General features: G+C 40.0%; 1 protein-coding gene across 1 annotated transcript; it reads right to left on the reverse strand.

Moving 5' to 3' along the window:
* Positions 1-19,110: 19,110 nt before the first annotated feature.
* On the reverse strand, positions 19,111-38,237 carry LOC310959556 (homeobox protein Dlx4a-like). Its single transcript, XM_083930938.1, has 3 exons — positions 37,504-38,237; positions 32,236-32,432; positions 19,111-20,575 (listed from the first exon to the last, which is right to left on the reverse strand). The coding sequence occupies exons 1-3, from the start codon at positions 37,829-37,831 to the stop codon at positions 20,333-20,335; spliced, it is 768 nt and encodes a 255-aa protein (XP_083787064.1). The 5' UTR covers positions 37,832-38,237; the 3' UTR covers positions 19,111-20,332.
* Positions 38,238-72,089: the final 33,852 nt, after the last annotated feature.

The raw sequence follows: 72,089 nt of genomic DNA on the forward strand, positions 1-72,089 counted from the left end.
TATTACCAATTATTCCATTTTGAAATCAAGTAATTTAATTTAAAAGAATACATTTGCTTTTTTAAAGAGAAATAGTCGGTATATGAAAGAGAAAATAAGACAGGTCTCTTAAATTAAAATAAATAAATAATAGTAATTCATTAATTAATTAATAAATTAAACCCATTTTGTGCATTTAACTGTCATATTCAAGCAATATTCAACAGCCATGTACAATTCAATTTTATTTTAATTATAGTGTCAAATCACAACAAAAGACACATCTCAAGACACTTGTATACAGAGTAGGTCTATCTATCTATCTATCTATCAATCTATCTATCTATCTATCTATCTATCTATCTATCTATCGATCGATCTCTATGACTTATTTATGATTGACAGAGACCCAAAAATTCTCCATGAGCAAATTTCTCAAGCTGTTCTAATTCCCAGTTCACATATACAATAGTAATGCACTGCAATTTGTGTAAAATAAATGGGTCCATATTTGGGAAGATATCATGTACATTTTTGTGCAGAATTTTATGTGCGATATCCTACGGACCGGTTGATGACAATACGCTAAATAGCAAGTGGCATTTCATCATTCTTGTGCACTGTAGCAAGGGAAACCTTCCTATTTAATAGGCAAGAACAGGCGGTGCTATGGTAGGCGGGGGTATAGAAGTGATGTATCAAGCAGGACCATGGCAGCAGGTGCAACCAGGAGTGAGACATGAATTATACAGATAGAGAGAGAGGAGGAGAGAACTCAGAGTATCACAGAAAGCCTATAGCAGCATAACTAATAGCTGGTCCAGGGCAAACCTGAGCCAGCCCGAACTATAAGCTTTATCAAAGAGTTAAGGTTTAAGTCTAGTCTTTGATTTGGAGACGGCTGCCTCCCAAATAAGACTTTGGAGTTTGTTCGACAGGAGAGGAGCTTGGTAGCTGAAGGCTCTGCCTCCCATTCTACTTTTGGAGACTCTAGGAATGACAAGTAGCCCTGCATTCTCAGAGTGCAGCGATCTAGTCGGGTGATACGATACTATGAGCTCTTTAAGATACGACGGAGCCTGACCAATAAGAGCTTTATAGGTGAGGAGAAGGATTTTAAATTCTATTCTAGATTTTAACAGGTAGCGAGTGCAAAGAAGCTAATACAGGAGAAATATGTTCTCTTCAATTTGTTTTAGTTAGTACACGAGCTGCAGCATTTTGGACCAACTGGAGACTCTTAACAGACTTATTGGAGTAGCCTGATAATAAGGAGTTGCAATAGTCCAGCCTAGAAGTAACAAATGCATGGACTAGTTTTTCTGCATATTTTTGAGTCATGTCTGGGTTTGGTGATTGGAGCTCCATTGTGTTGTAACATTTACATGTTCTGTGCGGCTGCAGTAGTCAAGTCATCAAAGTGTCCCTATAATGCTAAATGCTTAAAGTTAATCTTGCATCTGCAGAGATGCTGAAGCATTGACATAATGCTATTGTGCTAAGCTAGTTGTGTTTTACACACTGTACAGTTTTCCTTTAGTTTCAGTTTGAAATGATCCAATCCGTTCAACACTTTCTGTCGGTTTCTCTGACATGTCTCTTCTCTTCAACCCTCGCTGTATTCTCTCTCTTCCTCCACTTTGTAATTAGTATATTTATCCCTATAACATATTTACATTAAATTAATGGATTTATTCATATGCAGATTATCTATTTATAGAGATGCCGCCACCCAACTCCAACTCCATTGTTGTGTCTCAAGTTGCTGATCGGACCTGGCAAGAAGAAGAGGTGTCTATACTACGCTGTAATGTTTATAAGCTTATGTTATGGACGCTGCTCACGCCCATCCCATGTGTTCAACCCTTTTCACTTCGACACATTTTTATTCTAAAAGAGCGTTTCAAAACAAACATAAGTGTTTTAGCTTCATATCAGAAATAATCTCTGTCCATGTTAACATGTCTGAAGGTTCACGGTACAACTGGTGAGGTACTCGTAAGTAACCTGGGGTCTGGGCCAGGTTAAGATTCAAAGACTGGTAATGACTCACATATGACACATAAAGAAAACCCTCTGTTAGGAGACATTGGGTGTAGGGGTGCTGTTTATACTGTACTGGTTTTCATTAAGCAAAGTCATAGTAAAGTTTGGTTTCTTCTAGGAACATTATCTGTAACTCTTATCACCAGCCTCTTTTCCTCGCAGTCTGCTTCACCGTAATTTTGATTGAAATAAAAATTGAATTACCTAGATTCCTTGTTAAATAAATAACTTCATTTAACTTATTTAACCCAAAACACCTAGTTTTATGTTGCTTCTCTTTCCCTTTATGAGTTGGGTTGTAACAGCTTTGATTTTATTTATTTTTCTATCTTTATTGTTATTTTTTCGAAGGCATAGCATGGAGTCAAACCAGTGATAATGAGACGAGGCAGTGAAGACACATAAAATGTTTAACTTTAAGTCCATGTAACTTACTTTTCAAGCTGATTTTCAATTGAGTATCATATATTTGTTATTGGTTAGAAATGTGCATTGTTTCAGGAGCTTTAGGTCTTGTGTTTTGTGTTGTTAATCTGTATAATCATTCATCCTGTAGGGGATAAGGAACTAAAGTAAATCCACATTCCACATTCTAACATGCCGATTCACCCGTTCTGTGTATTTATTTTTTTATTTCAGGCATGTCAGTTAGATCAATCATCATCACACATAATCTTAATTTAAATCATACAATTCACATGTCTGAAAGGGAAAGTAGGAGAAGCAAAAGCGTATCTAGTCCCGTTCCCATTACCCACAGAATACATTATCTTCATCATAATATTTTTCTTATGACACTGACATAACATGTTTCAGCAGCAGGTAGTAATCAGAGCTGCAGTCCAGCTTTAGACAGTCAAACAGACTACTAAGTGTCCATATTAGTCCATCATGAGTGAAAAACTGTCTCGTCTTGTTGCCTGGCATGGTGTGTGTGTGTGTGTGTGTCTGTGTGTTTTCTCTTTATCTTTGCTGTCTTCCTCTTTTGCCCTATTTCCAGCAGACAGTGCTGCCATGTGTCCTCAGCCCCCCCAGCCTTCAATCAGTTCATTAGGGTAATACGACGTGTCTGAAGTCTGTGAAGAAAAGTATTCCATAAAAGTCTCCGGTGTGAACTTTGCCAGGGGCAACAGGATGCTGCTCCAAGTTGCAGATTAAATAAGTGCGAGCCTTCTGAAAAGCCAAGTGTCTGGCTTTTTGAGGAGTCAAATATAATGATGAGGGACAGGAGAACAATCTCCAAAAAGAAAAATAGAATTTATTCAAGCCCTGTTTTACCAAACAGCTTTTCCGCTATGTAAATAAATACACCCAAGTGATGTAATTTATACTTCCATGGTCCAATGATATTTTGGCAAAATGTTCATGTTCCCCAACACGTGTTTCCCTTTAAAAAGACGACAGTCAACGGTGTCCACAAGATTTAAGCGGAAGAGGAAGGTTTCCAATGCAAGGCCAACGGCCAAGTGTTTCACTGTTACACCCAGATCTCTTCCTGACATGACGCTGCCTCATGTTCAGGTACACATGACTTTGTTTTATGGCAGGAGCGGGGTAGCGATATCATTACCGGTGACACTTTAGCCCCATTTATGAGCATGGACGGGCATTTCAATTAATGTCTTCTACTATAACTGCTTCTATGAGTCATACGTAACTGAAACAAGAAATTATTCAAGTCTGCTTTATATGGCAGCTACACTGCCATTATTATGTTCAATATAAAGTGTTCACTGATCCATAATTAGGAATATCAGGACCCCGTGGTGGCCTTTTAGTGCCCTTTTTCGATGTGCAGGGCATTTCTTCAACATGTGGTTAACGTGAAAAAAACATAGCTGGTTAGGTTCAGTAAAAGACTGTGGTTTGGGTTCAAATACCTATATCTGTTATACAACTAAAGTTAAAAAAAGTCAACATTGACTTTTTTAGCTGTGAAGCTTATGACAGTGTGCGATTTAAGTGTATTACAATCACCATGTGGGTAGTGAAACCTCATCATACTAAATAGGCCTACTTGTGGTATTTTATTTAGTTAGTACTTGGTAGACGTACTATTTCTTATGCAATCAACTGTGAACTGTATTTTAAATATTTATATTTACTTGTGTATACCCTATGTTCTTGGTGTTATATTTTATTATTCGGAGCAAGCTTGATTAAGGATTTTTTCCTAAATTAATTAATTAAAGTTTGTTTTCATTTGAATTTCCTGTCTCCTGTTTCTGTTTCCTGTGCCTTTCCCGGCTGCCCTACTGGTAAGACACAGACTTGTAAATAGAATAGAATAGAAATACTTTAATTATCCCAAGCTGGGAAATTGCAAAACTCTGGGTTCACTAACTACGTTGTTGATGCTTTGTTTTCTGTGTAGGAAATGTTATCATGCTACTGCAGAGGTTTGGTGTTATTTTGAGCAGTATTAGTGGTTCTAAAATGCCCTTTTGGATAGGTTCAGCACACCACCCCGAGCTAATCAGGGTTATCCCTTTGGAGCTGTTAGCGTCTCCCCGGGATTTCTCCAACTGACTGACGAAAAAAACTGTCTCCATGGCTTATTTGATGTATTTTCATGCTGAAAAAGGGAGGTCCGTTTTCTCCACTGACCTACACTTTAACAGATGAAGAGCTATACAGAAAAACTGGATAAAAATGAACACCAAATCTGCGATAATGCAACCAAATTGTAAAATAAAATGTGGACCCTTAAACATCAGATCTCTGTATTAGTAAATGATCTGTTGAACTATTTTATGCCTTTTAATCAACCCTAAACCTAAACAAAATTATAATTCATTTAAAAGTCTTGATCTTTGTTTTTCACATTCAACCTGGAAAACTGTGCAGTCAATTATACTTATAGTGTTATAGTGTACCGTGCTCTTGGTCTGTAGTCTGAGTTTCTATCTGAATTCTCAGAGTTTCTGTCAAATTTAGTCCTTGAATCTGATAAAGTAATCATTGTAGGAGATTTTAATAGTCACGTGGACGTTGATAAAAATAGCCTTAGTATTGCGTTTATCTCTCTATTAGATTTGAATGGTTTTAGTCAGAGTGTACATAAACCTACTTACTGTTTTACGACCTTGTTTTGGCTTATGGTGTGGAAACCAAAGACTTAATAGTCTTTTCACAGAATCCTATTTTATCAGACCATTATTTAATAACTTTTGAATTCATATTACAGGACTACTCACCTCTGGGCAAAAGTTTCTACACTAGATGTTTATCTGATAGTGCTGTAATTAAATTTAAGGAAGCGATTCCATCTGGGTTTTCTCCGGGTTCTCCGGTTTTAGGTTCATTGGTGACTCTAAAAATTGCCCGTAGGTGTGAATGGTTGTCTGTCTTTGTTCGTCTCTATGTGCCCCGCGATAGCAACTGTGTTGGCGATAGACTGGCGTCCTGTCCAGGGTATACCCCGCCTCACGCCCGGAGTTGGGTGGCGGCATCTCTATAAATAGATAATCTGCATATGAATAAATCCATTAATTTAATGTAAATATGTAGCACACTGTGTTTCGTCACAGATGATTTTTAGAGGGATAAATATAGACCTGATAGCACTGATTACAAAGTGGAGGGAGAGAGAGAATACAGGGAGGGTTGAAGAGAAGAGACATGTCAGAGAAACCGACAGAAAGTGTTGAACAGATTGGATCATTTCAAACTGAAACTAAAGGAAAACTGTACACTGTGTAAAACACAACTAGCTTAGCACAATAGCATTATGTCAATGCTTCAGCATCTCTGCAGAAAGCATCCAGTGTACACAACGCAAGATTAACTTTAAGCATTTAGCATTATAGGGACACTTTGATGACTTTCACTTTTTACTGCAGCCGCACAGAACATGTAAATGTTACAACACAATGGAGCTCCACTCACCAAACCCAGACATGACTCAAAAATATGCAGAAAAACTAGTCCATGCATTTGTTACTTCTAGGCTGGACTATTGCAACTCCTTATTATCAGGCTGCTCCAATAAGTCTGTTAAGAGTCTCCAGTTGGTCCAAAATGCTGCAGCTCGTGTACTAACTAAAACAAATTGAAGAGAACATATTTCTCCTTAGCTTCTTTGCACTGGCTACCTGTAAAATCTAGAATAGAATTTAAAATCCTTCTCCTTACCTCAAAAGCTCTTATTGGTCAGACTCCGTTGTATCTTTAAGATAATAACTTTTGAATTCCTATTACAGGACTACTCACCTCTGGGCAAAAGTTTCTACACTAGATGTTTATCTGATAATGCTGTAATTAAATTTAAGGAAGCGATTCCATTGGGGTTTTCTCCGGGTTCTCCGGTTTCCTCCCACACTCCAAAGACGTGCACGTGTTAGGTTAATTTGTGCCTAAAAAAAAATGCCCGTAGGTGTGAATGGTTGTCTGTCTCTGTTCGTCTCTATGTGCCCTGCGATAGACTGGCGTCCTGTCCAGGGTGTACCCCGCCTCAAGCCCGATGTCAGCTGGGATCGGCTCCAGCCCCCTGCGACCCCGACAGGGATAAGCGGTTGAAGATGAATGAATCCTAATATTCAAGATTCCTGCACTAACGTTAGTTCCTCTGAAATCTTTATATGTGCATTAAAGAAATAAAAAGCTGGATAACAACTTTTGGATGTTAAACTCAGATAAACGTTTTTTTACGTGGCCGCGAAGGCCTGTGAAATAGCTAAAGATATAGTTACTCTGGATGATGTAGTGTTGTCCTCCAGCACCACAGTAAGGAATCTGTGTGTTATTTTTTATCAGGATTGTCGATTGTCACATAAAACTAACGACAAGGACTGCATATTTTCACCTGCATAATATTGAGAAAATTAGGAACATTGTGTCTCAGAAAGATGCAGAAAAACTAGTCCATGCATTTGTTACTTCTAGGCTGGACTATTGCAACTCCTTATTATCAGGCTGCTCCAATAAGTCTGTTAAGAGTCTCCAGTTGGTCCAAAATGCTGCAGCTCGTGTACTAACTAAAACAATTAGAAGAGAACATATTTCTCCTGTATAAACTTCTTTGCACTGGTTACCTGTAAAATATAGAATGGAATTTAAAATCCTTCTCCTTACCTACAAAGCTCTTATTGGTCAGGCTCCATTGTATCTTAAAGAGCTCATAGTACCATATTACCTGAGAATGCAGGGCTACTTGTCCCCCGGTCCAGTAGGGGGCAGTAATGGTACAGCAGAGACAAATAAACAACAGCGGCATGTTGATAGAGAGACAGAAAGGAGGAGAAGAGAGCAAGAGCCGAATGGCAGGAAGCTAAAGAAGGGAAACTAATCACGCAGAAAAAAAAACAAAATACAGATAGAAGGAGCATTAGTTTAATGAATCCTCTGAGTATAGAAATAGTATAAAAGCTACAAGAAATACCTTGTTGAAGTTCTGCAAAAGATAAATGTGGTTGCATTCAATTATCCAGTTTTTTTTTTTTTGCACCCTGTGATTTGTGAGAGCGAAAGATTGTTTCCTCCCACGGAAAATGAGAGCAGGGGATGTGCGAAAGAGCAGAAGACACGTGACGACTGTGCAAGCTTCCATTTGCCAAGAGGGCCGATGTACTCCATACTACTCTTCATCACATCGTATAGATAAGCACTGAGATCTACCCACACTTCTTTAAAGGAAAAAAACACACTACCCGGGTAGATGAACACTGTTTTATTTGATTTGGTTTGTTATTTTCTCAGAGCTCTGAACGTTTTGTTTCTTTTTTGTCTTCTCCTCAACATGAGTTGGTTGATGGTTAAAGAAAAGACATTTATTTTCTCAACTTAAAGGATAATTATTGGAAAAACATGAGGTTGAACTGACTAACAAACTAAACTTACCTGACTTAAATGTAAATGTTGTATTACATAGGAATTAGGACTGTGATGTGTATTGTTGAGGTTAAATGCCAGCAATGTTCTAAATAATCTTAAACAGGTGTCATAGTAATTTTATTCCCCTACTTCTTCCTTGAAAAGCACCTTGATTAAGCACTTGTACATATATATATATATTCCATAGTGTGCTAAAGTTAGTGCTTACATAATTTTTGGCGAGCTAGCCAGGAGGAATAGGTGTAACAACCTTTTAATGTTAATCCACAGTATAGTTTTTCTTTTTGTAGACTTTCTTAGTCTTTATGTTTGTATGTAAATTGTGTAACAACAGTGTTTGACTCTATCAAACTATGGAAACTGTGTACAGTACAGATACTAAGAAGTCTCTGTATATTGAGGGCATTACAGCAAGAGATACCGCTGAGCAGATAACTAAATTCTGTTTGCCTTTTGGAGCTGTGAACAAAGTGCTTAGGGTGAGGCAGGCAGGGCAAGGCAATGGTGTTAAAGCTTTAGTAGAGTTTGAATGTGAAGAATCTGTCACAAAGCTAGCACCTAGCCTCCCACAGTGTTTTCCTAGTGTTGGAACCCCTAATGTTGTGTCGAATGTAGATGAGGCTTAAAATATAGCCCAGGCCCCTAAGATCAACTCACCCACAGTGCTAGCAGACCCCTTTGACCAGAATTAAAGCCCAAGCTCTGACAGTGAAGAGGACACTTTTAATATCCAGACATCCCACAAAGCTTAATGCTCATACTCAACAGCTTCTCCCGAACTTACCTCCAGAGCTAAAGATTAGACAAAGGTAAGAAAGCCAGCTCCACCATTCATCCAAGGAGCCTTAGACAATGAAGTTTTCAATCCCGCTGAGGTCCAGAGTCATTAAAAGTGATAGTTCCAATGCCCCTAGCCATGGATCCAAGTGGCGTCGTTCTTTTTCAGGAGGAATTCCTAAGCCTCCAAATGAAGTGGATTTTGAGACGTGGTCTCTCCATGTGGAGCTTATGATTCAAGAAAACCCCCCTGTTGATGTACAGCGGCATAAGGTTTTAGAAAGCCTGCTCCCACCAGCTTCTGATTTAGTGAGGCAGCTAGGCCCATATGCAGCTCCTTGTGACTATGTTAAACTTCTCGACTCAGCTTTTGAGTTAGTTGAGTATTTGGAGGGAAATCTTTGCAAGGTTTCTAGGGACAAAACACAGGCGGGAAACCTCTGCGTTTCTACAGCAGTTACAGGTGCTGCTTACCACAGCTATACAAAGGGGTGTTATTCCAAACACAGACACTAACAAGCACTTACTGAGACAGTTTCGTTGTGGATGCTGGGATCAGTCTCTTATTCTGGCATTGCAGTTAGAACTTAAATCAGAGACACCCCCTTGTTTTTCAGACTACCTACTACAGCTGCAGACAGAGGAAGACAGGAGAACTGCTAAGCTTGATCGCATACATCGTCATTTTGGGAGCACAAAGAGCAAATCCTCTGTATATATGCAGCCTGTGCCTGAAATGCCTTCTTCTTGTGATGTAAATGCCAATGTACTCCAGACGTACATTACCAAAACTGAGGATTTAAGGAAGCAGGTTTCTGAACTAAAAAGTGAACTAAGCAAAAAGAAGGGAAAAAAGAGACAGAACCACATTAACAAAGCAAATGCAGTTCAGGAAACCCTCCCTGCTAGGGCTGCAGCAGAAATTCAAGCTGATGTTGAGAGTAATGGACCAGCTTATCTTGACCAATGAGGTTCTGTATAGAAAACGTGTCCGCCAAGGTGCCCTCCTATCAAGTTGTACTTCCAAAGAGCTACAGGAAACCAGCGCTTGAAAGCCTTCATGTTGCTGTTGGGCACATGGGTGTCGATAGAACCCTGGATTTGGTTCGTGCCCGGTTCTATTAGCCAGGTATGGCCATGGATGTGAGGGAAAAGATCAGAACTTGTTAGAGGTGTATCAGGAGAAAGGCTCAAGTTAAAAGAAGTGCTCTCCTGGTGAATATTAAGACCAGTCGTCCCTTGGAGCTAGTCTGCATGGACTACCTTTCATTGGAGCCAGATGGCAAGGGAACGAAGGATATCTTGGTCATAACAGACCATTTCACTAAATATGCTGTAGCAGTTCCTACAGCAGATCAAAAGTCAAAGACAGTGGCAAAAGCTTTATGGAGCAACTTCTTTATTCACTATGGATTTCCTGAGCGGTTGCACAGTGACCAAGGTCGCAATTTTGAGTCAGCCCTAATCAAAGACCTGTGCTCATTGCTTGGCATAAATAAGACAAGGACTACGCCATATCACCCACGTGGCAATCGTTGGAGTGGTTCAAACCATACACTTCTTGGAATGCTGGGAACACTCGATCAGGGAGACAAAGTCAGGTGGAGGGATTTTGTGCAGCCACTTGTCCATGCATACAACCGCACCAAAAATGACACCACTGGCTTTTCCCACTTTCAGCTGATGTTTGGCCGTCAGCCCAGGCTTCCAATTGACATAGACTTCGGGTTGAGCCTGGAGGGATGCTGTAAACTGTCTCACTCTGAGTATGTAAAGAATTTAGCTAGCTACTGAACACAGTCTAAGAAATGCATTACAAATGCATGTTACTAATTCAACTTTCAAATTGTTTGTACTTTGTCTTCTCACAGGTCTCTGCTGATCGTGCCTGCTGCAGTGGTCCTGTGTGACGCTTCCTGCTGTTACTATTACTATTACTCATATATACTACCATTAGTTTTATATATTATAAAATTTGTAGCCATAAAAACAACATCAGTCATATTTCACATTGTATCGCAGCTGTTATAACTACTACTCCTATCATTGATCATATTTACCATCATAATTATTATTATTCATATTCTCTCTATCACCTGAACTGCCGTTGTTTTTACTATTTGTATTACTCTGGTATATTAACTGCCGGAATATGTCAGTCATATTCACATTACTATAGTATAGTGCTATTATTTTTGTTACTGTTACTTTTGTGGTTGCTTGTATCTCTGGCACTGTCTCTCTGTCTGTCTGTGTTTGTGTCTGTCTCTGTCTCTCTCTTCTCTTCCTCCCTAACTGGTCAAGACAGATGGCCGTCCTCCATAGAGCTGGGTCTGTTTGTTCTGCCCGTTAAAGGTAAGGCCACTTTGTGCACAAGATTACTGGATTAATACTGTCTATAATAACTATTATTATTAAAATATATGCAAATCATGAATAAGTCACAGAGTGTGATCTTGTTGACTCTATATGGAAAGTGTATTGAGATAACTTTTGTTATGATTTGGTACTATAACTAAAATAAAATTGAATTCAACTGGTTTCACATGTTACATGAACACTATTTAAATTGTATTCAGAATGTTAATGGGGATCAAACCAGAGTGTCCCCTGGTCTCTGGCCTTTTTACTCCCTGTTGCTGCTTCTTCTGATTGTTTTGGTGACGAGTGACACACAGTGAACTTTGGCATTGTAGGTATTTGTAAGTTTATATTGTATTGATTGCCATTTTTATTCATTAATGTAATACTGGCTACTGTCTGCAAGCCACATTTCCCCTTATTGAACAAGACATTTCTGCTAGTTGCATCTGAATTGGCATTTTATTTGAGATTTTGACGATGAAATGTATAAAGGGGGCTCACGTCATACATATATCTACTATATATCTGGGTTTAAACATTAATTTTAATAAAATACATTCAGTTTTATGAATTGTTTGTAAATCCTCTCAGTTATACTGGACAATTTAATCCCCATGTGACTAAATGATCATTTGTGACTAAATGATTATGGTAATAGTTAACACTGCATGTCACGCACTTGGCTACTTGCAGAGCGAGGGGCGTGGACGGAAAACAAAGCACATTTTTCCTTGAACAGGCCTAGTTCTTAGTCCAGGTATGAAAGGTGAAGCCTTCATATGTTCCATATGTCTGTTGATGGGCCATTGTAAGTCAGCAATATTAAGTGTTACTGCACTGGTCAGACACATAAGAGCAAGCCGTACACTGCTTCCTGCTTTGCTACAGTGCGGACGCTTTTCTGCTTGCTCTCGCCTTTGCTTGCATTTTTTGCTACTATCTGCTACTATTTGCTTCTCCTCAATAAGAAACAAAGAGCAACAGCTCCTGGATACTTACAAAACCAGTGGGATTATATTTCTTTTAGATAACAGAGGCATTTTTCAATATTTTTACGACTTCCTCAACACTAGGCAGGGAGGCCTACCATTCAAGATAAGCCTGAGCCTGTGCTACAGTGCTAAAGGTAATCACCAGAAGATGCCTCCCTTCTCTATGGAAGATTACCACAAACTACTACAGAAGATTTTGCTGCTGGAAACAAAAATCAATCGGTTAGAAGTATTTATAGAAGTGAATGGATATTGTGACAACAATACCACCCTAGCACTGACTGAAAACAGTGGACAGGGGCAGGCCAGAGCCCAGCTAACTAGCAACGATGAAGCTACGAGGAAACGGGAGGTCCCTGTACAGGGTAATAAATCTACCAGCGATAATCCTCCCTGGAACACACTTGGGGCAAAGCCAAAGAGAAGACCACCTCCCTGCGACAAGGGAGAACGGATAACCGGGAGGACCCAGCGCCCCGATATCTCTGATCTGACCGGTTGGCCCGCGCTACCATCTCTATCCAGGCATAGCGCTTCATCAACTCCCCTGCCACGGAGGACACAGCAGCGGACAGCTGAGAAGAGGAAAAGTACCAAGAAACTTCCCCAGCAAGCAAGTGTTCAACTAAAGAACAGGTTTGCTCCACTGTTGTCGGACAATGGATCCCCCTCTGATTGCCTGAATAACCCACCATCACCACGCAGAAGGGTAAGACCTGCTAACTTAAAACCACCGAGAAAGCTAACAAGTGGGCCTGAAAATCTGATTGTGGGTGACTTTTCTGTAAAAGATATGAAAAGCAATAATAACACCAAAGTACTCTGCTTTCCGAAGGATACGGTGTCTGACTTGGAAAAAAGAATCCTGGATATTGTGGCTGCACACCCAAATGTGAAAAATATCATTCTGCACATTGGTTTTAATGACATTGAAAAACAACAATCAAGTGAGCTGAGAGAGCACTTCAATAAACTCTTTGAAACAGTCAGCGCTGTGAATGCTGAGGTGTTTATCAGTGGTCCTCTACCTCCGATCAGGAGAGGAGCTGAGAGATTCAGTCGACTTTACTCGCTGAATGAGTGGCTCTCCAGCGTTTTTCTTGCTAGTTCGATGCATTTTATTGACAATTTTAGCTTTTTCTGGGACCGCAGGCATCTTTTTAAGGCAGACGGACTTTGTCTAAATAAGCTGGGAGTAAAGCTTTTTATGACCAACATGTCTTACTTCCTGCGTCATCCATCTATCATCACTTCCAAGGACAAGAGACAAGAGGAACCAACGGAAAAGACAGACACAACACAGCTTATCATGAACGTCGAAGGAGGACCGCCATTGCAAAAGGAGAGCGCTGACCATGAGAGACACCGGAGCAAAGAGGAGACGTGTCCATCCCCCTCTACCTCCCCTCTCATTTCAAATGGGCGTGAAGATCCCTCCCCCACACCCCCCAAGCCTAAATCCAGGTCTCCATCCTTCTCCCTTCCTCAAGTAAGCCTTTCTCCCCCCTTATCCCCTTTGGAGTTCCGGGAGCTACCCCCACCCACTCCCCGCCCTACTCCTATTTTTACTCCCCTTGACCGACCTCAGCGATCCCCCCCTCAGCGTTATCTCAGTGGCACCTCCCTCCCACCTCCTCCCCCCCCTCCACGAAAGTGTGCTTCACAAACCCTCAGCCCTACTCCGCCCCTCTTACGTAAACCCCCTCTACTCCCTCAACGTCCACTTCCAGTAGTTCATTCCAGCTCTGACGCTGCCCACTCCTCCTCCCCCCCCTCATGGCCACCCCCGCCCCGCCCTGACAGCAGTCCTGAATATTATTGATACAAAACAGGGTTCAGCAGTAGACCACATTATCAGCTGGGCCCAAGGCTGCCTACGTCAAAGCTTGGCACCTTCTGCATTCCTGTTGTGACGACAGAGAGAGTGAACATTGGGAAACGTAGACACACTGCTAACCTGAACAATCTCATTCCTATCCTCTCCAAATCAAAGTCAACATCGAAGCCTGTCAATAACACCATCAGGATGGGTCTGCTCAATGTTAGGTCTCTGAATAACAAATCATTTTTAGTCAACGATTTTATTACTACTTCCAAACTTGATTTTATGTTTTTAACTGAAACATGGCTGGAGCAATATAACAGTGCAAGCATTCTGATCGAGACATCACCCCCCAACTATAACTTTATTGATGTATGTAGATCTGGGAAAAGGGGGGGAGGGGTTGCTGCTATATTTAAAAACATATTTCAGGGGAAACAGATGTCACTTGGTGATTTTACATCATTCGAATACCTGTGTGCTGTGTTGAAATGCTCTCCCAAAATTCTTCTGTTAATTATTTACAGGCCACCTAAATACTCAGCAAATTTTTTCGATGATTTTACCGAATTATTGTCTAGTATCTCCACTGACTTTGACTGCCTAGTTATAACTGGTGACTTTAATTTTCATATTGACGATTCGAATGGCAAGGGTGCAAAGGAACTTTTGACTATTTTAGATACATTTGACCTGTCTCAACATGTGAAAGAGGCTACTCATTGTAAAGGACACACCCTGGACCTGATTATCACAAAAGGTCTCAATGTTTCTGATGTTCTTGTGACTGATCTTTCATTGTCTGATCACTTCTGTGTTTTCTTTAATATTTCTTTAATTCCGGAGACACAAACAGAATCAAAGAATGTCAAAAAGCGCTACATCAATGAACATGCTAATGTACTCTTTAAAAATGCCATCTCCTCGCTACCACCTCTAAACCCATGCCATGCTGATGATCTTGTAAACAACTTTAATTCCAAAATTGTGAATATCATAGATGTCATTGCACCGGTTACAGTCAAAACGATTTCTGGTAAGCAAAAGGCACCCTGGAGAAAAGCTGCTGTTGTAACAGCCCAGAGAAGAGAGTGCAGGAAGGCTGAACGAATCTGGCGAAATACAAAACTTCATATTCACCATGACATCTATAAAGAGAGGCTCCAGGCCTACAATTTAGTCTTAAAAAGTGCTAGAGAAACATTCTTCTCCAATATCATAAACAGAAACACTAATAAGGCCAAAACCCTATTTGCAACTGTCGACAGACTGACCAACCCCCCAACACAAATACCAGCCGAACTCCATTCCACACAGAAATGCAATGAGTTTGCATTCTTTTATACTAATAAAATTGAAGGCATCAGACGTGCCATCAATATCTCAAACAAAAAAGTTGGATCACCACCCCGTTTAGGCCAAAATAACACAGCAATGATGGCAAGCTTTAATGCCATAGACTCTAAAACTCTAGTGGAAACAGTGACGGATCTAAAGCCAACCACCTGCTGTCTCGATGCTTTACCTACCAACTTCTTTAAGAATGTTTTTGACTGCCTATCAACAGACGTATTGCAAATAGTTAATAACTCTATTCAATCGGGCAATTTCCCAAAGGCCTTCAAAACTGCAGTCATTAAACCTCTTCTAAAAAAGCGGAGCCTAGATGCCTCTATTATCAACAACTACAGACCAATTTCAAATCTACCATTCATAAGTAAAATAATTGAGAAAGTTGTACTCCAACAACTAACTCACTTCTTGGCTTCTACTGGCTGCCACAACAACCTCCAGTCAGGATTTAGACCTTTTCATAGCACAGAGACGGCCCTTATTAAAGTTATAAATGACATCCGTCTTAACACAGACTCTGGCAAAACTTCAGTACTAATGCTATTGGACCTCAGTGCTGCATTTGACACTGTCGACCACTCAATACTTTTGGACAGGTTGGAAAACTGGGTGGGGCTCTCAGGCACAGTCCTAAACTGGTTCAAGTCATATCTACAAGATAGGAACTATTTTGTTTCCATTGGCGACTTTGTATCAGAACAAACCAACGTAACGTGTGGAGTCCCCCAAGGTTCAATCTTGGGGCCGACTTTATTTAATATCTATATGCTCCCACTAGGACAAATCATGCAAAATAATAACATTGACCACCATTGCTATGCCGATGACACCCAAATCTATGTAGCGCTATCACCAAATGACTATCGCCCCATAGATCTTCTGTGCCAGTGCATTGAGCAGGTCAAACACTGGATGTGCCAAAATTTCCTTCAACTAAATGAGGATAAAACTGAGATAATTGTTTTTGGTGCTAAGAAAGAAAGGTCTAAAGTCATCCAACACCTTCAATCACTGTCCCTGAAAACCTCAAATAAAGCCAGAAATCTTGGGGTTATTATGGATTCTGATTTACATTTCAACAGTCACATCAAATCAGTAACAAAATCGGCCTACTATCACCTTAAAAATGTAACAAGACTTAGAGGGCTCATGTCAGCTCAAGACTTAGAAACACTTGTCCATGCCTTTATAACCAGTAGGCTAGACTACTGTAACGGTCTCCTTGCAGGTCTTCCCAAAAAAACTGTCAGGCAGCTACAGCTCGTTCAGAACGCTGCTGCTAGAGTTCTAACAAAGACCAAAAAATGTGAGCACATTACACCAATTCTTAAATCATTACACTGGCTTCCTGTACGTCAGAGAATTGATTTCAAAATCCTCCTGCTCACATATAAATCACTTCATGGTCTAGGGCCGAGGTATATCACTGATATGCTCCCACTACATAAGCCTTCTAGATCACTAAGATCCTCTGAGACCAATCTGTTAGTGGTTCGCAGAGTAAACTCAAATCAAGGGAAAGCATCTTTCAGTCATTATGCAACAAACAGCTGGAATAAACTTCCTGAAGATTTGAGACTTTCACCCACTCTGACCACTTTTAAAACTAGATTGAAAACTTTTATGTTCACCTTAGCTTTCTGCTAAATCTTCGCACTTTTAACGTCCGCACTGTTTTGATTATTGTCTATGTTTTTATTCTCTTTGTCTTCCTGTAATGCATTTGAATTCATGACATGTTGTGCTGTGAAGCACTTTGAGTCTGCCTTGTGTATGAAAAGTGCTATACAAATAAAGCTGCCTTGCCTTGCCTTGAATTCAGACTTGAATGTTTCGTTTCATTTCACTTTTACTTCAGAGGATGGAAGACAGAAGATGGAAGTTCCCTATTAACGAGTGCAAGTGAACGCAGCATAATCAGCAGTGACAAGCTCCACCTGGGCAGACATACCGCTGCTGACTAACGTAAATTCGAGAGATTGGCGGTTCGATCCCCAGCTCCCCTGGTTTGCATGTCGTAGTGTCCTTGACTAGAAAGGCACAATATAAGTACAAGTCCATTTACCATTACCATTTACTGGAAACTGGTGATTTTTAACTTGTCAACCTGTCCCAGCTCACCCGCTAGCAATAGTCCACCAGATGAGTCTGCCAGAAGTTTACCCCTTTAGCATTTGGCTTAGCACAGAGTCATTTAAACAGCCTGCTGGACACTGCTTAGTGCTCCTCCCCAGTCCCGCCATCATGTCTAAATATGGTCACGTCAAGTTTAAAAAAAAAAGATGGCGACGGGTTGAAAGCGTTGCCCACAAATCCATCAATCAAACCATCTTCAACCACTTGTCCCTATTGGGGTCGCGGGAGCCAATCCCAGCTGACATTGGGCGTGAGGCGGGGTACACCCTGGACAGGCCGCCAGTCTATCACAGGGCACATAGAGACAAACAGAGACAGACAACCATTCACACTCACATTCACACCTACGGGCAATGTAGAGTCATCAATGAACCTAACACCTGCATGTCTCTGGACTGTGGGAGGAAGAACCCGGAGAAAACCCATGCAGACACGGGGAGAACATGCAAACTCCACACAGAAGGGCCCCAGCCGGGATTCAAACCAGGAACCCTCCGCTGTTGAGCGACAGTGCTAACCACCAGTCCACCATGCCGCCAGTCCCCAAATCAATAAGTGCATTTTTATTATACAGTCAATGTTAAAACTACTTAAAGTGAGGTATCTCGCATATTTCTTTGTTTAACATGACGATGAGGCCACTTTAAAATATATTAAAAAAGAGATGTTTCTTATGTATTTAGATGATCACATGTACTATAAATGCAAAGGGGATGGATTTAAGGGTTTCATGGTGTTGACTGAATAAGATGGAGGCTTAATGCTGCGGATGAAGTGGGTTTCGGGACTGATATAATGGACTACTGAAATAGGAAAAAAAACACTGAAGCTAGCATTTGGTCTGCATCCCAAGAAGGCTGAATTAGATTTAACCGAGTTTAAATAGCATTTTGTTTAGCCATGATATAGGTTAATATACAGACCACCTACACAGTTCAGTATTTTTTATTAGCCCCATATTTTAATCTAGTTAACTTTTGCCAGTTGTACTGATTCCATACATGTTTGTTAAATAAACCTTTGGTCCCTTTATCACCCTAAGATCATATGAAGATAGTCATGTATTGGCTGGCATGTATAAATACATGCTATATGACTTCACACTTCTGGATTTGTTAATAAGCGCAACAGACTTCACATTCCTACTCCGCCTGTCACATAGTCTCCAAAAGGAGTATTGAGATAAAAGCACAGAAAGAAAAAAATCTAACCACATCAGTATCATACAGTAATGTATGAATGCATTTTTTTGTGATATTCATCCAACAGATCAATTTGTTGTGAAAGGATTAGCCCTCAATAATCCAGTTGGATGTAATCCAATACTCCTTAGTTTTTTCCTCCAGGGCCTGAGGCAGAAGGATATTCCCTTGACTGACAATTACACATAATTACAGCGTCGGAGTGAAAGCTTTATTTAACAAGCTGTGTCCTAAATTGCCTGTAATTGACGTGGTCATTTTATAAAATCATTGACAATGTTTGACGACTCTTTCTGCTTTTCCAGATGTTTGTGGGGTGAACGACGTGACCCGTTTCTTCTGATTTATGACTTTAGAGAAAATGGCTCCAGGCCACTGGGGCACACAGAGACTATACATTGAGACTTAATATGTTATTTTAGCAATACATTACTGAAGTCTAAATTTAAAATTATCTGTGAAAGGTGCAAAAACAAATTTAAAATAAATAAACAAACCAAATACTATGGCAATGATCATTGGGTTTGATTTATTTCAAATAACATAGCATGTCCTGACCCATAGCCAATATATTATCAGCAGAATATTAATTCAGTATTTTGAGAGGTTGTTGAATAAATTCCGGTCAACAGATCAAGGCTTATATATATGTGACCGTAAACTCCAGGAGTTTCACACTTCAGCAGATGAGCAGAAAAAACAACAGGTGTTGGGCTGAAACATTTAAAACAACCATAACTAAAATCCATCAGAAAATAAAAGAAAATAAAGGTAAGATGACATTATCATAAGAATCACAATTAATTAATTAAACCCTGTTAGCATGGCAACATCCCTGCATCCAACTGTCCATTATTTACCACCAACGCGTCCAAAAATTCACTTTCTGGGCACAAACTTGTGGAGTGACAGGCCCCATTGCTGAAATTTAGTCAATGAGATTAATTATGAAAATCACATTACCTTTGAATGACATTGGTGTAATTTTTTTTCACATCTACTTTGCTTTCAAATACATTTTTGGCATTTTCTTCTGAGCTTGAACTTTTAACTTTTTTAGATCTTTTCTCATAATGAAAAATATATATAAAAATTTGACTCATACAAAGTAACCGTGTCCATTCAGTGCCTATTTTCCATATAGTCTTTAAAAAGGGGAGTATAAGTACCATAACATGGCTGCTTGTTCATACACCTTATCAGAGCCTCTGTTGGTGCTGTAATCAGCTGTTCCATAATGGCTCTTTTAAGGTCTACATGCTACACAGACCCTTTATAGTGTTACACCCTGTCAGAATTACAAAAATACACACAATGGTCCCAAATGAGGGTCTTCTGAATCAGATCCATCCAGACCAACATTTACCAGCCCCACAGTAAGCCACTGAAAAGAGATAGAAACCTGAAATGTCCGGAGTCAGATGCAAGGATGCATTACTTTTGAGTTGTAGCTTAATCAAAAAATGTCTTGCAGGCTCCTCTGGAGGCAGAAATAACTCGACTGGCTTATTAAGGTATGACTGTTAACTTTTGAAAGAAGAAATACACTCTTAAATTAAAAGATGAATACATGACTTGCTCCATTCAGTACACCCAGGGGTCACTGCATGGCTATGATTTTATATTTTTTTAGATGATTTATTTCCCCTTGCATTTCCAGCTTAAAGAAAAGCCACACTATCTGTTCACTGCAATTAATCTCTGCCACGATATTATTTTTGCCTAAAGAGTGGCTCAGATCTTAACAATGTCCGTGTTCCTAGCAGCTCCAGTCAGCTTGCTAGTATAAATCCATCATTTGTCCTGGAAGTGTTTTGTCCTCTTGACTGTCACATCATCTGAGTCCTCGGCATGGAGTCCTGCTGGTGTCCGGGGTACCAGTGAGAAAAATTGTTCATGTATCCTCCAGAGTGCACTGGCGCGCCTTTGGCTGCCATGTTGATGTCCCACAGGGAGCAGGGAGAAGAGGAGGACGGTGGTGGGGGGGCGAGGTGGTCTCCCTCCGGTCCGCAGGGCCCATTCTTCATGATCTTTTTGTATTTGGATCGTTTGTTTTGGAACCATATTTTCACCTTAAGGACAAGGGAAAAGGGGAAAGAGTTAATACTCAGACTGTGTCAACTGTGGTTAGGTGGTCAGTGTTACAAACTTATTTCACAGCTTATGTGGTCATCTTATGCTTGTATGTATTGTGTTCCATTTTATCCTAATTCCACAGATCTCCACAGCACTGTGTCTGTATGGTCTGTCCACACGGCTCTGGCTTGTTTGTATTTCTTTAAACCGATCCCATTCGTCTTTGGCAGCGCTAAGCCAATGATGCAGCGAAGAAAACCTGTGGAGATATCGATGTTCATCAATTTTGCATATTTTGAAAAATATGTAGTAATGGACTTCTGAACCGACCATGTTCTGAAAAAAGTTCAGCTCTGTCGAATGTACAGGTTAACTATCTATATCTGTAGTAACTGTCTTTAAACAGTTAATCATTACCAAGCTTTATGCATGGACTGAGACATGACTAGATTATCTGAACCAAATTTTGTACAAATCCATGAGGCCAATTACAAGATCCGTAACTGAGAATGATTTGAAATACTTGAGGAAATGTCACAGAATTTGACATTTTTAGAGCAGAAGACCTTTGGAGCAAAGATGCAGCTGAATTGAGACTAAAATGATGAAATCATTTTGAGTCTAAGAGATGATGAGATAATTGCAAAAATGTTAGCTTGATTGTTCCAAGTGACGGGAAATAAGAAGAAAGACTAACGGGAACAAAAACAATAGGTTTTGATTTGAGAGACGAACGAACAAGTGAATTGTTCTTCAGTTTTAGACAACAAGCTGCATGTATCTGTAGTTAATGATTAATGAAACCTATTTGTTGATAAGCAGAACCTTTCATTAACTTGTGTTTGAGTGTGAGAGAACTATCCTAATCATATTAAATCCATCAGGTTAACAGTGTTTTAATGAACAGGTGTGTCAATCCAGATTTTATGAAAAATGATTAAAAAAAATAAATAATAAAATTAGCACTATTAGAAAGAAGTTACAGCAAAACAATGAGACAGCAACAGAAGTGAATATTATAAATATTAAATCAACAGAAGACAAACATACAATATACAGGATTTCAAGCTTTTCCAGCACCTTACAGCTGTGGTTAATTACATATTTCTATGAATACATATAGATATTGAAAATTATTATTTCACTTTTTTAATCACGTTAAAATAGAGGTTATGCTATAAACAACTAAAATTGCGTTTTTCAGTAACAGAATGATAAGAAATTCAATTAAATTCTTATTCTAAAGCTATTTGTTGTGAAAGAAATGAAAATACTAGTGTCGTCACGATACCAAAATTAGGACTTTGGTAAGATACCTGCCTAAAATATCTCAATACCGATACTGAAACGATACCACAGCAAAAAGCTAAAACATCATCAAGTATAGTAATGGAATAAAAAATTAGATGACGGAACGTGGAACTTAAAATGATTTATTTTTATTAATTAAAACACTTAAAAATTCTAAATGAAAATGTTCGTAAAAGCTGTTGAGCTTTATGGCTACTCAACATGTTCAGTTCATGAAACAAAAAAAATCCTTTCTTCGTCCCACAGAGGAGACATTTGCACTTCCTTTCTAATGTCGGTTTAATGTGCAACACACGCAGAAACAATTTCAAGCATTTTTCAAACATTGAAAACACAACATTAAAATTCAAGGATTTCAAGCACCTGTACGAACACTGAATATATTATGATGATACACTCACTATACTGTTAGGGATTTTTGACTGCAGGGACCAGCATCTAACTTTAGTTCCATGGACATTATTTTACCCCCCAAAAAGTCCCTGATGGCAGGGTTGTACTTTCTGAAAGTACAGGAACTTTTGGGGTGGGGTTTGCAGGGATGACCGTCGCTGATTGGTCAAACACACATAGTGCTGCTGCTTCAACTCTGTTCCACTTTATTCATAAATCAAGGAAGTACTCCAATATCGATGCAGTACCATGGACGGGGGGAGAACTCTTCTCTTTGACAACATTAAAGTAAAGTTAGGCTTTGCTGTCGGATTCTAAACTCATTTTTAAAAACACAGACAGAAAAAGAGAGATTTGCAGGAGCCACACGGACTGCAGCTGCAGATGTGTGTGTTCAGCTCAGGCGAGCACGGCAATACTGTGAACGAGACAAAAAAACATACATTTCTGGTTGTTTTACAGAGATTACAGTCTTAAGCAGACGCTCTTACTCCTCTTATTTCTTCTGACTGACACTGGTTTTTATTTCCTTCATTCATTTTTTCAGTGTTTTTTTAGACGAAACAGGCAGGCACACACACTGAACTGCAGGCTGCTGTTTTCCTGTAAGCACCAGCAGCCCTCATCCATCATGTTGCTTTTTCATAGGACTAATTTAGCTAATCTTCAGGGCTCTTTAGACCGTGCTGGAAACGACACAGAAAGATCCATTCACCAATACCTTCCTACGTTTTTTTCTTACATTTGTCCAAAAAGAAGTCTACGTTGGATTCAAGACTTGATTTTAAACCTCTGAATTGTTCCTATCTCTGTTCTGATAATGATCACAATCAATCACATTTCCTCATAAGTTGAAAGTGTATGCTGGATGATCCTAATTAGCAGGTAAAAGTATGCTAAATCTCCATATAAGGGCATGAGACTGCAGGGCCGTGTGCAAACAGCCAAACCCAGAAATTAAAAAGAAGAGTTGAGAGAATCAAGTCGAGCAGTAGATATAAAATAATACACACAATTAACAGTACTGTGAGTGTGTGCGTGTGTGCGTGTGTGTGTGTGTGTGTGTGTGTGTGTGTGTGTGTGAGTGTGTGTGTGTGTGTGTGTGTGTGTGTGTGTGTGTGTGTGTGTGTGTGTGTGTGTGTGTGTGTGTGTGTGTGTGTGTGTGTGTGTCTGTGTTTTTTTTTTTTTAAAAGACTGTATTCTGTGAAATAATGAAAATAATAATTAGGAATTATTAAAAAAATCTTGATATACAGTATGGTTGTAATTTAAATCATATAATATTATTCAACTGTATTATTGAAGAAATTGCAATAAATAATAATTTTGCACAACAGCACTCAAGTGTGTTTAAGGCTGTTCTTACCAGAGAACAAATCCCACATCAGAAAACATTGGTGAATGTCAGAAACTTAGTGAAAAATGCTTAAGTGGGTTTATTTAACATCATGTAAATGTTTAGTAATATGTATTTTCCCTGTTTAAAAAAAGAATTAAAACTGAAATAAAGAAGACTTCTTTTTAACGACTGTTGAATAGGCTCAATGGGCTGAAGTACAAAAATATTTTTCCCACCAACTTAAAATAAGTGAAATAAAAACTCCATATACTCCACACACAGACACACCCGCTAGGAATACCATTAGAGATAACAATACCGTAAGGTTACCTATAATTGTTATAAAGAAATAGCATTACAGTAGGTGTGCCCACTGGACCATTGGCTACCACAGACACTGCCCCTGTGGGAATATCAAGTTAGATAACTACTGTTGTGGGTTGACACAAATAAAAGTTGACTTGACTCACAGATCAGAAGTAAACCCATACAGCATGATAAGAATATTCTAAGACACATGGTTAGTCCCTATAGGTTTATCATAGGGTACAATTACAATATATAGAATCACAAGGACTTCATTCAGTGAGTCCAAGACTAGTGTTCTGTTTAATGATAAAAACTGAATTAATTCCTTTGAACAGCAGCTGCCCTATAAAAAGAATATTTGATATGTGTGTGAATAAGACAGATATTATACTATTAGAACGTATGAAACTATTGAGTTGTATATCACTAATTTTTCTGTGGTTAGAGTTGATTCACTTGTGTTGTTGTTGATATAATTGGCAGGTTCTCTGTTTCCATCGTACTTGCAAATTGAGCGTCAAATTACACGAATATGCCTTTCGGGCAACCTGTCATCCTAGCAGGAACGTATGAATCATAAATAATTACACAGAGTTAGCGAAAGACACTTTTGTCTCAAACAGGTTTTAAGTATGCCGTAAAGGAAAACGCTCACAGGACTGATGCAGCGTGGCCAGCAACACAGCAGAGATAAAAGAGAAGGGAAAAGAAGAGAAAACACACTTGGCGATAAAATTGTTTTCTCCTCCACACGACAGTGCTGGGAATTATTACCCTGGGATTTTATAGGTATTTATGAAGGGGGTTGATGTGGTCTATGGAAGATATTTTATTCTATAAAAATCTAATTTCAGACTTCTCTAATTAACTCTAAATATGTGGAAAAAATGATCCCTTTACCCGATCTTTAAAAAGGCACCCAGCTCTCACACCCAGCTTTCAGCTGAAGAGGCCAAGAAGTCATGCAGAGTGAAACTTGACTTTTAATTTGATCTCTATTGTTCCAGTGTATATGCTGACGTCAATTACAGCCTGTTAGAAGTTAGTTTGGATGCTGACAAATACATAAAATCAAACCACTCCATAAATAAGCAATACAATTTTAGTTACACCACATAATACATTTTTATAAGAAAAACTTGCACTTACAACTCTTTCTCCAAGTTCTCCAATTTCTATTTTGATAATTTTACTAATGTAAAAAAAGAAAAGCATATCAGAACTTAGCTGCCATGTTTTAAACAAACCCCTATTTACAATAATCTATAGACAAATGTAATAAAAAATGGCAGCCAACAAACCACAGTGCCTGCAGCATAATAATTACACAGATGAAACCCTAAAGTGAGTATGTGGAGCGTAGCTTATGAGCCCAGGAGTCAATCAACAGCACGTTAAGTTAATGCAGCCTCAGTGAGAGGATTTCTGCCCTAATTATTGGTTTCACATTCCAGCAGCAACATGGAGCTGACAGCTTCCCTGAGAGCGCGGCCGATGACACCGACATTAGCGGAGGAGGGCGGCTGAGAGGCAGGCCAGGTGTCACTGAGAGTGTGTGTGCAGTATGTGTGTGAACATATATTATATATATCTTATATAACATATATATAAGATATATTAAACCAAACCTTGCAGTGTGTGCCTGCATAATCTTGAAAAATGGGCGAAATGTCTTGTGTCTTTTTTCTGTACGGGCAGTGTGTGTGTGTGTGTGTGTATGTGTGTGTGTGTGTGTGTGTGTGTGTGTGTGTGTGTGTGTGTGTGTGTGTGTGTGTGTGTGTGTGTGAGAGAGAGAGAGAGAGAGAGAGAGAGAGAGAGAAGAAAAAAATGTTAGAAATGCTACGTGCCATTTGTCAGCTGCGTCTGGGAACATTAGAGATTTGGATGGAAAGTGGTCAGTGGTTGGCTGCTGGCCTAATGTGTATGATCACTATCTTTAAGTGTGTGTGTGTGTGTGTGTGTTTATGTTTCCATCTGTATATGTGTATGAAAATGCACACATGAACTACATATGTCTGAGTAGATGCATGTGTGTGTGTGTGTGTGTGTGTGTGTGTGTGTGTGTGTGTGTGTGTGTGCGCGCTCGCGCAGTACACTGTGTATGTGCTTGTTCAGTTATGCACACTAGGTCAATTACATCTGACTGAGAGCAACATGTGTTTCAATACAAGCTGTTCTGTCTCCATCTATTTACTGTCACCACAGAGGAGAAATATTGTGTCATATTTTAAATGCAATGTCATTTACGTGAGTCCATATTTACAACAATAATGTTTAATCTTTAATGATTTAAGCTCAAAAGCATTTAGTCTGGATTCAGCACTAAATACACATACATGTATAATTACTGTTCTTCAGATATAGAACCATAAAATTATAATTTTTCTGACTAATTCACTTTTGCACATGATTGATAGTGTACGATTTCTTTTTTTTACTTTACTCATAATACAGGTTAGACACCAACCCTATCACCAGACACAACATTGTTTGCTCGTTTGAACTTTCTGCAAAACCCTGGGTTATGACCAATCTGACAATCTGTTGTCTTAAAACGACAACAGATTTTTACAATATCTATGCAGAACGTGTGTGATGCTGCGAGGCAATTCTGGCATAGTGACTACACTCAGTACTGCTAAAATATCATATGAGCCTGTTGATGAGAATACGTTGTTAACATGCATGATCTCAACTAGCCTGACCTCAGTGGGCCTACTCGCCAATACGTATTAGTCTGAGACATCACCTCAGTTCATTTTTTATTTCCAGGGGGCGTTACTAATGGTGCAGAACAAAATGCCTCTAGACACAATTAGATAGACCTACAACCAATCACAGAAATGAAATGGCGGTGCCTGCTAAAGGATAAAAATGGCGGCCAGGTCACAAACCTTCTGAAATGGCCCACATGAGATAAACGATTGGGATTGGCCCATCAGATCTCAAGTTGCTGAAAATCTGTCTGAACGTTAGAGGGGTCAGACATATGTAACCTTACTCCTCCAGATGGATTGATTCTCATTGTCTCAGCAGATCCATCTGGGAACTCTGGTCTGGAGATATTTTGGGAAGGGGTGAAAATCCTGGTTTCTGATTGGATAAACCATTCGTCTATCACCAACATACGGGCCAAATCAACCAATCAGATCACTGAAGCGTATGACGTACTTACAGCGTGGAGGCAAAGCTCAGAAAGGAAACAACCTGTGGGTAAATGAAACAGACACATGCGGGTGCTTCCCAGGCTCGCTCTCAACTGTCTCAGCCTGAGGAATACAGCACGCATGTTCTACCTGCCCAGTAACACAGAAGCTTGAGAAACTTCATGATAGTATGCGCCTAGCAAGCAACTTTCATAGGGCTGAATGGGCCTCTACCTTTCTCTTAATACACCAATGCAGCTTGACCTCCTGGTTCAACTTTGAACGTACTGAGCTGTGGAAAATGAATTTCAAAAAAATTGACTGAGTAAGGCTGTGAAATAAGACTGGGGCGATTCATCCACTTAATCGACGCAGTTGATTACGTAAATATATTGCAAGAAATCCATCCATGTCACAACCAAGTTTTCAGTGCTTAAGTAAAAACACTCTCCAGTTCAGGGAAAGGGTTTCTGTAACACACTGTTTTCAAGAGGTGATTGAATAAAGTATTGAAATATTAATGAGACACGTTGTTGTTATTTATTCTGAGTAAATTAATAGTTCTATTTATTGGAAAATCAAAAATATCTTTGTAAATTGTTACACTAATCGAATAAGAAATAATGATCGTTAGATTAAACAATAAAACAACAATGGTTAGGTGCAGCCTTCCCATTGAAAAATATGAAAAACCAGTTCACAACTAAGCCATGATGCTAAACAAAACAATTATTAGTAGCAAACTGAGGGGAACCCCTTTGTTGCATTGCAAAAAAGTCTCACCAACTTGTCTAAGTAAAACAAGCACTCACAGAAAAGCACCCGGTTATAAAAAGCATCCTCATTCTTTATCCCAGGCCCACAAAAATGTGTCTGCATTCCTCAACTACAACCAGATCCGTTAACTGCACAGTATCCGTTGAACTATGACATATTGTAAAGGCTATAATATAATCAGTCACTCTACTTTTTCTGATCCAGAACACCTCAAAGAATACAGGCAAACAATGGGCTTCTTTAGTAAGCATGCATGTGAGTGTAACTTGCAGCAGACCACATTCAAAACCACTGTGACACTACAAAAGACAAAGGCAAATAAATGGATCATCTCTTACTCCCAGTGTAGACAGAGCTGCGGTGGTTGATTCATATGGGATTAGGACAGTTCATCTGATGACAGCAGCAGTTTATACTTAGTACACATATGCAATACACATGCTGTAAGAAATAATCCTACTCTAATGTTTTCCCAAAGCACCTGCTCAATACTCAAACCTTCACTTTTCACCTTTTTCACACGTGGAATGTGTTCCTTTACTTCATATTAGGGGAGACTCTACAGGTAAATAGGGTAACATTTTTAACTAACAGACATCACCATGAAACTTCTCCAGTTAATCACTGACATTAAGACAAATACATTTTGTATTACACATTTTTTTGAAATGTCATGTTTAAATATGTAAATGAGGCATTATCTAAAGCTATCTTTTGGTGAATTTAGGAGAGATCTACAGACAGAAACAGACAAAGTGAAGTCAAATGTTTCCACCAGTCTGAAATAAGAGGGAAATAGCTCAAAATCTCTAAACTGACAAGTGTATGAAAAGTTTTTGCCTGTGTGGAAGAAAAAAAAACATCTGAACACCTACGAAAGGTAGCTATCTTAGCAAATGCCAGTAACTGCTATCAGCTCATAATGTTCATGTCATTTTCTGTGGATAAGGTTCCTTTCAATTACATATTTAAATATATGAATCTTGTTAATTAATGTATTATAGTGATTTGATATAAAGCCAAACAACAGAAAGACCAACAGACACAATTTAGGCCTGGTTCCTATGTAAATGCTCTAAATGAAATAAAAATGAAACCTCTATTAATAGATTTATCATTTCATCTACGGGCTTTAGAACAAGCTGATATTTTTTATCCTCATCCACTGAAGTTGTTATGGCTAAAATGATAGCTAAGACACACACAGAGTGACATTAACTCATCAATGGAACGTGTCTCTGCATTGTGTACTCCACAGCCTCCAACTGTATGATAGTGAGGCCAAATATCCCAGATATGGTCACAGCCATGTTAATAATATAATATGTAATTTAAAAGCCAGAGTGTGCGCAGTGATCAGGTGGTATAGTCTCATCCATACACCCGCCTGACTTATCATGAGTAAATCACAGCTGTCAATCAGGACTGTGAAATGTCATGATTGATTGCTGTTTTCATAGAATCAAATAATTCAAACTACGGCTGTCAACTGATTAAAATAATGTAATCGTAATTTATTGCGTGATTGTCCATAGCTAACTCTCCAATAATCACAAACGAATCACACATTTTTTTTATCTGTTCTAAATTTACCTTAAGGGGACATTTTTCCAGTTGTCATTTCTCTTATCAACTTGGGAGTGGACAAATAAGCTGCCTTATGCAAATGTATGTTTATTATTATTGCAAAAATCCAAAACAATGACCAAAACTGTCCAGAATATTCTCTAGAATAACCGTAAAGGTAATGCATGCTCAAAAAATATGTTGAAAGGGCATATTGACCAGAATGTAACATAACTTATATTCAGATATTCGGATATTTGGATATTCGGATATTCGGATATTCGTTTGTAGGGTAGGTATTCAGTTTTCATTTTTTGGTATTCAGATATTCATTGTTTAATTAAACCTAAAGACACATGTTTCAGCTTAGTGAGAGTCTTTATTGTGTTTTTTGTCAGTTACTGTCTCATTTCTCTTTACCTCTCCTCACGCTTGGTTGCTGTGTGTTCTGCTACCAACATTAGCTGCTCATCTCATCTCATCTCATCTTCAACTGCTTATGCTTATGGTTGGGTCGCAGGGGCAGCAGCTTTAGCAGGGGACCCCAAACTTCCCTTTCCCGGGCCACATTAACCAGCTCTAACTGGGGGATCCCGAGGCGTTTCCAGGCCAGTGTTGAGATATAATCTCTCCACCTAGTCCTGGGTCTTCCCCGAGGCCTCCTCCCAGCTGGACGTGCCTGGAACACCTCCCTAGGGAGGCGCCCAGGGGGCATCCTTACTAGATGCCCAAACCACCTCAACTGGCTCCTTTCAACGCAAAAGAGCAGTGGCTCTACTCCGAGTTCCTCACGGATGGCTGAGCTTCTCACGCTATATCTAAGGGAGACTCCAGCCATCCTCCTGAGAAAACCCATTTTGGCCGCTTATACCTGCGACCTTGTTTTTTCGGTCATGACCCAGCTTTCATAACCATATGTGAGGGTAGGAACGAAGATTGACCGGTAGATCCAGAGCTTTGCCTTCCAGCTTAGCTCTCTTTTCATCACAACGGTGCGGTAGAGCGACTGCAACACCGCCCCTGCTGCTCCGATTCTCCGGCCAAACTCACGCTCCATCGTCCCCTCACTCGTGAACATGATCCCGAGGTATTTGAACTCCTTCACTTGGGGTAAGGACTCATTCCCTACCTGGAGTGTCATCAATGTAGGCTTAAAAGACGTGAATGAGGCTAAAATACAGAGTTTCAGAGAAAGTAATTATCAGTCATTAGCTACTAATTTATAAATTCCTTGAATTCCTTACTTGAACAACCATCAGTGTGATCAGAACTACCCACAGTGACTGAAACCATCTTTCGGAGAAAAAAAAGTTTCAGTTCAGTTTGGCCCATGTCCCATCCACTTACATTGAGGGGGTGGGGTTTATGATCTATACTGCGGCCTGCCATATATATGTACTGTATATCCATGGCAAAACTTTGAACTATTTTATCTCAACTTTGCATTTGTAAAATAGCACAGTACATGAACTGTATTAATCAAATAAAAAATAAAACATAAGATTAGATTGATAGTTTTGGACTTCCAAAGACAATTTTGGAAGATTATGTTGTTTATAATGAGATAATCCATGTGTTTTTCTGCTTGTGGGAAATAAGGGTTCAAGTTATTTCACAATTAATCTTTTTTTTTTAAGAAAATGTAATGAATGAAATGAGGAAACAGTCAAAGTCCATCAGAGGAACCAACCCTGATTGTGTAACGTCATAAAACAATCTCTTCAGAACAAACTCAGATTAGCATACCGATATCTGTTTGTCTTAACTCAGTTTAAACTCTTTTGAAACAACTTTTTCAATTGCAGATGGCAACGAAGAGGGATCACATTATTTGCAGAGATCTGTCCTGTTCATCTGGGGACTGTCCAACATTGTTTCGAAACAGTGAATGTCAGAGCTTTAATCGACTGGATAATATGAGCGTGGCAAATTAGATATTTATTCAAAAGAAAATGTTATGGATTATTATTAAATCCCAGTGTCAAATAAAAAACAAATATGAATTTCAGATGTTCTTACAAGAGGCTAAAAAACCTCTCTTATTCAACATGACAGCATCCAATTTTGGTTGGACTTCATGTGATAAACAAAATGGCCGCCATTAGGCTTTTATTTGCCTGTCACTTCACATGTATGTGTTTTGAGTGAGAGGACACACAATAAAAAGGGACACTGAGAGGGTAACCAAATCTTCCCTTAGCCCTGAGCTGCAGACATATAAATTTGGATTCACAGTTCAACCCAACACATGCATACATTATACACACAGCCCTGTTCTTTGGAATCAGCTTTTACCTTTTTGTTGATCATGTTTTGTTGTCTTTGACTAAATTTCACATGACATGTAACGCTGGTTGCATGCCATTATGTAATTACACATCAAGGAACATGCAGTGGCGGCACAGGTTAACAAGAATGTATCAGTGCCTGTTTGGGCTTTTATGGTGGCTTTATTGTCCTTTCACTGTGAACCGAGAAACAAACTGACAAAAACAAACAAACCGAAAAGCAAACCTTAATCTTCAGTCTTTTTGTGCTTGCATTTATAAAAAGAATATTATTTTTATATCCATGACACAGCTTAAAATTAAAAAAAAAGGCTCAAGTAAGTTATTGTTAGAGATTGTATTGCTTCAAATGCGAAAGAGTAGATTTAGACCGTGTTAGGGTTAGGGTAAGGTAATACTAGTTGTGATTAGGGTGAGGGTAAGGCTCAATGTAATGTCCTCAAAAATGCCCTAAGTAAATGTATGTATGTGTGTGTGTGTGTGTGTGTGTGTGTGTGTGTGTGTGTGTGTGTTATCCCCCAAAGTACCTGGGTCTGTGTCAAGCCCAGTTTGGCTGCCAGGTCAGCCCTCTCGGGCAGGGCGAGGTACTGAGTCTGCTGGAAGCGCTGGTTGAGGGCCTGGAGCTGCAGGCTGGAGTAAATGGTCCGAGGCTTCCTGATCTTCTTTCCCTTCCCGTTCAGCCTCACCTCCCCGTTCTCTATCACCGCTGTTGGCTTCTCGTGCTCTGGAGAAAAAGGAGGGAAAAGAGCAGAATTTAAGTTAAATATCAACTGGGATTTCTGTGGGGACAGAAATTTAGCCTGAGATGTTTCGGCCACCATTCTACAAAAGATCAGTTTTGTGACACATTTAAGTTTTGTTAAAGGAAATCTCAAAGAAAATATTTTTGTCCTGTTTTCCTCATGGTGTTGGGTTTCTCCTGCTTTGGATTTTCATTTCTATCAAACAAAAATGTAAGGAAAGTTAAATTGAAATAGTGTGCAGATATAAAAGTAAAAACAGAAATCAGGGAGCATATCTATTTTTATACTTGTGGCCTCTATAAGCGTGTAAACAGCAACACATTCAGCCTTATTTCACAGGATAATTTGATGTCAGTGTTTCAAAATTAAAAAGTATTTTGTACAATGTCTAGGGGCAGACGGTATGCATGGGCTCAACCATTTTATTACAGTGAAGCAGTTAAACTGTTCACCTACCCTTAGCCATCGGAAATGTAACCATAATACAGAAAAAATGTGGTGGCAGCATGTTGGTACAAGTAGACTAAATGACTAATATGATTTTGTAATGATGTTTCAAAATAAAAAAGCCTTTCAATTTATTGTCTGATAGAAATAATTCTGTGAGACGTAGGTTGGTGGATTTATTATGAATAAATAGTAAATAGTAAGTGAGCCCAGACTGTTTGAACTTAAAAAGATAGATTCAGCATTATGAAATATAGAATCATGTACAATGAGTGGGATGACAACGGATGCAGGTAAAAGATCCCTCCTCTTTGTCTGCTCCAGAGCAGTTTGGGTGATGTGCAGATCAGCCGAGAGGCCTTTTCTTCATTTTAGTTTTTTTTCTAGAAAACTACACAACTGTGTGTTCGCCCACACTGATCTTTGTTATGACATGCGCTTAAAGCCTGCAGTGGCAGGAGAGAACAGCTGTGGACAAGCCGAGGCCCCACAAGATGCTCAGTGTCTGTAACAGAGCTGCAGCTAGCCAGCAGAGACAGCGGAGACAGTAGAGACAACAGAGACAGTAGAAACAGCAGAGACAGTAGAGAGAAAAGAGACAGCAGAGGCAGTAGAGACAGTAGAGAGAACAGAGACAGCAGAGGCAGTAGAGAAATCAGAGACTGCAGAGACAACAAAGACAACAGAGGCAGTAGACACAGTAGAGACAGTAGATACAACAGAGACAGTAGAGACAACAGAGACAGCAGAGGCAGTAGAGAAATCAGAGACAGCAGATTCAACAGAGACAACAGAGGCAGTAGAAACAGCAGAGACAGTAGAGAGAAAAGAGACAGCAGAGGCAGTAGAGACAGTAGAGAGAACAGAGACAGCAGAGGCAGTAGAGAAATCAGAGACTGCAGAGACAACAAAGACAACAGAGGCAGTAGACACAGTAGAGACAGTAGATACAACAGAGACAGTAGAGACAACAGAGACAGCAGAGGCAGTAGAGAAATCAGAGACAGCAGAGACAACAGAGACAACAGAGGCAGTAGACACAGTAGAGACAGTAGATACAACAGAGACAGCAGAGGCAGTAGAGACAGCAGAGACAGCAGAGGCAGTAGAGACAACAGAGTCAGCAGAGGCAATAGATACAGCAGAGACAGTAGAGACAGCAGAGACTGTAGAGACAGTATATACAGCAGAGACAGTAGAGACAGCAGATACAGTAGAGACGGTAAGGACAGCAGAAAGGACAGAGGCGGCAGAGACAGTAGAGACAGTAGAGACAGCAGAGTCAGTAGAGACAGTAGAGACAACAGAGACAGTAGAGGAAGCAGAGACACTAGAGACAGTAGAGACATCAGAGACAGTAGAGACAGTAGAGATCGTAGAGACAGCAGAGAGCAGAGACAGCAGAGACAATAGAGACAAAAGAGACAGCAGAGACAGTAGAGATAGTAGAGACAGCAGAGACAGCCAAGACAGCAGAGAGCAGAGACAGTAGAGACAGCAGAGACCATAGAGACAGTTGAGACAGTAGAGAGCAGAGACAGTAGAGACAGCAGACAGCAGAGACAGCAGAGACCGCAGAGACAGCAGAGACAGTAGAGGCAGTAGAGACAACAGAGACAGCAGAGGCAGTAGAGACAGCAGAGACAGCAGAGGCAGTAGAGACAGTATAGAAAGTAGGGACAGTAGAGACAGTAGAGACAACAGAGACAGCAGAGACAGCAGAGGCGGCAGAGACAGTAGAGACAGTAGAGACAGCCGAAAGGACCACAGACAGCAGAGAGACAACAAAGACAGTAGAGACAACAGAGACAGTAGAGACAGCAGAGTCAGTAGAGACAACAGAGACAGTAGAGAAAGCAGGGACACTAGAGACAGTCGAGACAGCAGAGACAGCAGAGACAGTAGAGACAGCAGAGTCAGTAGAGACAGTTGAGACAACAGAGACAGTAGAGGAAGCAGAGACACTAGAGACAGTAGAGACAGCAGAGACAGCAGAGACAGTAGAGATCGTAGAGGCAGCAGAGAGCAGAGACAGCAGAGACAATAGAGACAAAAGAGACAGTAGAGACAGTAGAGACAGCCGAGACAGTAGAGATAGTAGAGACAGCAGAGACATCCGAGACAGCCGAGACAGTAGAGACAGCAGAGACAGCAGAGACAGTAGAGATCATAGAGGCAGCAGAGAGCAGAGACAGCAGAGACAGTAGAGACAACAAAGACAGCAGAGGCAGTAGAGACAGCAGAGACAGTAGAGACAGCAGAGACAGTAGAGACAGCAGGGACAGTAGATACAGCAGACAGCAGGGCTGACCTCAGTGAAGCAACACTGGAGGACACACAAACAAAGGACACTTTGAGATGGTCACTTTAAAGCTTATTAACTGAAGAAAACTTGAGCTTATGTAAATGTGCCATCATCATTTGGTTTTAACCCTTGTGAAGTGTTACTTGATAGTTTGGAGTGTCGCGACCACCCTGCTGTATATGTAAAAATAACAAGTTTACCCTACTGTAAAATCAACCATTCCCCCCTTTCAATATTTTTCTCCTATTCATCTGACCTTATAAAGACCCAACATGTAGAATCATATAGTATTAAAAAGGTGTCCCTTTATTCTACCTTTTTTTTAAATACAGAAAAAAAGACAAGGTTTTGTTATAGTACACAGGTTTCAGGTTTTATATGAATTTTGTTTCCCAAAAAGTCCTTTACAGACAAACAGATAAACCGTTTGTTGTATTGCAGAGTGACGTTACTCATGTTACTCATGTTACTCATGAGTAGACACCAGAGAGTAGGACTCCCTGTTCACCCTCATATCAACAAACTGTTATAAAACTTTAATGAAACTTATTTGGGAACTGGGAGCAGCAGTGCTGTATATAAACTAGTGATCTATCAACACCAGTCACACATACAGAGAAGGTAACAAGCCATTGTATTCATTCATGAATTTTAAGTATATAAATCAAATAGAACATTTGAATATGTTTAATGATTTACAGGCGTGTATTGAATATCCCTGAAAATGGCACAAAATTAAGTTTGGATGAAATGACTTTACATCTAAAAAGACTATTATTTTTCCGCTCAATTATCGTGAAACAAGCTTTGTATTACTATATTACTTGTATCTTACTTAAGGAGTGATTCTGATGAAAGATTTGTAATTTTTGATTAATGCTTTTGTCATGTTTCTTGTATTTTGGCTTCCTGGCAATGAAATGACAGACAGAACAAAGAAAGAAAGACCAGTTAGGAAAGTAACAAATCTGTTTGCCTGCAGTCAGTTTTCTTCCATTGAATGTGCAGCTTATACTAGGGCATGGATAATAATAGTAAAATTATTGTTATCATTATTATCATCATCATTATTATCATTATTATTATTAGTAGTGTAGTGGTATAGTACTTTGTATACATGATCATCAGACTCTACATCTGTTAACAATAATGAAACATATATGCCGATTGACAAGCAGCAACTTGAGACTGCGTTAAAGTGCAGGTTTCTCTTCTTCGACACCAAATATCAAGGTAATGACGGATCTTATAAAATGAGTGGAAGCCCATGTAATTAAATTTATTATTATTAGTTTTAAGAATTCATTTATCATTTCATGCATTTTCAAACGGCGAATTTGCTTAACGTCGCCGGCCCCTCTCGCACCAGAAATATCTATTTAAAAGTAATGAGTTCAATAATAATAATAATTGAATTAATTATTATTTTATTTTGAAAGAACAAAAAAAAAAAAAAAACAATACATTTTTCGTCCAATTGACTTTTTGTTTCAGTTGAATAATACATTTAATTCTGTTAATGTTGTCATGTGTGAAACTGATAGTGGACATATTAGGCTATTATTATTATTCTTATTATGATTATTGTTATTATTATTATTATGAGGATGATGATTCTCGCAGGCCTGTCAGTGTGTGCGGACGGAACGCAGGCAGCAGAAACAGGGTGGATGTTATGTGGGAGATTATGGGCTGAGGGTTTAGCCGCTGCGGGAAACCACAGGGCCGGTGTCGGCTGCTTTTTGTGGAGAGGCGCTCAGTGTCTGCGGGCCGAGAACTCATCTCCCGTCCAACCCTAAAGCACACTCAACACGACACTGTGGCCGACCTGTGTGTCCATCCAATTATTGAGCTCCACTGGTTAATTTTCATTTTTTTTTTAAATATAATAATATAATATTTTGTCCTTGAATTGTTTTGCGCGTATTGCTAAGTTTAATGTCTGTGATGGAACAAGCAACATCACTTCGACCTGAGCCGTTACACTGTCTTTATCCTATGGGAGACAAAGAATAATTAATGAAATGTAAAGGTAAAAATGAAATAAGCCATGACCCATTAGAACAAAGGGTTCTTACTGGCTAGAGCTCTTTCTTTTATTTGTCTACTAGACTTTCATTTGAATCTCAACAGCACCTGAGAGTCCGACCAACATCTGAGCACAGTGATAGTTCGGTCCGTGTGCTGATTCCTCATGCTGCATATTTAGGAGTGAGGACACATTGCTAAAAACTGTAGAAGCAAGGGAAATGTGCAAACAGGATTTAAAAATTTTTTTGTGATATCATGTGTAAACCTACCCGCATCCTCCAGTCTGTTGTGTCCGATGGCGCCGCCGTGACCCCCGTGCTGATAGGGCAGGTAGGCCCCGGGGTGGTGCGCGCTCACGGGGCTGTGATAGGACGGGTATCCCAGCGGGCGACCGTACGAAGATGCGCCGGAGGAGAATGGCCCGTCATGCTGCGAAGGCCCGACGGCGTGCAGACCGTGGACCGGGTAATGGTTGTGGGACAGGCCGGGGGAGGGCTGCTGGTGTCCGGGGTAGCCGTGGCCGCCGAACTCCAGAAATGCCGATTTGGACGGATCCGACGGGACTAAAGTGTCCGATATAGAGCTCATAGTCATCATTTGGGTAAGGGGCAGTGATGTGGGGGGAAATAATAAGGGTCGGCTATGACCTCCGGTCGGGGGTCATCATAAAGCGACCCACCATCGATGTGAAACAGCTCTTTAGACTTAGCGTTTCAGTTTCCAAACCAGCAGCAGCCTTTATAACTGTAATCCCGCTGAGTGAAAAGGCGAGTATACAGCGGCTACATCCCGGCCGGACTGTCCGTGAAGGTGACGCTCAGTGTTCAAGAAGCGGCACGGGCCGACGCGCAGCCCAGACGGCACTCGGTGAAAAAGACAGGAATTCCCGACAAAAAGTGATTTCATATCCTTCCACTCCGGTCACTCTCCCTCTCCTCTCCCCCAGAACACCCAGCCAGGTGCTTCTTTCCTCCCGTGTTGTGAAGAGCCGTTTGGCAGCAGAGAGGAGCGGAGTGTGTCCCTTCTCCTCGGAGCGCACTGTGCGTCTGCACTAACCCTTCTCTGCCTCCGCCAGCGCACGCAGCGCGCTCATTGGCTGCAGCGTTTCGCCCTGTCACTAATCACAATCAGCGCGAGCGGAGGAGCGGTTCCCCTCGGGTTCGGAGCAGAGTTAGGCCTTAATGCACACTTTAAAAGAGGTCTGGAGTGAAGAGACGTTTTATCCATTAAAATATAATTCCACAAGTGTGAAATTCTGGACAAAAAGATCCTACAGGAACTAACTCCTTTCATGAGGTGAAGAGGGGCTAAATGACAGCGTAAGGCCGGCGGTTTATTAAGCAACGGACTCACTTACTGGGTAGACAGATAAATAAAGAAACAAAGAAATAAAAGAGGAAAATAACATACAGGCTGATAAATGTTTGGTTTGTTACTATTTGTAACAATTATTAAAAAAATATTTCTGATAAATGCCTGCTTGTGGCTTTTATCTTCACGTTTGTATCATTATACAAAAAAAAAATGTATTGCGTTTATATACGCACTTTAAGTTAACATATCTGACTTAAGTTAATTTAGTAATGATCTAATGTCTGTCGTCACGTGTGATAAACAAAGTAGACTACAATATATTTGAAAAATAACTGCAGTCATGATGCCCGATTTCATAAAAGGGACAATGGCAGGTTGGCTCATGAAACGCGGCAGCGCCTTTCCAATATGAAATTCTTCCTGCTTTGCCAAAAGCAAAATAAGGAGGATCAGACCAAATTATATCAGAGCGGCTGTTGAAAGGCCGCAGACCTTATTATCCGAATTATTTTTCATTAAACACACACTGAACCAAGAGACCCAGGATTTTAAAAGAAAACTCTTATTGTTCTATTTTCTCTCTTTTTTTTTTGGCTCATAATGAAGCTGCAGAAATGAGACTGTCTGAAAACATGACCGAGATCAACATGCTGCTACGCCAATAATACGAAGGCTGCAACACACATACACACACACACACACACACTGAGAACACCGTCTGTGGCCCCACACGAGAGACAATTACAACAAACATCGTCACGCCTTGTAAAGACTCAGAACTTGTGATTTTGTCAGAGCAGAGGCTCGGACGCTGTCATTTCTCGCAGCTCGGTCATTATGCCCATCTGCGACTGTGGGCTTGCTTTCAAACGAAACCCCAGCATAAGGCCCCTACATATTAAGTATTGTGGGGGTTATAGTCGTCTTAGTGCAACTTAGACCGTATATATCATAACGTGCTATTTACGTGAACTAAGCTATTAATGGCATATATTATGGGGATTTCCAGGCCAAATATGTCGCTATATTCAGTTCAATTCAATTTTATTTACAATGCCAAATCATAACAAAAGTTATCTCAGGACACATTACAGAGTAGGTAAAGACCGAACTCTACGACTTATTTATGATTTACAGAGAACCAACAATTCCTCCATTGAGTACACACTTTAACAGGCAGGAACGTCCGACAGACCCAGCTCTATGGAGGACGGACATCCGTCTGCACCGGTTGGGGAGGAAGAAAAGAAGAGAGAAAGAAAAAAGAGAGACACAAAGACAGACAGACAGAGACACACTTCCAAAGATGCAAGCAACCACAAAAGTAACAGTAACTATAATAATATCTATAGTTATGTGAATATGACTTATATGTTATCGCAGTTAATACAGTAGAATAGTAGAAACAAGCACAGCTAAGATGACAATGATAATAATTATGGTGGTAAACATGATCAATGGTGAGTAGTGGTAATAACAGCTTTGATACAGTGAGATATATTACTGATACTGTTTTTATGGCTACACATTTTATAATTTATAAAATTAATGATAGTATATATGAGAAATAGTAATAATAACAGCAGGAAGCGTCATGTAGGACCACGGCAGCAGGCACCACCATGATCAGCAGAGACCTGCGAGACGACAAAGAACAAACAACACACAAGTTGAAGTTGAAGTTAGTAACATGCATTGATGGGACATGAATGATACAGACAGAGAGGAGAGAAGCTCAGAGGACCAGGAACAGGATTTTCCCCCGGCAGACTAGGCCTATAGCAGCATTATTAAGCAGAACAAAATCAGCTTAGGCCCTGTTGATGCAGACTCTAATATTGCTGAGCATAAATGAGAATAACATTATACTCTAGACTTTGTAGCCTATAGCCTCGGCTATGTACTGGCCCTTTATTGAACTACATTCCTTTTAGTTTTTGTCAAATTTAGGCTGCTGACATGAATGTGAAGACATCAGAGACATTAGACGCACATCATGCCATTTATAATAACTGCACGCATGATGTAATCTGAACTCTAAACTCATAGTCAAGGTCCCATCACGAAGTGAGACTGTTGTGGGAAGACTGGTGCTCAGCTATAGCTAAAAATATTTAATTACTTTAATGTAAGTTTGAGGCACTTATAGTTTATACTTTTACTCATGAGGGAAATATTAAAAGCTACTTTTTAGCTGTCAGGTGCTTCTCAGTTTAAGATTTAAATTTTAAAACATATTATAAGCTTAAAAATCATTTTTAAAGATTTGACCAGTGCTTCCCAATCTTTTTGGCTGTGACCCTCTAACACAAGCAGTATAGTTGGGGCCCCTGTTTAGCTGTTAGCAGTTCCACCAAAGACGTAAATGTATCCGGTGTTTCACAAAAAAAGCAGCAATTAGAGAAAAATCGAAAATAAAAAAAATAAATATACATTTACAGTCAGAGTTGGGGGTGTTTAGAGAAACTATATAATGTCATACTAAATGCTGGGCGACACTCATGGTATTTTCTTTCATTTAAATGTCCAGAATAAAACGAAATCCAAGCCACAGATATGTATGTACTGCACATAAGGCCTATATATTCCAATACGAAAAGGGAGAACATTATATGTTTCAACAAATTTATCAATTGTTTTTTTTTGTACGGTCTGATTTTAGGGGGTGCAGCCCCCTCAGCATGTCCATGCACAGCCCCACAGATTTATCTTGTGACCTTCAGAGGGAACCGGACACCTAGGTTGGGGAACTCTGGACTAAATAAACTATATATAAAGTAGTTAAAACTGCACCTCGACCAGTAAAATGTTGCTCACTCAATAACAAGAGAATAATGTTGCATAGAATAATTAATCAGCCCATTCTTCTTTTATTTTTAATGCTTCAACTACATTAAGCTGACAATACTTCTGTCCTTCTATTTAAGTGATGTTTTGAATGCAGCACTTTTACTTGTAATGAAGTATTTTGAATGTGTTGGTACTTTTACTAGAGTAAAGGATCTGAAGGCTTCCTCCATCACCGATGGGTGCTCCTGAAGGATTTCATCCTCAGCCGGAGGTAAATGGTTGGTTCTACGTTTCCAGACTGGTCCTGGGCCCGCTGATCCCTCTTCAGTCACTAATCTTGGTTTTGACAGGACTCTTTGAAGGCTCTGCTGTCACTCTGACCTGCAACACAAACAGAAAGAAAAAAAGATAGATTTTATATATCTTTATGGCAGTTTGAATGAATAAATTAATGTCAACTACTCCCAGCTGCATTAAGCTGTGCAGCCTTGACTGCATAATTTTTGTCTTGCCAACTGGGGGAAAAAAATAATAATTTTAACGTACTTTCAGACAAAGAGAGAGAGACAGAGACAGACAGAGAGGTGTTTTGGCATGTTTCTTGGTGTCTCTTCTCCTGCCTCTAGGATCCGGCTTATTATACCAACAGGCTGATGTGTGGAGAGTTATTACACATCCCAGCCTGCGCTCCTGCTTTCATCTGCAGCCAACATTCCTCCCCTCCCTGATTTGGCCTCTGTGAGCACCGGGCACACCCTACTCACTGTGTCAATGCTGTTATTTAGTGGCACAATCTTACTAAGACATCACAATTTATTTATTTCTTTTTCAAACAGACTGAGCGGTCAGTTGGCAGAGTTGGAAAGAGGTGCAACATGGGAGCAAATTATCACTGTCTTAAAACTTAACTGTACAAGTCTGATAAGCTTCTCTTAAGCATTTAGGCCCAGAGGCTCCAAGTATCCAACGGTTTTCAAGTTGTCTTGGCCTGGAATATAAGGTGGTAAACATAAGGACTGAATTCTTCATTTCTAAATGAAAGCAATACTTCATAGTATTTTTTTTATTTAACGTAAACATGGTCATTGGTTGTACGTTTTGATGTAATCTGGCTGCCAAATTTCTGTGAGGAACAAATATATGGATGAAATGATAACTGAGGTACAGTGCTAAAACCTCAGATTCAACAAACAGGCTAATGAATGCGTTCAAACAACCACAGTGATTAGTTGGCCTGCGGGGAGGCAATTTGTCATCCGCTGTCAAGGGGAGATGAGTTACTGTCCGACAGCAAGAGATGGAGCTCAAACACAGTAGCTTGTGGGAACAAATGCAGGTCAGTTTACACCTTTAGGGTGAAAGAAAGAGTAGATGAGAGAGTGATGGAGGAGGAAGAGGATGACAAGACATGTAGGTGAGTCAAATCAGACCATCGCAATAAGTATAAATTATTTATTCAAAATGTATTTTGGATTAAAGTTATTAACTAATCCTTGTATCCAAAGCCTGATCTTAGTCCTGTGTGCCACAGAGCTCAATTGTAGTCCAAAAACTATCAAAAGCACATAAATGACCCATACCGTTTCACAGAGTGAAAAGTTCCTTCATTACCAAGGACATGATCACACTCAACCCCAATACTCTGTATGTAGGATTGAGTCTGCTGCCAGAAATTCTCACTAGAACACCTAATGTGGATTAATCCGCAGCTGAAAATAGTTCCTAACAAATGCACTATTTATTCCAGTTTAAATACTGTTTCTTAAAATATACAGCATTCAACATTTTTTTAAATTATTTAGGCTTCAAAATCAATCTATGTGTGACTTGAGTCTTTTCATGATAATTACTGGCATTAAGAAAAACACCATATAATCCTTTCATCTTATGGAATGCCCTGGCCTCTCGTTCCTTGCCACTCACCCTACATCAGATTGAATTCATCTTCACAAATTGAATAAGATTATTGAACAAACTTAAAAATCTCTCCTGATTACATTGTTATGGAACCAGAATATTTTAATGAAGAACCTCCTATAATATTGCTCTTCCATACATCCTAAAAACAAAGAGCAACATTAGCATTCATTTGGAGTTGTTTATACAGCCATTTGGTAAAGGTAAGGTCAATATTCAGCCCCTCTTAGCTCTGTTTTGGTCTCCACCAACTCCCGGAAATATCTGGTTATTTTAGCTGCTGATTGCTCCACTTTGTTCAGAAGCTAGCTGCTAATTTTTTAATCATTTTAATGCAGTGCAATGATTCTATTCTTCTTCTATTCTTCACATTACACATTTGACCCATTATTAATATTAAAGTATTGATTAGTGCAATTTAAATATAACATCTAAAAGTCGAACCCCTTCAACCAACCGATTCAACTGCTGTTAGACAATTGATATGAGGGGGTATGGCCAGAAAGTAGCGCTCTAAGATAACATAGCACAGAGAGCAACAACAGTAGAGAGTGTTACAAGACCAATAACTTCATGTAAGGATGAAGGTTGAGGTAGTAGTTGGGTTTAACACACACAGGACTTTCATCTGGCAGATCCAAGTTGGCATCCCATGTAAACCCAAAAGTCACTGGTGACGTTTTAAGTAAAGTTTCTTATATAATGCATTTTAACCCAAGCCACAATCTGTTCCTAAACATAACCACAGTTTTGGTTCCTAATGGTAATGCCACAAACATTAGTTGTCTAAACCTTGTAGTTTGATGCCTAAACCTAACCATGTAGTTTAGTTGTCTAAACCTAACCATGTAATTTGATGCCTAAACCTAACCATGTAGTTTGATGCCTAAACCCAACCAAATATCGTATGTTTTGTTTGAATTCACAGCGGGACTCCCGGAGTGTTAAAAAGTGACTCCAAAGGGTCCAAACAGTGACCATTACTATGTGAATGGTTGATGACAGCCTTCTGAACCTACTGGTAGGTGTAGCAGGAACCTTCTAACCCATATCTATGAGGCTGATTACTGTCATTCAATGTAGTGATAACTTCCGAGACGTGTGCTTCCACTAAGATCCATTATTAGATCTGGCATCTATGTAGCCCTAAATTCTACTTAAATCTTGACTGCACACCAGCAATACTGAATAATACACAATCCCCTACAGGTGAGGCCTGCAAATCCCTCTATATGGACATAAAAAGCAAATCTTGTCAAGGGCATGGATTTGTTTGTTCTCTGAATTCTTTCTTTGACTACTGTTTCTGGATGTGAATTGTCTTTCTGTTAAAGATATTTACATCACAACAAAAGATTTGGCCCTAAATTATATTCTCCTTCTTTCTTTAACCCTGTAAGGCCTATTCATTATTCTCAGGCGGTTCCTCCTATGCAGCAGCACTCTGTCCAACATGTGTATCTACTGTAATAATATTACACTTTTTTCAAAATGTTGTTATTCAAGAGGACAAGAAAAGATGAGGGAGGGTAACAAATGTAAAAAGGTATGACTACCTTGACTGAGATAACCAAACTTTTAGAGTTAATATTGGAAATGTATTCACATTAAAACTGCAACAAAGTGCATCCAGTTGTTGTATAAGAGCAGTACTGGTCAGAAGATCAGAAAGGTTGGAACTTCCAGCTTAGCCAGATTATAAAACCACCTTCCACCACCACCCTTATGGGTGAAATCAAAAGTGATCACACCTGAAATAATCACTCAGCTGATAGTTTCCATGGAAAGTTGAGATAAAACTGAAGGTTTGTTTAAAACCTGTCAAACTGCCTCAATTCCTGTCCTGTTAGACACCGTTTTAGCAATATTTCTACAGATCTCAGCCAATAAAGTTATGATTAATGGACAGCAATGATGACCAAATATATAACAGAAAAAAGCTTTTATTTAAAGTCAATGGACTACTTGAACTGATTGTGACTGTAGTAAGGTCTTTACACTCCAGGGGTCCGTTTCACAAAGCAGGTTCAACAAACTCTGAGTCTAACCCTGAACTCTGAGTTGATCTACTCTGAGAAAGGAAACTCTGAGTTTTCGGTTCCAGAACAGCTGATTTGAGTTAGTTTGATCAACTCGGAGTAGTTTGACCTGGAGTTAAGCGCGTGCACCACAAGTATAAAAAGACAGCATCAATGGAGCCCTGATTCGACGAGTCACCATGGCAACGGGGAGGAGGAGGGCTACGCTACCACTGGAATTGGAAATATTAATGCACTCATACAGTGCGTTTGAGCATGTTTTTCGCTGAAAGTGTAACACCGCTGCAGCAGCAAAAGAAAGGGAGACGCGTGGGAGAACATTGCTGCTCGGGTCAATGCGTAAGTTTAAATGTAGTCCTTTGCAATCACAATAATATCACAGGGGGAACTGCTTGGGTGGGAGCCTATTCATTTATTTCATTTAGTTGCATTCCCGCGGGGGAGAAGCGCACTTGGCAGCAGCTTAAGATGAAACATAAAAACATTGTTCAAACAGGTAAAACATCGACACAATCTCATGGTGACACGTCATTTTGAGCAGGTTTGACATTATAAAGTAAATATTACCGTAAGTGGCTGTTTTAAACGTTGTATAAAAAAACTCCCATTTGCAAAAAAACGCAGCACAACACACAATATCTGCTGGAATGTGAGAGCAATATTTCAGTTTGCAATGTTGGAAATGTAAGGTCGGATGAGGTTGTGTATGTAAATGATGGACTGTGACGTGAAACGGCACCGCTCAAAAAGATAATTGTCTGGAAATGCAAGAACATCTATGTGCGGTCTGATAATCATCTCCCGACAAATATTTAATTCTCTGTGCAGTAATGCTGCACCTTCATCCACGGGATCATTAACAAAAGGACATGCCATGGTAGTGGAAATAGTCGCCACCTAATATAACTTATAATGTCGGCCTACTGACTGATGATGATTTTCTAAGAAATCGGACGGAACTATAGCAGAACTATACTACATCAAAACTGGCCAGCTGACTGAATGAGGAAATCAAATCCCGTGTGTGGCTGAAAGAGGGCGGAGACAGAGAGAAACTCAAGGTTTGCTGAGAAAAACCTGGTCCCGACCAGGTTAGGTTCAGAGAGCATGTTACCGTGGTAACTGACCGAGAGGTTAAGTTACCTCTCTCTGTGAAACAGGCTAGAGTTACCCCTCTTTCTCTGGTTTGAGTTACCTCCCTTTGTGAAACTGAAAACTCAGAGTTTCCCTCATTTCAGGTTTAACAGACTCAGAGTTTTCACTAAACCTGCTTTGTGAAACGGACCCTAGAGGCAAATGTTGTCAATGTCAAAACTATATGTTTTTAGCATCAAGTCCAATGTTTCCCACTTTTTGTTGGTGACCAAGCTCCCTACCGCTACCTACTTGGTTAATGCTAACAGTATAACATTGTTGTTGACTTATTTTATTTAGAAGAATAAAAACCTATGGCATGTACTACAAAGCCAATCCAACATACCCTGGATCTCTTTTGGTTATCTGGCTTCACTTATCCTAACATCCACAGTCGTGGTAAGTGGTCACAAAATGGTGGTCTTTAACTTGATAAGTCAAGCCAGGGTTTCCCAATCTAGAAATGAGCATCATTACTTGAAAGGGGCTGGGTTTTCAACATATGACCAATCACAACAATGGAACAGTCTGCTGGCAGCAGAGCAAAAAGCAAAGTATTTTTTTTTTTTTCAAACATCTTTTTATTAAAGCATGTGACTTAACATACATTTCACTTGTGTATTCTGAGAATCTTTTTTTATAACTACAGAAAACTACAATTAATTGCGAAAGGCAACACAGTTACAGCTGCTAAATGCAGGAAAGACAGCTGACAAAGAATCACCAATTTGTTTTAAAGTCTTAGTTCACTTATTATGTGGGCAAATACACACGTTTCAGAGGAAAATGTACACGTCACAGTGAAATAAAGAATAATTATTTGTGAGTGTCAGAGTTTTGTTTCTGTTAATATCACGCCCCATCTGATCACATCATTACATTTGTGTATTCCATTAAATTATATTAATGTGTTGCTTAGATGTATAACAGGGGTTTTATACGTTGCTAGTATGACAATTTTAGCCGTAATCCCTAATCTCTCCTTAAGTATCTTACTTTCATACCATATGAATATAATAAGTACAATATTAATCTTCAACCAGTCTCTGTTGAGGATGATATCTGTATATGAAAGCACAGTTCACAAAATCACAGTTGAACAGTGTCCTAGAGAATTGATTGGTTAGTAGATGGTCCTTCATATGTGTTGATCTGTCATCTGGAACATAGGTGTGCAGCATATGTTACCATGGTGATTAGGGCTGAACAATTTAAGAAAAATATCTAATTGTGATTTTTCTGACAGTTAATGTGATTTGAATTATCATTTAGCCTTATTTCTTAAAGACAAGCTTCAGTTCAGTTCAAGATTTACTGTGTAATAATTGTATATAATATATATCATAATTAAAATATGAACCATTCTATGTTCTAATGCAAGGATGAGAACTTAAAGGAGACAATACGAGTTACATCTCTTTTCTCCAGCGTTCGGATGAGATTTTGAAATCTATCTATCTAACCATGTAGTTTTGTTGTCTAAACCTAACCATGCAGTTTTGTTGTCTAAACCTAACCATGTAGTTTTATTGTCTAAACCTAACCTTGTAGTTTTGTTGTCTAAACCTAACCATGTAGTTCAGTTTTCTAAACCTAACCATGTAGTTTAGTTGTTTCTAAACCTAACCATGTAGTTTAGTTGTCTAAACCTAACCAAGTAGTTTAGTTGTCTAAACCTTACCATGTAGTTTTGTTGTCTAAACCTAACCATGTAGTTTTGTTGTCTAAACCTAACCATGTAGTTTAGTTGTCTAAATCTAACCACTTAGCTTTGCTGTCTAAATCTAACCATGTAGTTTTGTTGTCTAAACCTAACAAAGTAGTGTTTATGTCTAAACCTAATCAAGTGGACTTGTTGACAGATGCAGTGCACTTACGATAACATAACTGCAGTGTTCTAAATCACGAGTTTGATTTGATTCAGCCCTAATAGCGATGTACCTAGGTAAGAAGTAAACCACCGTCGTATAACGAAAAACCCAGGGTTAACCCTCAAGCTACCTCACTAAGCAAAAATCCTGCTTCGTAGTACAGGCCTCTGGTCATCATCACTTGATATTGACATTTTTTTTTTCCATACAATGATTTTTTTAGAACCAATACTTAATAACTGCATAATAACATCACTTATGATGTGAATGTATGTGATGAGAATTTGCCTCTGGAAAATGATCTTTTTTAATTTTATTTATTCACGTCATTCTTCTTCTGTCTATCTTTAAGGCCTCTGTGTGATTCGGAAGATGGAGATCATTTGAATAGCATGTGATCAGGCAAAACACAAGTGAAGTTCAGAGACTACTGGGCGCCCGAGGCAAAAAAAAAGAAAACAGTTGGATACTGCCTCAGAGCGTTTGCTTTAAAGTGATGAGAAAAACCCCAACATGAATCCCACTATCCCTATCACTAACAACATGACAGACGTAGTCACAGTAAATAACTAGATAATTAAATAACATAGATAACATAAACACAAGTAATTATCTACGGTATAATGAGACAAAATAGAGTAAAAACTGTAAATAATAGTAAAAATAAAGAAAAGTAATTAAAGAAAAAAAAAAGGGGGGGGGGGTTCTCTTCTTCCAAGCACTAGGAAGTCCTCAGCATCCTCAGCATCATCAGGAGTAACACTAAGAAGCTGGTAGGTAAGTATTTAAAACGCTCTTTTAATAAACTCTGGGTTCACTAACTACATTGTTGGTGCTTTGTTTTCTGTGTTCTGTGTAAGGACTCTTCTCATGCTGCTGCAGATGTTTGTTGTTATTTGGAGCAGTATTAGTGGTTTAAAAAGAAGAATGTTTTCACTGTGCTGCCCCGAGCTAATCACTGTTAGCCGCATTACATTACATTAATTACTGTTAGCGACTGTCTGGGATTTCTCCGTTTTTAGTTGTTACGCGAAAAAAATTTGTCTCTATGGCTTATTTGATGAGTGTATTTGCCGAAAAAGACCCTGGGATGATTTTACGCCAAAACTTCACTTTAACTCAATAACAGTGTCCACAACATGTTGCCACTCAACGGCCGTTTTGTCATTAGTAATGCCCACACTGTGCCCTCCAAACAACATGTTTTTCTTTTTTTCCGGCTCTCCAACAAGAACATCATGTTCACTCAGAGTTTGACATGATGCTGGTTTAAATTAATTTTCATTTGGGGCGTTTCATTGACTATTTATAGTCATCTATGGGCGTTATACGAAGCCGCAAGAGCTGCGTGCGCACTTTTTTCTTAATTATATCACATCGTATGTTTTGTCCGTACGCCACCTTTGTAGTGAATTAGAAATGAGGCCCCAGGTCAAGTAGCCTTCAAGCCTTCAACAACCTAATTATTAGCCAGTAAAGAATATGAACATTGAAAAAACAAGAAAATCATCTGCACTTTGACAAACCAGTCCAACATTTTGTCACCTCACCCAAGCTAATTTTATCAACTTAATCCATCCTTAAGCTGCCCAATTGTGTGGATCTGGCAACATTTCTTGGGCGTAAAGTTTTCCGCCCGATACAATTATATTTACCATACATTGTCAACCAATAAGGAGCCACCAGGAAAATCTAAATTGATATTACACTCACATACCACTGATGGCTGGAGAAAAAAACACCCTTTGGTACACACTATGGGCAGAACTTTTTCAGTTAGAACATGTTTCTGTTATAATGTATGATAAAGTGAGAGTAACAACTGAAATTTACACAAACAATAATCAGCCTAATATGTATTTAACAAGTGGAATTGCAGGAGGGACGGTGCCACAGTATCCCTAATGGACCACACTTCACTGCTGATACTTTAGTGAGGAGGCTTTATTCATCTAATGTGATGTCATCATGAGTAGCCAGTCATAGGGCAGTGTGCTTTTCTGCAAATGTAAGTCATTTCAGTTTATGCTGATGAACTTAGTTTAAGACTTTGAGCATGGAGGAAGAAAAGCCAGCACATTTAGAATTAGCAAAAAACAGTAAGTCCCAGTGACAGTGACCTACATCACAAACTGACATATTAACATGAGCAGGCCTACGCACATGAAAGAGGTGTGTGCTCTTGTGTACCTCTGTTACCCTGCGAGGTAAGGCGAGGAGTAAGGTAGACATTGCCTGTATGCCTTCTCTGTTAAGACTGTAATTATGGCGTGCCATTATGGAGTGCAGAACAAAGGCGAGCCCTGCAGCCCTCGAGCAGTCGGAGAGCAGGGGATGTACTGTTGCCTCTATTCACACTGCAGTTAATAACAATACTCCTCAACGCATCGCAGACAGTGTGGCGTCAATCCTCCCACATGCGTCTCCCTGCGTGTGTGTGTAGATGGAGTGGAAAGGGTGTGTGAGAGAGAGAGAAAGAAAGACTGGGGGTAATGGATTTGAACGTTTGTACATTGTAGAACCAAGCAAGAGTTTGAGGACAAGGCAAGGTTTGAAGTACACCTGTATAGTATTTATCTGCCACTGTGCTGCTGGTTTTTAGGAGTTCATCTGTGAAATGAGCCAATCATCCTCTTAAAATGTAATCAACAATCATTCATTCATTCATTCATCTGCAACCGCTTGTCCCTGTCGGGGTCGCGGGGGGGGGGGGGGGGGGGATGACATCGGGCATGAGGCAGGGTACACCCTGGACAGGACTCCAGTTTATCGCAGGGCACATAGAGACGAACAGAGACAGACAACCATTCACACCTACGGGCAATTTAGAGTCATCAATGGCCTGATTGTAAATTACCTGTAATGACTGACACAACCAACCAGCAATGTTTATTTGGAGAGACCATAAATAAGTGTCCTTAAGATATTTCCTGTCCTTGGGCTGATGTCCAAAACAGCAGGGCTTTTGATGTGCATGTGACACAGCATAAAACATCAACAGATCCACATAAAGCACAGCAACATAACGCAGAGTCTGGACAAATTGCTCATGATGTTTGTGAATTCTGTGTATTTTGAAGGAAGGATGAACTCCTACGTTCACACTCATCAAACTAGGAGAAGAACAGGTGATACTCACAACACTGATGGCTCTGTTCTATTCAAGTGTCCCAGTGAGCAACTATGAACAATACCAAGACCCTGAAATTGAAGTAGCTAAATATAATTCTGCCACGTGAAAAGAGTCTATAAGTGGTCATATTCTCTCATACTTAAGTGTCTTTAGTATATGTTGTGATGTTTTTACCAGTGGTGTAAAGTAACAAAGTACAAAATGCACCTTTTAAAGTACAATTCTAAGGTCTTTCAATTTAAAGCTACTTCATACCTCTACTTACTAGAGTCCAGTAGGAAATATTGGATGTTTGACTCCACTACATTCATCTGACAGCTATATTTACTTTCTAAACATTCAAAAGGGTTTGGTTTTCATGAAATGAAATGCAGACACAAGCATAATCTCTAGGTTAAAACACAAGGTCATGACTAGAATACTTTTACTTTTTTTGCAATTTTGGTGACGCAACCATGTGCATTTAGGTGCAGTGTGGAGGAGAGGCTGAATACGTAGGGAATAAGGAAAGAAGAGAATGGACGGGTGAGGCAAGCCTAATGACCATCACATGAACTCCTTTCATCCCCTTTAAGCGACGGGTGAAATGGAGAGAAATAAGAGGTCTGAAAAAGACAAAAAAATCAGCATGAAGCATCCATATATATATATATATATGAATCCAAAAGCTGTGAGTGCAAAGTATTGTGAATAAGACTCAAATTTCTACGAGTACAAAGTCTTCACTGTGAATACGACTTTGAGTAGAAAAATGCTGGAATTATGGCACTGAGGTCACAGTCAAGTCGCATGCACACGTAGCCCCAGAGACTAAAATGGAGGGAAACGGCCACCACAGGCGATGCTAGCCTTCAGGGCTACCAGCATTAAAAGCCTTTAACTGCCAGAAAATAGATGTATTTATTTTAACCCAAACTACCATTCAACCCCTAATCCTTTATGTCAGATAGCCCTGAAAAGTAATGTCTCACATCAGTAAATTAAGGGTTACTGCCTGGTTTTGTTTTTTAAACCAAGAGCTAGCTAGCGTTAGCTTTATACCATCAAAATGTGTACACACAGCATTGCTAATATTGAAAACAGACTTAATAAAATCCTCAAAAAGCTAATGATAACAACAGAAATTACACCTTACCTGTAACGTTATGCGTTTCCTCAGATAGACGTGAGTTCTTGAACGCCAGCAGCTCGTGTTTTTTTGACACATACACAGTGCATGCCCCATGAGTCTTTTTTAGAGCCGACAACAACGAATAAGTGGCCATGGATGGGGAATATCTTACTTCTCTGAATCGTCGCCATCAGCAATACTCCCTCTTCCTTTCTTTCTCCATGTCTGTGACAAGTTCTCGTTTCTCTCTCACCACCCCTTTCATAGTCTAAGTTGCCTCACTGGACTCCCCCCCCCCCCCCCCCCCCCCTTACAATGTAAGGAGTGGAAGGCACATATTTTTTCGATAAATGTAAGAAGTGAAAGTAAAAAGTCATCTGAAAAATAAATACTCCAGTAAAGTACAAATACCTGAAAAATCTACTGCAGTAACCAAGTATTTGCACTTCGTTACTTGTCACCTCTGCTCTGGGGCTACTCGTATCCGTAAACTCGAAGTCGTATTAACAGTGAAGACTTTGTACTCGTATTCACAAGACTTTGCACTCACAGCTTTTTGAAAAAGTCCTAACACAAATCCAATTTCACAGACTTGCGGATACTTTTTTGACACACAAATTGTTAACATTATGAATATGAACTAGAGAATTACCGATATGTCTTTTTGACAGCTGTCTTACACCATAGGTATGATACCTGTCTAAAATATCTTGATACAGATACTGAAAACATACCACGGCCTAAAACTCAAATATCATCAAAAGGAATGGAATAAAATATTTATTTAAAGATGTATTTATTTACTAAAGTATTTATTTACTTAAAATTATTTATTTATTTTCATTAATTAAAACACTTAAAATTAAAAAGTAAAAATAAAAAATATGGTAAATGGACTTGTACTTATATAGCGCCTTTCTAGTCATCTGACTACTCAAGGCGCTTCACAGTGTCTGTCACATTCACCCATTCACACAGACATTCACACTGATGGCAGTGGACATCTACATACCATCTAATCTGGTCTAACCATTCACACCACATTTACACACCCATGCGCAGCACGGGGAGCAATTCAGGGTTCAGTGTCTTGCCCAAGGACACTTCGACATGTGGACCGGGGGGAGATGGGGATCGAACCACCAATCTCTCGAACAGAGGACGACCCACTCTGCCACCAAGCCACAGCCGCCCTATATATATAATATATACATTTGTTAAAGCTGCTGAGCTTTATAGCTACTTAACATGTTATAACAACAATTAAATGGTTATCCAGCTGCAGATTTGTCACAGAACATTTACATATGAAAAAAGGAACATGTTCGTTATTATCTGGACAATTCTTTGGCCAATTTAAGGTTCTTGGTGTTGTGTTGTTGATCATACTTGATAACACCAATGGATGTTCTGGTAAAGTTGTTAATGTAATCAGTGCCTGTTAATATTACTTTATTAGTATAACAGTACGTGAGCTGTCCTACCAGAGAGGAGTTAGTCATAAATAAGTCATAGAGTGTGGCCTATACCTACTCTGTAAAGTATCCTGAGATAACGTTTGTTATGATTTGGCACTATAAATAAAATTGAATTAAATTGATTTGAATTGATTTGAATTGAATTGAATTTAATTTAATTGAAAGGACTCTGGACCTGATGTAATCTAAAATTAAGGATGCATACATCTCCTCTTCTCTCCCTTCTCTGGACAGGTCATATCATAACCTGGTTCACCTCAAACCCTGCTATGTGCCTCTGGTGAAGAGGAAGCCTACGACCACAAGGACTGTGAGGAGGTGATCTGAGGAGGCTTATGAGACACTGCAGGGCTGCACAACCTGATGACCTCAGCCCTCCCCAACGGACACCTCTACAGTGTCCTTCACGCCTAACCTGGTGAGAAGACAATTGACAAGACTCCACTCTGGCAAAGCTGCAGGCCCCGATGCTGTATTTCCCAGGGTGCTTAAAGCATGTGCCCCCCAGCTGTACTGAGTCAAGTCTTCAGCCTGAGCGTGCACCTCCAGAGGATCCCTGTGCTGCGGAAGACCCCCTACCTCGTGCCTGTGCCAAAGACACACCGGTCTGTTGCCCTAAGGACTACAAGCCGGTGGCCTTGACGTTGCACATCATGAAGACCATGGAGAGACTCGTCCTGGAGCAGCTAAGGCCTATGGTCAGGCCCTTCACTGATCCACTACGGTTTCTGATGACTCAGCAATAGTTGGCTGCATTGGAAAGGGGGATGAAAGTGAATACAGGACTGTTGTGGGCGACTTTGTCACTTGGTATTAGCTGAATCATCTGCAGCTCACTGTGACTAAAACAAAGGAGCTCGTAGTGGATCTGAAGAGGGTAAAACACAGGTGACCCCTGTCTCCATCCAAGGGATCCCTGTGGACACTGTAGGGGAGTATAAGTACCCGGGGATGTACTTCAATAATAAGTTTAACTGGACTAAAAATGCTGAGGCTGTCTACCAAAGTTGTCTCTTTTTCCTGAGGAGGCTGGGGTCCTTTAACATCTGCCACACATGCTATAACACATGCTGAGGATGTTTTATGAGTCTGTTGTGGCCAGTGTGATCTTCTTCACTGTCACATGCTGGGGCAGTGGGCTCAAGGTCGCAGACATCAACAGACTGAACAAACTGATCAGGAGGGCCGGTGATGTGGTGGGGGAGGAGCTGGACACCCTGGCGACCGTGGCAGAGAGGAGGAGGCTGTCCAGGCTCCGGTCTATCCTGGACATGTCTCCCATCCTCTATATGACACACTGGCCTAGCAGAGGAGTACCTTCAGCAGAAGATTCCTCGCACCCAGATGCACCACAGTTTGCAACAAAAATAATTTCCCCCTGGGATTATTAAAGTATTTCTGATTCTGATTTATTAGAAAAATGTCGTTGTTGGTTTGTTTATTGACTCATCATAAAAACAATCATTTTAAACATAACACAGTTCAAACTCAAACAGTAAATAATAATTAAAAAGGCTAGGCTGAAGCAAAAGCTTATATATGCATAAGCTTATCAATTAAATCAATCCACCTCAAAGAAAAACAAGTTTTTATAAAAATAATAATAATAATAATAATAATATTAATAATAATGATAATGATAATAATAACAACAACAATAAAGCAACAAAGATATAAGTAAAGAAACATTGGCAAGCATTTTCTTTTAAAGCCAAAAACATAAAGAAAACACAAGACCATGATAGGATTTGTAACCCTAAAAAATACAATTACAAACCATTTTCTTGAAAACCAAAAGAGAGTTGCACATTTTTAGATTCATATTGGCATTGTTTCATAACTTAACCCCTACGAAATAAATATGGTATATCTCCTCTTAATGTCTTTGTTTGCTTTTTGGAAAGTAAACTTAAACATACATCTCAAATCATATTTACTTTCCTGCATTAAAAAAAAAAAAAACTCTGGAAGGGACTTGCCCTGAACATTATATGCATTATTTTATAATAAAAAGAATCCTTTAATTTCCTAACTCTGGAATTTATAAATAATGGATTTGTGTGATCAGCTTTATTAATAATGCGTATAGCATGTTTTTTTTAGAAAGATTATTGAATTTAAAGTTGTTTTACAGGTTGCTCACCATAGTTTCACACAGTGACATATATAGGGATGAAAGTGAACAATAAATAAAATACAAAGCTTTAAAATCCAATACATTACATCTCTAGATTTATACATGATTGCTTGATTCTTTGATTCTATTAAGTAGTCAATAGGCCTTTTCCAATAAAGTTTATGATCAATCACAAAACCCCTAAAAATTGTGTCTCTTTCAAGTCTCTTTCAATTTCAACATCACATAATTTTAATTCAAACTCCTCACTAATTAAATTATTGTTTAGACCATAGATTTAGTTTCTTGACATTCAGTGACATTTCATATACATCAAACCAGCTCTTGAGGATTTTCAGCTCCGCTTCAATACTATACAAAAGATCCTTGAAATTTCTCCCAGAACAAAATAAATTTGTGTCATCTGCAAAAATGACACATTTAAACAAATCATTAACCTTGCATATGTCATTAATATAAAGTATATACAGTTTTGGACCAATCACAACCCCTGGGGTACTCCACTGGTGACCTTTCTATATCCTGACGAGGTATTATTCATATGTAAACTCTGCTGTCTATTTTCTAAGAAGCTTTTCAGCCAACAGTGAGCTATACCTTTTATCCTATACTTCTCTAATTTTCCTAACAATTTACTGCGATCAGGCGCCTTCTGTAGATCAATATAAATGCAAACAGAACGTTCATCATTTTCAACTGCCTCTGATATTTCTGCATGTGTAGTAGTTCTATTTTTCTTAATCCACACTGGTGTTTACTCAATAATCCATATGTATCAATAATGAGGTCCAATTGTTTCACAAATAGTTTCTCTAATATTTTTGAAAATTGAGGTAGTAGGGATACTGGCCTATAATTTTCCATGTGGTGCTTATGATGGTTTTTTAATATTGGAATTACCTTTGCTAATTTCACATTATACCTATTTGAAAAGACGGGTTATAGGTTAGAGGTCTAACAATACAATCAATTACTTCCTTAATAGTTACCATGTCAATGGAGTTTATACCGGTTGATCTTTTGTTTTTGAATCCTTTTATGATTTCAATTGCATCTGTTTCATTTATCCGACAGAGGAACATTGAACTGGTATTACTATCAATCAAATTATTAAACAAATCTTTTTATCATCTAACACAGTCATTTTTCTAGCCAAAGTAGAGCCAACATCCACAAACTAGTCTTTAAATGATCCACTGTCATTAGAACCATTTAGAAAATAGCCTAGGCTTTCTGATTTATGGCATCTATTCTGAATAATATTACTTTCCAAGACATTAGAACTTTATTTTTACTTTTCTCTAATATTTTATTGTAATATTCCGTCTTCTGTAATTGCATAATGGAAATCAGTTTATTCTCATACAACTTGTATTTATATTCGCTCTCACTGGATCTTAGTTGTAAAAATGTAAAAAAAAGAAAAGTACATTTTTCATTTTACATGCCCTTTGCAGGCATCTGGTTATCCATGGTGTTCCTTAATATTTGTCTTTTGCTACAGGCACTTCTTTATAGGACAGTGTTTATTGAGAATATAGATAGGAATGCCTCATAGGCCTGATTTGGATCAACAAACACGTTATCCCAGTTATAATTTATACGTTCTCCCTTTAAAGTCTGATTTCTCTCTGGTGTTCTTAATCTTACAAAATTGCAGGACGGCTCACTTACAAAATTTGAACATTTAACATTTAAGTCCTGTGAGATCACAAAAATAGGAAGATGATCAGTGACATCACTAGTTGCTTGTCCATGAACAGTGGCAAAAATATTATCAATAAGAGTAGCACTACCTTTGGTTTTTATCCACCAAATATCTGGAACAAACTCCCAGAAAACTACAGGTCTGCAGCTACTCTCAGTTCTTTTAAATCTAGACTGAAGACTTTTCTGTTTGCTGCTGCTTTTCAGTTAACTAAATAATTGAATTACTGCCTGCTCTGCACTGTAACTTCCATTACATGTCTTAATTGACATTTAATGTTTTCAGTGACCTTTTTCTTATATTACTCAAAGGTAATTTGAGATGTTTTCCAGTATTTTTAAAAAATGTTTAATAATTTTACCTGAATGTCTTTTTCAAATGTTTTTAAATGTAATTTTATATGTATTACTTTCCGGTGCTTTTAATGTTTTATGTAATCTAATGTTTTAATGATTTCAAACAGTCTTTGATTTGAACACATTTCAAAGAAGAGGCTTCTGCTGTTGAAATGTATAAATGAGTAACCTTCCAAGCTGAGGTGATTTAACTGGATATCAGATAATTTCACCATCCGTCCATCTTCAACGGCTTGTCCCTATTGGGGTCGCAGGGGGCTGGAGCTGATCGCAGCTGACATCGGGCATGAGGCGGGGTACACCCTGGACAGGAAGCCAGTCTAGCACAGGGCACATTGAGACAAACAGAGACAGACAACCATGCACACTCACATTCACACCTACGGGCAATTTAGATTCATCAATTAACACCTGAAATAATAGTCACAATTTAATTAGTAATCATTGTAAAAGTTTCTCATTTTCAAAACTTAATCATCTCATATAGATCATCATTTATAGTTACTTCAGTAAACAAATATAATCATTATCTGCCATATTAGGAAAGAAAAAATGAGTAGTTTAAAAATCATAATAATGATAATTTGAGAATTTCTACTGCAAGCTCCATACTAACTCTGTGTCAGAGCATGCTTCCTCATATGACATAACCAAGACATAATAAAACATATGGTCTTTTTGTTTCTCCATGCCAGGGCACATTTTCCACCATGCCGTGGTTTATCACAAAAGTGTAAAACATAGTCATTAATATTGATCCAAATCCCTCAGATTGCGTACCACAACCACCTTTGGTTGCTTGCTCCAGTGGTCCAGTTAACATCATGAACACCTTCCCTTTTCATGACCAAGTTGCTTGTATTTTGTTTTGCTTTCTATGGATATGGCCATTTCCAGCCATTTCAGCATTTTTCTTTCTTTCATTATTCATTCACACAAACCCCAGTTTGGATTGTCTTGGCACTTTATGCTTTCTATTAATACATTGGACAACAATTGTGGGCTTTGTTTTGTTATCCTTGCGTGGGAAAGTCTAACAGGCTGAAATTTGCTGTCTTCTTGGTGAATGTTCTTACTTGTTTAGGAATTTAAAAGAAGTTTTGCTCTAAAGTGTTCAGCTCTTCAGGTGCTGCATCCTCATCTTGATGGTCACCGGCTGTAGCTGTAGCAAAGCTGTGATCTTTAGTATCCAGTCCAGTGATAAGGTCATCAGCATGGGAGAAGTGCTCAAAGTCATCAATCCTTTACTCCAGCCATTTGATCTTCTGGTGTCTTTGCTTGATTTTTTCCCAAGTTCACAGATCTCCTCCATTAGACCCATAAGGTTAACTTGCTGTTTCCGCACTTTGCTGATCTCCTCAGACATACAATTAAGTGACTTTTTAATATCTTTCTTATTCCCTTCTTGGTTGTTGTTCCCATGTTTCTTTCAAAAAATAGGTATTTTTTAATAAAAATGCTTCTCTTTTTCCAATCACCATGTGCTACTTGGCCTAAACAATGATCCTTCATGTCTTACCAAGGGGACCCTGGGTCCCCCATGGTTCACACACTGTTTATTAGTTCTAGTATTCACTGGCGTAACAATACTATTACCGTATTTTTTGCACTATAGGGCGCACTTAAAAGCCTTTAATTTTCTCAATAAACGTCAGTGCACCTTGTGATCCGAAGTTCCTTATATATGGATAAATTCTGATTGTGCTTGATGACCTCAAAGCGATTTTGTGTGGTGCACGGCGCTAAGTAAAAATGTTTAAGTACGACTCTGGTAAACTACAAAGCCGCACTGCTTTCAGCATTATGGCTACCGTAGCCAGAAGCGTTGCGGAGTAATACATACTGGGCTTCACCATTCACCTGTGGCCCTGTGGCCCTGTGGAGGTGGCTCACCTCCAAAAAATACTGGAAACTGGAAACACTGGAATTAACTTGTGGAACCAATAGGGCAATAGTTCAGTAAATGCATTCTGAGTGAATGAGCAATTCTTCAGAATTCTCATGTATTTATATGCACTGACTTATCAAAATTGTGTGACCACTGCATGAACTTAACACCCCCCCCCCCCCCCCCCAAAAGAAGAAATGAGATGAAAGAACAGATGATAGCAGTTTCAGCAGCTGTGTTCTCAGATCTTGCCCTTATCCTCTAGTTGACCCCAGAGTATTTATCATTTCAACTAGCCTACTTACACTGAAAACATGTCTCTGGGAAACTTTAGCATGTCGTAATTGTCCTAGCACAGCTGACAGAAGGACCAGATGCAGTGGCATTGTAGTGAAATACTGGCTGTTAATCATGACAGTGAAAGGGCGCCTACTGACAGTTGTATCCACTGTCTCCACACAGAGATTATGAAGAATTTTGAATACCAACCAACAAAAAGGAAACCAGTTTGTAGACTCAAAACTAATGTTCTAAAGACAGTATGAGTCAATATCATTATTATACTGTATACTGTAGATTTCATATTGGTCCCTCTCTGTACAGATGGCAAAAACATTTAAAAACTATCTACTGTCAACTAGCCATGCTTATGCTTGCAGGACAATAAACTGGAGTGGACCGCAAACACGCAGGCAGTCTACAAGAAGGGCCTGAATCAGCTTTACTTCCTGAGGAGACTCAGGTCTTTCAATGTCTGCAACCGGATGCTTCAGATATTTTATCAGTCTGTTGTCGCGAGCAGCATCTTCTTCGCGGTGGTGTCCGGGGGATGCGGTCATCAAAGCAAAAGACGCGAACACACTGAACAAACTTATAAAGCAGGCAGGGTCTGTTGTTGGCTCTAAGCTTGTCATCTTTGGGGTGCCGGTTGCACCTACACTGTGCTGGAGCACAGTGTGGGTGCAACCGGCACCCCAAAGATGATTGTTCATTTCGTGATTAACTCAAACTTTCAGTTTGATTAAAAGAAGGTCAGCCTGCTGACACAAAGGCATCATGCAACCTTCCCCCACAACAGGTCACACCCAGGTGTGAATTATTCAAGGGACCCCCAAACTATTCATTGGCTGATCTGACCTTTGGTGATGACATCATCAGTGTCTATAAAACTGTAGGACACTTCCTGCACTTCCTCTGTCTCCCATCTCTCTCTCCTGGATCTCTCTCTTGGATCTCTCCCGAATCTCCACACTCAACTCGGCGCTCTCTGCGGATCAGGGAGACCAGCTGCCCGCTGTCCCCTCGGCCCTGAACCTGGCCTATGGCGTAGGATCACCAGCAAAGGTTAACCAACCGGTTACCAACTCAACTTAGCAGAACAAAGAGCGATCTGAGTCCTCTTTTGTCTAAGAGCAACAACTAAGAAAAGAACCTTTCTGCAACCAGCTTCCTTTCTTCAACCAGCCACTGGCATCAAGCAACGCAAAACATCTCCCATCTCATGGACTGGTAACTAATCACCAACTGGGCATTACTACATGTTATAGGACTTTATGAACGGCTAGATACAATTGTAACTTTGTCATAACCTGAATAAGAACTGAGATCTCCAGGCTGCTGGCCTTTGTAAAACTTCAATGTTCACACCTCCTGCAGGGGTCCAAGCCCCTACCTCTCCTCTTTGTACTATTCTCACACATACAAACACACACACACACACACACACACACACACACACACACACACACACACACACACACACACACACACACACACACACACACACACATACACAGACACACACACACACATACAAACACACACATTTTCTGTTAGCTTTAGATAGTTTATTGTGTTTTGTTTGTTGCATTTATTAATGTGTTAATAAATGTTTGTGTTTACCATGTGTCAGTTTATTTAATATTACACAAAGATGAATGAGCCAGCCTCTAGTAAGAAAAGAACTTTTAAATCCTCCAACTAATTAAACTATTACATTTATCGGTGTTCAACCCTTAATTAGTAGTTTAATATATTTAATGAGACTTTTATATTAGTTGTCACTCCGTCTATGACGGTGGTGCCCTGAGGAACTCTGGTTTAACTAGAGTAATTTTTATTATTATCTTTGATAATTATTGGCGATAACTAATATTCACTTGATTAACGATAAGTTTATTTAGAATACTCAATCTCATAATCTGAATGTGAGTCAAGGCCCTACATTTAAATGGTTCTCCTGTGTGAACTTTTAAAAAATTCAAGTTATTAATTTTAAGTAATTATTCTTTATTAATTTTCTTTTTCAAATATTTCATTTGATAGTCACACTTTTGATCCAATTAACCTAAAGTACCTACAACAGGTTGCTGGCATACTGCTGGTGATCATGGACAATGTCTCCCATCCCCTCCATGAAACCCTGGATAAGCTTAAGAGCAGCTTCAGCAGCAGACTCCTTCAACATGCTGCCTTAAAGAACGGCACAGGAAATCATTCCTACCTGCTGCCATCAGACTGTACAACGCTTCACAGCAACGCTGAGCAACGCTTAGGGAATAAACTCACACAATTCGAAGTGACTTATCACTGAAATGCACCTTTCTCTCTCTTGCACATTAAAATCCACATAGTATATTGTAATATAGTGTTTATCTGCGATACTGTACTTTTATTGTAGTTCATATTTTGTATTTTCTATGGAATTTTTTTTTTGTACTTCTGATTGTTTTGCACCGCTGCTAATTTCCCCTCGGGGATAAGTAAAGTTATCTATCCATCTATCTCTCTTATCATGCTTCATGCCATTGCAGTGAACCATAATATTCAGACCAGAGCAAAGAATCTTTATAAAGGCAAAGGCTCAAAGTGGAGCAATATTTCTGCAACCAAGGAGATGAACCAGCTACACTGCAAAGCAAGGGAGCAGAGGCAGATATCATATACAAAGTTGGGAGGAATTTGGGACGTTGTGTAAAACGTAAATTAAAAAAAAGAATGTAATGATTTGCAAATCCTTTTCAACCTATATTTAATTGAATACACTACAAAGACACGATATTTAATGTTTAAACTGATAAACTTTATTTATTTATTTTTTTAATTTACTCATTTTGAATTTGATTCCTGTAACACGTTCCAAATGATGCCCATGAAGCCCTGGGCACTTACACACCCCCATACCATCACAGATGCTGGCTTTGAACTTGAACCAATAACAATCTGGTTGGTCCTCTTCCTCTTTGGACACAATGTCCATGATTTCCAAAAACAGTCCTAAATGTTCAGCAAAGCTTAGTCAGTTTCTGGGTGTTGTTGATGGATGGCTTTAGCTTTGAAGGGTAGAATTTTAACTTGCACTTGTAGATGTAGTGATGAACTGTTTTAACTGACGGTGGTTTTCTGAAGTGTTCCTGAGCCCATGTGGTCATATCCTTCACAGAATGATGTCAGTTTTTAATGCAGTGCAGCCTGAGGGATCGAATTCAGTCATTCAGTGTTCATTCAGGGGTTTTCAGCCTTACGTGGAGAGATTTCTACACATTCTCTGAATCTTTTGATGACATTATGGACTGTAGTCAAGTCAAGTTTAATCATGTAGCACAATTCAACAGCAGGGCGATTCAAAGTGCTTCACACATTTAAAAACATTTGAAAGAATCACCTTTAAATTAAATTACAAATAAATAACATATATAATGACGTTCAAATAAAATAACTGAAAGATCAAGAGAAGTTAAAGTGCAGTACAAGCAGTTAAGATTATTTAATTAAAGGCAGCGGAAACCAGAAAAGTCTTCAGTCTTGATTTGAAAGAACTGAAAGTTGCAGCAGATCGGCAGTTTTCTGGAAGTTTGTTCCAGATATGTGGAGCATAACAACTGAACGATGCCTCTCCATGTTTAGTTCTGACTCTGGGGACACAGAGCAGACCTGTCCCATGTTTAGTTTTAACTCTGGGGACACAGAGCAGACCTGTCCCATGTTTAGTCCTGACTCTAGGGACACAGAGCAGACCTGTCCCATGTTTAGTTTTAACTCTGGGGACACAGAGCAGACCTGTCCGATGTTCAGTCCTGACTCTGGGGACACAGAGCAGACCTGTCCCATGTTTAGTGCTGACTCTGGGGACACAGAGCAGACCTGTCCCATGTTTAGTTTTAACTTTGGGGACACAGAGCAGACCTGTCCCATGTTTAGTTCTGACTCTGGGGACACAGAGCAGACCTGTCCCATGTTTAGTCCTGACTCTGGGGACACAGAGCAGACCTGTCCCATGTTTAGTCCTGACTCTGGGGACACAGAGCAGACCTGTCCCATGTTTAGTCCTGACTCGGGGGACACAGAGAAGACCTGTCCCAGAGGATCTAAGAGGTCTGGATGGTTCGTAGCTGAGCAGAAGATCAGGAATGTATTTTTGTCCTAAACCATTCACTGCTTTGAAAAAAAAATGAAAGAAAGAGATATAAAAGAGATATAAAAGAGAAACAGGCTCTATTTCTGAAGAAAAACCCCAGCTTTAATCTCAATTTCTTCAGTAACTGGTCAACATGACATTTAAAAGAAAGGGTATCATCCACTGTGATGCCTAGATATTTGTAAGTGGCCACAGACTAAATGGGGATACCCTGAGCAGACATAATTCTGGGTAGAACAGCAGGTACCTTCCTTTTATTAGAAAAGAACAACAACTTGGTTTTACCTGCATTTAGAACTAGCCTTAGGTGGAATAATTGTGCCTGAATGGTGTCAAAAGCAGACTGCAAGTCAGTGAACACCTGGTCAACAGAATATGCACAACAATAGACAACGGTGTCGTCAGCATAAAGATGTACAGATGCATTAATATTTTGTCCCACCTCATTTATATAGATGGTAAAGAGAGTTGGTCCTAAGACAGAACCTTGCGGCACATCGTTTACAGTGTTTAGGAACTCGGAGTAAAGGCCATCAGACAATGGTGGTCAGTCGCTGACTCAAAATCCTGTGATCGACTGTATCAAATGCCTTTGAAAGATCGATAACAAGAGCTGCGCAATATTTCTTGGCATCCATGGCTACCAACATATCATTTATCACCTTAATAGCAGCAGTTGCAGTACTATGCTGTTTCCTAAAGCCAGATTGAAAAGGAGATAAAATATTGTTCAGGCTCAGGTAATCCTTGACCTGGTCATTCACCAGCCTTTCAAACACTTTTGCTAAAATAGAGAGCTTAGAGATGGGTCTGTAATTATCCAATAAAGTGTGGTCACCCCCTTTCAGGAGAGGGAGCACATAGGAGGTTTTCCACACTTCAGGAATAATGTTGCTCTGGATGGAAAGATTAAAAATGTGGGATACCGGTTGAGCTACAATGTGCGCTGACAAACGTAAGAAGTAAGGGGGGAGGTTATCTGGACCTGCTGATTTTTGAGGGTCTAGGTCTTTTAAGGCCATAAGAACCTCTTTAACAGAGAAGGGGGAGAAAGAGAAATCCTGGCCACCTGTGGCAGGGCTGGCGAGGGACTGAGTAGGTGGGTTAACATCACAAGAGGAATCAAACAAGGAGCTGGAGGCAATGAAATGTTTGTTAAAACAGTTCAGCATCTCAGATTTGTCGGATATAGGGATGGAGTCAACAACAATATTGGGAGGCAGCTCTGAAGAGCAGGTATTGGCTGAAAGAGATTTTATGGTATGCCAAAATTTCCTGGGGTCGTTCAAGTTGTCTGTGGTCTGTGATAAATAGAACTCTTGCTTAGCTACCCTAATAGCGCTGGTGCAGCTGTTCCGTGCTTGCCGAAAAAGTAGCCAGTCCGACTCAAGCCCAGACTGCCTTGCATTGGCCCAGAGCTGATTTCTCTTGTGTAAGAGACCCGTAAGTTCAGCAGTGAACCAGGGGCTCTCCCGTCCCTTCACCCTGAACCGACGAAAAGGAGCATGTTTGTTCATAAAATAACTAAAACTGCCATAAAAATATTCCCAAGCAAGATTTAAATCATCAATTAGTAAAATACGATCCCAGTTAAAATGATAAAGATCATGAAGAAAAGCTTGTTCAACAAAGTTCTTCAGACTTCTTTTAAGAACAATACGAGGCTTAGTGCGCAGGATTTTAATGTCCCTAACAGCACCGATCACACAATGGTCGCTCATATCATTGGCAAAAACTGCTGTAGCAGAATATTTATGTGGCATGTTGGTAACTAAAAGATCAATAAGAGAAGATTTGGTTGGGCATTTGGGATTAAGACGCGTGGGACTTTTAATGATTTGAGTAAGGTTAAAAGCTAAACACGGGGCCTTAAAAGGATCAGACACTGGTGAAAACCAGTCCCAATTAAAATCACCCACCAGAACAATCTCTTTGAATTTCAGTTCAGATAACAGCTGCATTAAAGAGGGTAATGCCTCTGCAGTGGCAGAGGGGGGCCTGTAGCAACCAACAATAGTAAGGTGTTGACCACCAGACAGAACAATACTTAAAGCTAAGATTTCAAACTGTTTACAAATTGATTTTGCAAGCAAGATTTGTGCAGTAAGACAGGATCTGACATATATTGCCACTCCACCGGCCTTATTAGGACGATCTGAACGGAAAATATTAAAACCCTGAATGGCTACATCCTTGTCCGAAATAGATTTAGAGAGCCAGGTCTCAGAAATGACAATTACATCTGCACCGGTCGACTCAACCCAAATTTTTAGCAAATCCATTTTCAGGTTAGAAAGCAGACTGCGAGCATTTACATGTATGATATGCAGACCAGACACATTCTTAAAATCTGATGGCTTGCTACATGTAACTGGGGGACCGGGATTTGGATGAATTCCAGATAGCAGAAGAAGCATCAAAACTAAACATTTCCGCTTGATGCTCAGACCAGTTGAGCCATTACAGGAATGAATAGTATAGGCCCTACCTCGTATGGCACCTGTGTGATTCCATAGGGAGAACGCATTGGGGAAACAACAAATATCCAAACCGCCCGAGCAAGCGAAATAATCGGACCGAGCTATATTTAACTGCAATAGCCGATCAGCTGGCTCAGGTCCAAGTGAGGAAGTTGCACCACTTGTGATGAACAGCTGCGGGCAAAAAGAGTCTGGATACCCCACCGCAGGACCGCCAAGATGCCAGGCCATGGCGAGGCAAAGAACAAGGGGCAAATTCACCATGACAGCAGTCAAGTGGCAGGTCAGATGAGAAAAAAGTGCGGAGCGGTAATTGCTCGTCCAGCCCCTTAGGCCTAGCCAGCGACGGCGGCTCGCGGTGGTCGGCACTCGGATCCCTCACAGCGATCGGGTGTCGGCGGCGGCGGATCCGGCGTTCGGGAGTCAGCGGCAGCGACTCACAGCGTTCGGGTGTCTGTGGTGGCAGCTCCCGGCGTTCAGGAGTTGGCGGCGGCGGCTCCTGGCGTTTGGCCCTCAGGTCCCGATGTCGTCTCGCGATTTTCGGCGCTTCGGATCCCGGTGTCAGCGGCGGCGGCTCACTTACTGCCAAGCTAACTGTCAGGCTAACTGTCAGGCTGAATGACAGCTGTCACGACATCCAGGTAAAGAGCATGCTTCAAAACAACTCCTTCTCATGGAAAAACTATGGCTTGTACTACTTAGACAGCAGAGCAGAGATAATGGTGACATATAGCGAAACCCGAAGGAAACTATTAAACACTTGCGGCGCTGCAGAAAGTAAATTGTGTCCTTGCCTCTTTACATCGTTGAAATCAGATGCTGCCGGGCCCGTATCGCTTCGCGGGGTAAGTCGAGGTTGACGGGTCCGGTTCCTCTTGTGGGGGGATGTGCTCTGGCAGTGGTATGCCATGGCAGTGTGCCAAGTAGTGCAGAACAACACAGGCCAGCACGATGCGGCACACCTTCTCAGGTGTGTACAGCAGCACCCCGCCCGACCTGTCTAGACAGCGCCAGCTCCCCTTCAATTTCTAAAGATATATATATATATATATATATATATATATATATATATATATATATATATATCGCAGAGGTGCGCCGAGGCTACTGCTGTGTGAGTTTCTCCAGTTTAAGCTCAAGACTTGAGCAATCAGAGATATATATTATTTCCCCTGGTATGTGGACGCCAAACAGCTCAGTCTGCCATGCTCTATTGTCACGTGATCGTCCATTATGGTAGAACAATGTATTATAAAAATAGAAAGGTCTACAAGAAGGAGTCAGCAGAGAGGTCTCACAGCAATCACGGAGAATTTATTGAATCAAGGTTTGATACACTCATCAAAGAGTTCCAAGATCCACAATACCAATGCCGACGGATAGAGCGGACAAGGCGGCCACGCAGCAAGAGAGGGGGGCTACATGCTAGGCTAAAGGCAAGGGCTACACGCCCACCGCTACCTAGCTTGCTGCTAGCCAACGTTCGCTCTATCGATAACAAGATGGATGAGCTGAGGACCAGGATAACAACACAGCGTGAGATAAGAGAATGCTGTGCTCTTATTTTCACAGAAACCTGGCTTTCGGACAGCATCCCAGACTCTGCCATTCATCTTACAATGCACTCAGTCCACCACGGAGACCGTACAGTGGCTTGGAAAGGAAGAGAGGCGTCGGCGTGTGCGTCTACGTAAACAACAGTTGGTGCTCGGACGTACAGGTGGTTGAAAGACACTGCTCGTCTGATATCGAACTTTTAATGGTGAAATGCAGACCATTCTATTTGCCTAGGGAGTTCAGTGCTGTGCTTTTGCTGAGTGTTTACATCCTGCCGTGGCGGACTCCGCCACAGCACTGAGGCTGCTGCATGACATCATCAACAAGTACGAGACCACACACCCGGACGCAGTGTTCGTTGCTGCCGGCGATTTCAACCACTGCAACCTCAAGAGTGTTCTCCCCAAATGCCACCAACAAGTGAACTTTCCAATGACGGAGAACAACACTCTGGACCAGGTCTACTGCAACAAAAAGGGAGCCTACACGGCTGTGCCTCGGCCTCACTTTGGTCAGTCCGAGCACATCTCAGCTTTCCTCTACCCTGCATACAGACAACACCTCAAGCAAGCCCCCCAGAAAGTACTACTGTTAAAGTGTGGAATGAAGAAACTGAACTGGTGCTTTAGGACTGCTTTGGTAGTACAAATTGGGACATTTTTAAAGATGCTGCTACGGTGACTGACTGTATTGTGGACTTGCAGGAATATGCCTCAAGTGTCACATGCTACATCAGTACATGTGAAAAAAACATTGTACCCACAAAACGTCGCAGGATATACCCAAACCAAAAGCCCTGGATCAACTGTGAAGTTTGGTCCATGCTACGTGCACGCTCAGCTGCATTTGCCTCAGGCAGCGCTGAGGGCTACAAAAAGGCCAGAGATGACCTTAGGTCCATCAAAGCTGCCAAGAGGCGATACAGACTGAAGCTGGAGGGTTTCTACTCCACCACAGATTCCTGTCGCATGTGGCAAGGACTGCAGCACATCACTGACTACCAGTAGGGGAGCAGATGGGCCACAACCAGCCAGCCCTCACTACCAGATGAGCTTAATGAGTTCTATGCCCGCTTCAAGGCCCTATACACCAACCAACACAGATGACCACTGACTAGCACTGTCAGAGCACTGGTAAAAATTACCATCTAAAAAATTACCTTCTTATAGCTTCCGACAAAGTACTTGTCTCTGTACTTGTTTTACTAGATCTTAGTGCGGCCATCAACACTATTGACCATCACATCCTGCTAAAGAGACTGGAGCATCTAATTGGCATTAAAGGAACCGCATTAAGCTGGTTTAAGTCATATTTATCATATCAATCTCAATTTGTACATGTTAATGACAAATCCTCCATGCATACTAAAGTTAGTCACAGAGTCCCACAGGGTTCTGTCCTTGGGCCGATTCTATTCACCTTATATATGCTTCCCTTTGGAAATGTTATAAGGAAGCGCTCCATAAATTTTCATTGTTATGCTGATGACACACAATTATATTTGTCAACCAAACCAGAGGAAACTGATCAGTTAGATAAACTTCAAATGTCCATTAAGGACATAAAAAGCTGGATGACAATTTTCTGATGTTAAAGTAAAGTTATTGTACTTGGCCCCCAAAGGCCTCCGAAACTCAATAGCTAAAGATATTGTTACTCTGGGTGGATGATGTTTCTTTGCCCTCCAGCACCACAGTAAGGAATCTGGATTATTCCTATTATTTGTCCTTCGATTCTCACATAAAATTAATGTAAAATGACTGCATATTTTCACCTGCGTAATATTGCGAAAATTAGGAACACTGTGTCTCAGAAAGATGCAGAAAAACTAGTCCATGCATTTGTTACTTCTAGGCTGGACTATTGCAACTCCTTATTATCAGGCTGCTCCAATAAGTCTGTTAAGAGTCTCCAGTTGGTCTAAAATGCTAGAGCTTGTGTACTAACTAAAACAAATCGAAGAGAACATATTTCCTCCTGTATTAGCTTCTTTGCACTGGCTACCTGTAAAATCTAGAATATAATTTAAAATTTCTCCTTACCTACAAAGCTGTTATTGGTCAGGCTCGGTCGTATCTTAAAGAGCTCAGAGCTAGATCACTGCGCTCTGAGAATGCAGGGCTACTTGTCGTTCCTAGAGTCTCCAAAAGTAGAATGGGAGCCTTCAGCTAACAAGTATTCAGATCCCCTTAAACTTTTCACTCTTTGTTAATTTGCAGCCATTTGCTAAGCTGAACAGGGCAAGAATCTGTCTCGGCACACAGTGTCTCACCATTTAAGGCAATTTGGACTGAAAGTCCAAACCTCTCATCAGCAGAAAGAATAAAAGAAATAGACCTGCCTTTGCACTTTAGTGATGAGAGGACGTTCAGTTTTGGGTCTGATGGGAAACATTATGTTGGGTGTAGGACTGAGGAAAGACTGAACCCAAAGTGTGTAAAGAAGTCAGTTACATTTGGAGGAAGAAGTGTCGTGGTTTGGGGGATTTTTCTGCAGCATGAGTTGGGCCTCTTGTACAGCTACATGGCAGGGTGAATGCAAATTTTCATGTGAGCCTTCTTCAGCAACATGCAATACCTTCACTGCAACTGTCCCTCAATCAGCTGCAAGACAATGCCCCCTATCAGTTCCTTGAAGCTCAGAATATTGAAACAATGAAAAGGCCAGCCCAGAGTCCAGATCTAAACCCCATAGAAAATCTCTGTAAAAGTCTTTGGTGACAAAGTAATGTCTAACCGCGCATTCACACCAAAAGCGATGGAGGCGATTAAATCACCCGGAACGCGAGTATCGCGTCGCTTGCTCATATTCACACACAGTCACATTTTTGATCATCCCTTCATTCACGTCTATCGCAGGTAGCAGCCAAGTCGGCTAGCTAACTGAAGCTATCCCCAGGCTAAGCCTACTCTGCTGTTGTGCTAAATGGAAGTGATGCTAGTGCTAACCAGAGGTCTGAATGCTTCTAAAAGAACAGAAATGAGCTCTCAGATGAAGCGTGTGGCTCTTGAAAGAGCTGTTGTGTTGTAGTGAGATCAGGCCTTCAGTGATTTAAACACCGTAGCTGTACAGGTGCTGCCCGATCTCCACTAGATCAGACCGGGATACGCTTCACTCTTTCTTCTTCTTCTTCTGGATTTCTCATAGACTAGATGCCTAAAGGCCGTCGCTGCCACCCACAGTTCATAGTTATATCCATTATATCCGTAGGAACAGTCTGGTTTCCCCCAAGGACTGCTACAATAGCGGCTTTGGTAAGCCCGGTGAGCCCCTAGATGTTTCACGGAGAACTTTGATGACGCTTACCGCAATCTCAACGCTGATTGGCTGTCGGGGCACAACCTCACGCGATGTCTCTTGAAAACTTCAAAATTTTCAACTTCAAGCAACACACGAGATGAGGCGATAGACGCGATAGATGCTTCATTGCATTGCTTTTATCGCTCGAAACGCGTCGCGCGAAACAACATCGCGTGGCATCGCGTCATTTACATTGATTTTTAATGGCAGCTTGACGCTTTCATC

Source organism: Echiichthys vipera (assembly GCF_963691815.1).
Source record: "Echiichthys vipera genome assembly, chromosome: 17".
Taxonomy (NCBI): domain Eukaryota; kingdom Metazoa; phylum Chordata; class Actinopteri; order Perciformes; family Trachinidae; genus Echiichthys; species Echiichthys vipera.

Excerpts from the sequence above, each read along its gene's own strand:
- LOC310959556 (XM_083930938.1), bottom strand. The coding sequence starts at position 37,831 with ATGATGACTATGAGCTCTATATCGGACACTTTAGTCCCGTCGGATCCG. Across the intron at positions 32,433-37,503 it reads CAACAGACTGGAGGATGCGG|AGCACGAGAAGCCAACAGCG; the intron begins GTAGGTTTACAC and ends CTTTTTCTCCAG. Across the intron at positions 20,576-32,235 it reads TGGGCTTGACACAGACCCAG|GTGAAAATATGGTTCCAAAA; the intron begins GTACTTTGGGGG and ends CTTGTCCTTAAG.